The sequence below is a fragment of the Sciurus carolinensis genome, unplaced genomic scaffold (genome assembly GCF_902686445.1).
Source record: "Sciurus carolinensis unplaced genomic scaffold, mSciCar1.2, whole genome shotgun sequence".
NCBI classification, from domain to species: Eukaryota; Metazoa; Chordata; class Mammalia; order Rodentia; family Sciuridae; genus Sciurus; species Sciurus carolinensis.
In genome coordinates, this window is record NW_025920123.1 from 3218660 (window position 1) to 3290748 (window position 72089).

A 72089-nucleotide genomic window follows, 5' to 3' on the forward strand; every position below is an offset into this window, starting at 1 on the left:
TCAGAAGTATCTAGGCCTCATGAATTTTGATTTAATACTATGCATTGTGAAATGGCTAACTAAAGCTAGATAACATACACATTACCTCATATACTTTTTATATTTTGTGTAAAAATATTTGAAATGGACTTTTAAAAATACCCAAGAATTCAATAAATTCATTTTTACTGACTACAGTCACCATGTTTTTATAATATATTTTTTGAACTTACTCCTCCTAAACAAAATTTTACATCTTTTGACTAATGTCTCCTTAATTCACACCTCTTCTCCCATTCTTCTCTATTTCTGTGAATTTAACTTTAATGCATGGATAAGTGAGATCATGCAGTGTTTGTCATTCTGTGCCTGACCTTTCACTTAACATGTGTCATGTCCTCCAGATTCAGTCACATTGTTGCAAATGCACGATCTTCTTCTTTTTTAAGGCTGAGTAATATTCCACGGATCCTTTATAGCTTTTTTATTTTAATGACTTTTACCCATTGATCCATTCATGGACACCTGGACTCATCGCATACCTTGACTATTGTGAATAATATTACCATGAACAAGCAAGTGCTGATATTTCTTTCACATCCTGAAATTAGACCTCCAGCTCACTCTATATACAAAAAGCACCTCAAAATTGATCAAGGACCCACCCCACAAAACAACTAGAAGAAAGCATAAAGGAAAAGTCCCTTGGCATTGGTATGGGCAATTATTTATTGAATATAACACTTAACACACAGGTAACAAAAGTAAAAGTTGATAAATGGTATCATATCAAACTTAAAAGTTTCTTCACAGCAAAGGAAACAACCATCAAAGTGAACAAAAACCCATAAAATGGGAGGACATATTTGTAGGCCATGCACATGGTAATGGATTAATATCCAAGATATTTTTAAAATTATTTTTATTTGTTCTAATATTCAAGATATTTAAGGAATTCAAATAGCAGTAATATAATCAATCCAATATAAAAGTGGACACAGAACTAAAATAGATATTTCTCAAACAAAAGACATAAATAACCATCAGGTGTATGAAAAAATGTTCAATCATCAGGGAACTGCAAATTAAAATGTCATTGAGATATCACTTCATGCTTGTTCAAATGGCTACTATCAAAAAAATGAACCATAATGTATATTGGAGAGGATATGGGGGAAAATGATCTCTGCACACTGTTGGTGGGAATTTAAACAAGTACAATCATTATGAAAATCTGTATAGAAGTTCCTCAAAAACTTAGAAATAGAACTATAATTTGACCCATTCAATGCAACAATCCTACTAGTGAGTACATCTACAAAGAAAATAAAATCAGTATCTCAAACAGATATTCACAGAATTTTCTATACCAGCTTCCTCCACAGTTCCAATGTATTTTTCTGTGTAATTATCACAGATATTATCCTGTTTATTCTGCAAAATATAAAATTATGTAAATTTTTGCAAATTATATGAAGTTTTAAAAATGGTGCTGGTATTTCTTAAAAATAATTAATTAATAAATTGTCATTGGTGCAAGACTGAGACTCATGGAAATGTTGGGCTACATGTTAAAATTGAATAGTTCAAATTGACACACATCATTTTCTCCTGACAGTTTAGAAAGCATTTTTCTGATCTGAAATAAAATTAACACATTAATTGTCATTGATTTGTGCATAACTGAAATATCACACAAGAAATTCACTAGAGTGTTGTGATGTATCCATTTACAAAAACGTAATCTTGTGTGTTGGAAGATGCTGCACCACTGTCATTTGGTTTTGTTTTCTCAGCTGCTGCGGTCCCCAGAGACACTCATATGGAAGGTACTTACCACGAGCACTGAGGCACTCTCAGGAACCACAACCACGTGTCAGCTTTGGAAAGACGCAGACAGAGCGCATGCGCTGAGAACTCCAGGCTGGGCTGGCAGTGCGTGTGGAGACACACCACATCCACATGCCGCTGGTGCTTATGTTGCAGTTCTCTTTACCTTCTACGCAGTGTGATGAACAGAATTATACCATACAGCGAAAGGTTACAAACCAATTTGGGGATGGGAAAAACAGAATGCGACAGTTAAGCATTGGCAAAAGGTTATGCAGTGATATGGGATACGGGCATCATCCAGCTCTGAGATTTCCTGAGACCTCTGACTGGTTCACCTCTGCCATGGAAATCTAGTGCAGGCCCTTTGTCTAAGGCCTGATTCTCATAAGTTCAGATTCCATAGCATTCCTCAGAGTTCTATTTCCATGATTGAATGTGTGTGTGTATGTGTGTGTGTCCATGGCTTAATTCTGACTCAGAGACCCCCTCCTGTGGGCACAGCAGCAAAAGCACGGATAGGTGGATGGATGGACAGATGGATGTAAAGATGGATGGAAAGGTGTCTGCATAGATGGATGAATAGATGAATGGGATGGATGGGTGGGTGGGTGGATGGATGGTGAATGAATGGATGGATGAATGTGTGGATGGGTGGGTGGGTGGATGAATGGGTGGGTGGATGGGTGGATAGGTGGATGGGTGGGTGGATGGGTGGATGGAATGATGGATGAATGGGTGGGTGGGTGGATGCGTAGATGGGTGGATGGTTGGGTGGATGGATGGATGTGCAGATGGAAGGAAGGAAGGGAGGGAGGGAGAGAGACTGTTTTGCCAGGAAGAAAGAGCAGCCTGCATTCTATGGGCCTAATGTGTGCTGTGGCTCAATGTGAATCATTCTTTGATTCTCATGTTGACACTAGGAGGCAGGTGCTCTTTTTATTTCCATTCTATAGGTGAGGAAGCTGAAGGTCAGAGAAGATAGGTAATTCACCCAAAGTCACATAGTCAGTGTGGTGGAAACAAGTGGATCCCAGGCAGTCTGGTTCAACTTCAAGAGTTCAGCATTCAGCTGGCTTTGTGCTGATATGACAGGCTCCTAAGGGTTGTTTGTGGACATGTCTCCCCTCATCCATGGCCTGTGGGCATCTGGATAGAAGTGCCGAGCTGGCTCATTTCTTTGAGGAGTGGCCTAGGAAGCAGATCAGAGAGACAGAGCCTGGTCACCCTGAGAAGTGGCTCCAGACCCTGTGTGGAACAGTTTGAAACCCTTTTGGAGCTGTGAGAGATAGAATCAGACCTGACTTAATCCCCTTCCCTGTCTGCTCATATAGAGACTGTGTCCCTGTTATGCAACCTTGGGCAGAGTGCTTAACACCTCTCAGCCTTGTTTTGCCCAACTGGGGAACAAAAATGAAAAACACTGCTCTGTCAATCTATGGCCCCATGTCACAAACTCACACCCATCAAGTCCAGACTAGGCATTCCCCAGAGCTCAACCCGGGACCATTTCAAGAACAGCCAGGGCTGTACTTGGGGAAGGACCTGCATCTCCCAGGCCCTGCTGGCTTCTGGCCTGGTCCAGCCTGGCCACAGCCACTGGTCCTCTGGGCTTAATATCCTTGGCACAAGGCTGGAATGAGCTGCCTTTCAAGAGGGGAACTTTATTATATGCAATGCAAGTCACACTCCTGCTATTAGAAATTTCATCAGCTCCTTTGATTTAGGGCTGCCACAAGCTGCCAATCGCCACAGTTGCCCACCTGCCAGGCTTATTCCAGCTCACAGCTCCATAAAGGAGCATTATTTAATTTCCCTCCAGTGGGCAGTGAAAGTGGGCTCCCCCTCCAGCTGGACATATTTATTTAATCCCTTTTGGAAACAGTGGTGGGGGTAGATCCAAAGGCCAGTCCTGGGGACCCTGCTCATCCCCCTAGCTTGAGGACATAGTGTCCAGGGGTCACTGGGGGTTCGGGAAGGGTTCTAGAGGAATCTCAGGGAACCCTAGTTGGGGGTCCAGGAATATCCACCACTCACTTACCCTCTGGGCCAGCAGCTGAGCCCCAGATAAGCACCCCTGGACCTGCTGATCTGGGATGGGGTCCAGGAAGCAGGAGCAGAGACCAAGGAAGGGCTCTTAGAAGGGTCACAGTGAAGTTTGGCTGCACTAAATGGCAGGTTTGGTCTCAGGCAAGCAGGGGACCCTGCAGAACACACCTTTCAAAGTCATCACCTGGGGGTCAGTGAGGGAGCCGGGCATTGATACCCAGCACTGGTCTGTCATTGGCTGAGGACTTCTTTCCCTCAAAGCAGGAACGTCCATTCCAAGCCCTCCTCCTGCCCCACTTCGGAACACGCCCCTGCAGCCCCCCCAGTGGTCTCATGAGATGGTGATGGACAGGCAGCAAGGGACGGGGCACCGACCCCAGGAGGGTCAGCCTCATCCTTGCTGATGTCCACTCTGCCCTGTGTTCATGTCCCTGCTCCTAAGGCACCTCCTCAGGAAGTCCCTCTTCACCACCCTAGGAAAGCACCCACCCATCACCACCCTGTCGACCAGAAACTTCTTTCCTAATAGGTAGCAAAAGCCAGGATCTTCCATCTTCCTGTGGATTTATCACCATCAGCCTCATTAGAGTAGAAGCCTGTGGAAGCAGGGTCAGCACACATCTTACAGTATACAGGAGGTGCTCAACAACTATTTCTGCAGTGGTAGGAAGTGCCTAATTTATGGACTATTCTGGGTGCTGTGTCATTTACCACAGGACCCTGTACGAGACAGGTGCCTTGACACATGAGGAAGGACAAGCCATCACTAAAGAAATCACGTGGCCATTTCACAGATGGAAAGATGGATATGCAGTGGAGACTCAGCTGCAGGTTTGCACAACACCCAAATCTTATTTCATCCTTGGCAACTCCAAAGAGCAGAGCAGGCTTAAAAAAAAATCTCTGGATCTTTTCTCTCATCTATAAGGCCTGGGATTTCCCAGAGGGGTACCAACTAGCCTCTCCTGGAGCCAATCCACAGAGAAAAGCATTAGAACAGGCTGGAGCAATCTGGTGGTGCTTCCTGGAAGAGGTGACTTTTCTTTCATTTATGAGCATTAAAACAAGAAATCTGAGAAGAAGCAAGAAATTTAAAATGTTTCATGACCCAGCAGCCCCAGCTGCACAGAGCTTAGAAATTTCTTTTGTGCACATACTACCAAAACAGAAATGTTTTTTATATCATCTGATGTATAATACAGTGTTTTATGTATAATAATTTTCCCAAGCAAGGATGACAAATTTCCAGATTAAATATAGAAGAGGTACTGGAATTAAATATAGCAAAGGTTAAAAAGGAGAAATAAGTCCCATGCAAGGAGGTGGGTGGTGGTCAGGCTGTGGGTGGGGGTGTTTTCCCGGGGCAGTCAGCTCCATGCAGAAAGGATTCCAAGCCTGTGCTTATGGGACATGGCAGTGGCCCCAGAGTGTTAATTGTCCGTGAGTTCTAATAGGTGTAATATTCTCGAGTGTTACATGTGCATTAATCAAATAACACTGCATTTAGCTCCAAATCGTGCAGAAGTCGTGTGTGGTGTTTATACAGGCATAAAAATCCATGCAGTTACCAAGTAGCAGGCTCAATTTTCTCCCTGCCCCCTGCTGTCCAAGAAGGCATCTTGGGAGAAATGGGTAGGGGGTGGAGAATGCCAGTAGGGCAGGGAGTAAGGAAGTCTCCCCTTTCCCTGAGGCCAGAGGGGAAGAGGGATTAAAAAGCTTCATGTATAGTATAGCCAGTGAACTTTGAAGCCAGACAGATGCAGGTCTACATCTCAGCACAGTAACTGACTTGCTGTGTGACCTTGGCCAAGTGGATTAGCCTCTCTGAGTCTCTGTATCCTCATCTCAAAGGGCAGAGATTATAATAGGATCCAACTCATAGAGTGGTAGTAAAAGGTCAGTAGGTTGGAAATTTCATGGAAAGTTCTCAGTACTAAGAGTTCCATAACAGGTGGGGGTGATGGTGGCCGCAGTAGCGGAGGTCATTTAAGCTTTCTTTTGTGATAGATCTGGGATTCACTAAGTTGGAGTGAGGCCCCACCAGTGAATTCCCTGCATTCAGGATGCTCCAGGACAAGAACCACACCCTGTTCCACAGGGTTCTGAGCTGCCCACCAGGTGAGGCGTGGTACTAAGCCTCACCTGATCAGGAAAGTTATCTGCAGGGGGAGGCGTTGTCCCCGCACAAGAGTAGTACCAAGCTCAGCCTGTCTCCCAGAGCTCGGGATTGTCCCTTGGTCCTCAGAGTTCTGAGCTGCAGCCTGTAGAATAGATAATTGTCTCCCTGAGCCTCCCCGACCAGCCTCCCTGGGCCTCCCTCACCCCACCCCTGATAACTATAGAGGGACACCCAGCAGAAGACCACAGGAGGAAGGTCTGCAGGACGAGAGGAAGCCCCAGGGCCCTCACATCCCAGGGGGGACCCTGCTGTGCTGCTCTGGTCAGTCTTGAGCTCAGAGCACCCCACACCACCATGCCCCACAGGTATTTCAAAGGACGTCACGCTTGTCCCTGCCCTTCCCTCTGCAGACCCGGGAAATGACTTGCCCAAGGACACCTGGGCAAGGGTGGCAGCCTGGAGCTGGGAAGTCCTGCCTCCCACTTTGGATCCCGCACTCCACCCCAGGTTTCCTCTGTTCTGTCATCAGTCGCCGGGGTACCGAGGTGACCAGAACTCAAGTGACTCTTTCCTGCCCTGGTTTTTCACTGTCTTTTAAGGGCTAGGATTCAGGAAAACCAAGTTGACATGCATAATTTGGTAATTATCTCCCGTGCTCCCTCCAGTGGCACACCTGCATGCAGATATTGGAATTTGCATAAACAATCTTGCAGCTTCCCAGGAAGAAGACGCCCAGGTGGGGACGGGGAGGTCTCGGGTTGGGTCCACCTGTTCCCCTTTGTCCTGGGCACCAAATGGCAAACCAAGGTAGCAGACAAATGGTTGGCAGGGGGGCGACTCGACCCTGGGCACCCCCAGCCAGGGGGAGATAGACAGCAGGGACTTGGTGGGGCCCTGGTGACAGAAAAATCACCTGCAGCAGCCCGGAACCCTCCCCATTAGTATTCTGTAAGCATGTCACTCAGAAAGGGTTAATGGACTCTGATGCTTAATATCCTGGAGAACAATTAATTTGTCCACAGTTTTGTCAAGGTTGAAAGTCAAATGCTGGAACAGATGGATGCTCGTACAGCAAGCTTGGGCCCAGAAACCTGCAGGAACAGAATCTTAATGTTCCCACCCTGGGTCCCCCTGCCCCTGTTCCCAGCACACCTACTTGCTAAGGGTTCTAACAGCCCCATTGTTCCCCATGCATGTCTGGAAGCCACCATTCCCCCCACCCCCCGAGGATTCCATTATGGAATTAAAGTCAGCCAGTCCCACTGGCGGTCAGACCCTGTTTCATTCCAATCATCCTCCCGAGTGCCCCAGCAGGACCCTCCTCCCCTGCAGGACCCCCTGATGTCTGGACACAGGGAAACCCAAGCAGACAGGGGCCGCTGATGGGGAGCCCTGGCTGACTGCATACCTACCGCTTGCTGGGGTCTGGTCTCTGCTTCTTTCCTGGCACTGGCCGGGAAATGGCAGCGTGGTGGTGGACTTGGGAACTCAGGCAATCAATCAGCTCTCAAGGAATGTGGGCTTTGTTTAAAAATCATTTCCAGCTGGACTGGATGTGGGAAGTCGCCTCGGCGATCTGATCCTGGCTGGAGGTTTGGAGGAGGCAGGTCACAGGGGTCTACATGGGGAGTAGGGTGCCAGAGAGAAAGTGGCTTAAAGGACATCACAGTTGACCCTCCTGCCTTCCCGCTGGGGAGACTGAGTCCTGAGGAGGCCAAGGTTGCTGTCCAAGCTCACGCAGCCTGATGGGGTCTGGGTCCCCCGGCTGCCGCCTCCTCAAAGCATGGCCAGGGACCAGCAGCATCATGGAGAACCTCGGGTCAACCTCTGGGGCCTGTGACCTGTGCAGATGCGCTGGGCCTGAGCTCAGCAGGACCTCATGGGAGAGTCCTTGACCTTAGGCTTGAGACCCACCTAAAGATGTTAGAACGGGGGCTTGGGTGGCCTTTTTGCATGGGGCCCTGTGATGTAGGCAGCCAGCATGCCAATTCCTATGCTGTGCGTGAACACAGGCTCCAGGTATCTCCTGGACATGCCTCTATTCAGGAAATGACAAACTTAAAACCCCACAGAAATATCTCCCACAAGAAGACCTGGCCAGGGCCACCCTGGCTTGGAATTCACGGGGAACCCAGGAGCTGACTAGAGAGCCCCACAGGGGACTGGGTTGGGATGGAACTGAACTGGACTCTGGGCCCCAGGGAACTCATGAGTTCAAGTTCACCTTCAAGTTCACCTGCATGTCAGAGCGGTCAAGGCAAGGCTTAGAGGGGAGAGGTATCACCCATGGCCCTGTCTGAGTCACCACCTGCCACCTCAGCCTCCCACCACCTTGGATGCCCCCCTCCCATGCCAACAGACCCCCATGAGCCCCTTATTGAGGTCCAGGATCCCTGGGAACCCCAGAGAAGACGATCACCAGGTACATCCTGTCTCCCCGTTCCATGGGCCTTGGAACAGATGCCCAGGGAGAGGACTGGCCCATACCAAGGTCGGACTTGGGGCTCGGGTTTCCCAAGGTGAAGCCTGATGTGGCAGGTGGTACATAACCATAGCGAGGGGTCTTGACCTGGTGACCCTCTGTCCCAACCCAGAAGCTTGCAGGGAGGTCACTCAGCCTGTCTTCAGAAGGCCCCTGGGGGCAGCCCAGCCCTGAAAGGGGATGCAACTGGTATCTGTGTCCCTCTTCCCAGGTGTCTGGGCACTGCTGCGGGGGAAGGGGTAGAGGAGCGGGAGGTAGGGGAGTGGCAAGGCTGCAGGACACCATGGATTGCTATCCTGGTCCTCCCCCTTCTCCCAGAATCCCACAGGATTCCCTGCAGAGGAGGAAGCTGAGGTTACAGCAGCTGGGACTTGCTGTCTCACCTGTTGGCTCCCATCTGCTGAGTCTGTGGCATGCCCTGGGCAGGCAGGGCCCTGTGATGCTGGGAATGCACACTGACAATAGCAGCTACCTGTCCAGTGAGGACCCTGGGCAAGCTGCCTGCCATAGGCAACGTGACTGCTGAGGGGCCTGTAGTGAGATCATTTTACAGACAGGGACCCACAATGTGTCGGCGGGGGAGAGAGCTGCCTCGTGAAAGGTGGTGGCCAGGAGGGAAAGTGGTCTTCCTCGGCTGGCATCCTGGCTGCTCAGAGCCTCTCCAACAGTGGGAGATGACCCAGCTGACATAAGCTCTTTACAGGTAAGGCAGTGAGGTCCAGAGAGGGTGAGCAACCTACCCCAGTCGCACAGCCAGCGAGCTGAATCCTCCTCTTAGTCTAGGAAAGCCAGTCCAAAGTGACCCCAACATGGGTAAGTATGGGGGGCTTCAGAGCAAGGTTGGTGGCATGCCCCCCTGCCCAAGAGGATGGACACAGAATGCTCCTGCAAGCTCTCTGTCCTGCACAGGTGACTTCCCAACATATGCTTGACCACAGGCTGAACCCGCTGCCCCCCAGACATGGGGAGTCAGACAAGGAGGCCTTCAGCCTCCAGGGTCACAGCTGAGGCCTACTGTTGGACACAACATCTGGCTGCTGGCTTGTGGAGCTGCAGAGCTGCTGCGGCCATGGAGAGCACAGCCAGGGAGAACCAGGGTCTGGTCCCCAGGAGGCTCCATGCTGGGGTGGCCCAGCACCTGGCAGAGCACATGGGATGCAGGCTGAGGCCTGGGGCACCCGTCCTCTCCAGTGGGGGGCCTAGGCTGGGGGCATGGCAGGGATCTCCTCATCCAGGAAGCTTTCATTTCCTCATCTGCAACCTGGGGACCCTCAGCCCCACCCACAGATTCAGACCATGCTGATGGTGCCAGGCACAGAGTCGGACTTGTTCTAAGTGACAACTCTCACCCTGTGCCCTCTGCCCGCCCTGCTGAGCAGAATTTCATGCAGAGTCCAAGGTCAAGGAAGGGCTCTCGCTGGGAGACCAGGCCACCGCCGGATGGGAAACCCAGGACTGGAAAAGGAAGCACCACTGCTCCTGGCCCAGTTCCCATCCCAGCCCCGCCTGGGACCTGACTCCTGGGAATGACCCAGGCCTTGTCCCCACTGAGGCCTTGTCCTTACCTAGGCCTTGTCCCCACTGAAGTGAACCAGGAAGAACACCAGTGTGGGAGGGAGGCTGTGTCCCGGGTTGGCCCTCTCCTTGCCCTGTGGACCCTGCTTTCTGAACCTCAGTTTCCCCATCTGTAAAATGAGTGTCTCCATGAGAATCAGCTCAGTAACATGGCTGTGCACAGGACACAGTAGAGATGGGGGATGTCAGGTAGGCTCATGAATTGCTACGTCTGTCCCCAGCCCCTGATGCACTCCTTCTTTTGTGTCCTATGTATTTATAAGGCATCTTATCTGGAGACTCAGCAGGCTTTGGGAAAAGGCTAAATGGGAGCAGCTCCCGCTGAGCAGCTCTGGGAAGCTGCAGGTGATGGGACACAATCCCATCCCCAGCCAGGCCCAGGTTCACGCCCTGCTGCCGTGGCCTGCCCCGGGAACTCTGGTGCCCTCTGTGTTTGCCCATCTGTGCAATGGGCAGAGGTCCCACTTTGTAGGAGTTGGGGAATATAAGAAGCAGTTTGTGCCAGGTGTGATGGCCTGTCATCCCAGTTTTTTGGGAGGCTGAGGTAGGAGGATTGCGGGTTCAAAGCCAGCCTTGGCAAAAGTGAGGCACTAAGCAACTCAGTGAGACCCTGTCTCTAAATAAAGTACAAAATAGGGCTGCAGAGGTGGCTCAGTGGTCAAGTGCCCCTGCATTCCATCCCAGTACCCAAATGAAGCATTTGTATTAAGTCAGTGTAGAACCACCCTGGCATACAGTAGGAGATGGATAAATGTTCATTTTTATCCCTTCATGCTAGGATCGGGCTTTTGAGTCTTTATTCCAGCCCCTTAGCACCTTAGCACAGAAAGCTATCTTGACTCAGAAAACCAGCCTTCTTTGTACCCATTTCCCAGATGGTTCAGATAGGATTAAAGAGAAGAAGGAGGCAGGAGCCTGGAGTTTGGGACTCAAGTTGGTCCAGTGACCTCCAGTAAGGAGCAGCCCTCTGAGCCTCAGTTTGTCCATCTGTGGATTGAGGAGGTGGAGACTGTCCACCAAGGTCACGTCCACACAATGGAAGTCTGTTGCCCCCCCTTCATTGTGACCTGTGGACATCCCTGGGAATCCTCAGATGAGAGGGATAGGGGTGGGGGAAGCCCCACAGCCCCCAACTCCCTGTAACCACAATGATCGCAACAGGGTCAGAACGTGAGCCCAAACCCAGGACACCTGCCACCCTGAGTGGGACCCCTTCTGGAAATCACTACACGCCAACTCATGCCCCATGGCATGGTGAGGAGCGCCTGCCTGTCCTTCAAGGGACCAGCAAGGACTGCCAAAGTCAGGGTTCAGGGACAGAGGTGTGAATAGTCCCCTCCTGAAGACAACCTGTGAGATGCAAGGCCCACAGACCTCCTCAGGAAATGTCCATCACGGAGAATCAGGAATGCACAACCAAGGGCAAGTCACTCCTTGCAGGGCAGGATGGCCCCCGCACTCCTCAGGGCAATCCCAGGAGAACTCCATCCTGGAAAGAAGAGGTGGCCTGAGCCATGTGTCCTTAGAGGGCATGTCGTCCCTCACAGCCACACTCAGCCAAACCTGGGAAGCAAAACTTATGGCTCTCATGTGCCCATCTGTGGGTGATTGGTAATGGCTACCTGTAACACGGGGTGGAGTAGATGTTGATGTGGAAAGTCCAGGCGGTTGGTCCTCTTCAGTAACCTCTGTTTATAACTGTGATTCAGACATACTTATTAGCCACGTCTGTTGGCATTCTTGAAAGTGTCCCACTGTTCATTGTCAAATATACGATCACCCTATGTTGAGATAAGGTCCAGCCCACTGGACGTTGTCCTGTGATCAATTAGCAATGTCTGCAAAGAGTAATAGTGTAGAGTAAGGGCATGATTGCCAGTCGGCTGCCTGCCTTGTTCTCAGATTCAGAGATCATTCCAGAACATATGTGTGCAGATATTTGTCCTTGCAGTGGACATCCTATTAGTCTGACTTCGTGTCTTTGAAGGATATCCATATCCCAGGGATAATGTAACAAGAATGAAAGAGAGAGAGAGAGAGAGAGTCCTATATCATCCAGCCCAGGTTTAAATGGAAAATTCTAATTGAGACCATTTTACAAGACTGTAGGGGTAAGAAATTTTCTCCACAAATGGCCGCTAAGTAAGGGGCAGAAGACGAGGACTCCAACATATATTTCTTTACATTGAGAATGAGCTGGGGAGCTTCCCTCACAGACCCAGAAGAAATCCTGAGGTGGCCTTGGCACTCCCTTGGGTGGGGGGGGTCCCCTACTCCCAGGGGCTTGAGGCTGGGCTTCCCCATGGGACCACAACCTCTCCCCCTGCGTAGCTTCCCCAGGACCCAGGGCCACCATCTTCCTACAGCATCTCAGGTCACAACCTATGCTAGAAACCTCTCCCATGAGCACCCCGCCCCTGGGCTCCTGCCACAGGAGTGTGATTGTCTGCTGGTCCCAGCTACTCTGCTCTGCACCTCTGCTGTGTCAGCACCAAATTCCAGTCCCTCAAGAGAGAGCCACTTCCAGCCTGAACTAGACCATCCTCGGAGGTGAAGAGAGACTCAGCAGGAAGCCACTACTCTGCTGGCCACTGGCTCAGGGTTCCCCACTGGATAAGCATGAGTTCAGGACTGGAGAGGACCATTGAGCTGAGGCCTTGGTGGGAAGGAGAGTGTGGAGACCAGATGAAGGTGCTAGTGTATGAATGGACAGCACTGGGGGAGGAAAGAGGCACAGTGGTTAAGGCATGGATTTTATAGTCAGAATAGCCCAGGTTTGAATTTGGACTAAGCTACACACTAGGTCAGCAACCACGGGTGAAAATACTTAATGTGCTAAGGTTCAGTCATCTTCTCTGTAAAATGGAATGAGAGTTTCTTCCTCATAAGATTTCTGTGATGATTAAATGAGATGATGCGTGAGCTAAATCAAAACTGGCATTGGGTGAGTGAAAAATCAGGGAGCTGAGAAGAACCTTGTTTGGTCAATGAAAAGTAAAAAGAGATGTCTGGAGCCATGGCAATGGAGTAGGGATTACTTTGATCTGGAAAATAGGAAAATAGGTTTCTTCTTCTTCCTTTTCTTTATTTTTTATTTTTTTTGTCCTCCAGTGCTTGTTCTCAAGCAACCAAAAAATACTATTGAGCTTGATGAGGGAGGCCCTTTCAGAATGAAGGGGCAACTTGGAGGAAAATTGAATGACTGCTTTCATGGACAGTTACTTTAATAGTCTCGTGTTTGAAAAATACGCAATTAAAGGAAATACTATCACAAATAGCCTCTATTTGTTGTTGTAAAAAATAGTATTTGTTAATTGAGAAATGAGAGAGATGTGTATGAATATTATGTTAAGTTCTAAAATACAGATTGGAAGAGGGACACACACATACACACACACACACACACACAGTTCCACAGGATCTGTGTGTAACACCCAAGGAGCTGGAGAAGAAGGACATACATTTTGAATCATAAACTTTGGTTCTCTTTACTTGCAAAAAATGAGTTTTAGGGAAGTCTTGTTCACCAGATTTTTAAAATTATTTTCTTAGTGTCAAGTGTTGTTAATAAAAATGAAAGCATTATTGGTTTAGGATTCATTTTCTTGTGAACTTAATCTGTAGCATTTGGGTGTCTTCCTGTGTGAGGATGAGGCTTTCATGCACATAACATAATTTGATAAATCTCATTCCCCAGAACCTCCCCTTTCCCTCCTCTTTTCCCCTTCTTATCATCGTGCTCTACTCTATTGGCCTCCCTTGTGTTATTATTGTTTTAATTAGTGCATTATAATTATGTGTAAATGCAGGATTCATTGTGGTGTACTTGCGCATGGACATAGCATCATTTGGGAGACTTTGTTCCCCAGTACTTCCCCTTGCCTCTCCACCTCCATCTCCTTCCTCTACTAGATTGGTCTCCCTTCTACCAAACTTAGACTTTTGATTTTCCTGAATCTGAACATTAATCAGATACATTTCACTTTCAGGCTCACTGGGAGAGTTTATCTATTCCCCTTTATTTAAAGTATCCTAATTTTATAATTGATTGTTCACACTTTTAATTACATGAAATGCACATAAAATTTGCAAAAATATTATTCCATTTCAGTAATTCAACAATTTGGTGAGACAGGCTGGGGAGGAATGTTTATGCTCATTTTGGAGCTGAGGCAACTGAGGCATGGAAAGGTTAGAGAATTTTCCCAGGGTTATGCAGTTGGTGAAAGAGGCAGCATGAATACACTCGGGTTTTGTGACACCAGTGTAATCCCTTTCCCCTGCCTCACTAACAAACAGGTATATTTGTTTCTCATAACACCAAAGTCCTCTTCTCTGATCTCTGCCAAATCCTTTTAGAATTTGTGTCATATTGTAATTCTAAAATTCAATAAAGTAAGAATGTAAAAAGGCATTTCAAGGGCAATGTTGCATTCATTATCTCTAAAGGACAATTGGAAGAAGAATATAAAGAAATAAATCAATTGACTAGATATCTGCCTGAAAAGCACAAAAAATCTACTGTCCAGGGTGTAGAGCTGAAGGGACATGTGCTTGCTGCCTCTAGACAGACCTTGGGCATCATCCCTGCTAGGTATGTTATGGTTCCCTGCAGAGATTTGGGGAGTTTTTAGTTCAAAATGTTGATGTCATTACATATTGGATTTCTGGTTTGGGCGATTTGAGTCCAGTGATGGATGCTGGCAGAGGCTTTGTCACCTCTCCTACTTTAGCAGAGCATCTTCCAACAACCTGAAGTTGACCTTTTCAGGAGCAAGTTGGGAAGCTCCTGTGGTATAAACCCCTTCTCAGGTGCCATAAGAGCAGTACAGCTTCCAAACCAGAAACTGAGTAGTTCCTGACTTTGAAGTTACTTTGGAGTCCACTGGAGAGTTTTGAGCCTAGTCTAGTGAGGACATTGTATTCCTATGAGCCATCTGTCTCAAAGTACAAATCTAGAAAATCCCATGCCATTTTGTTGTGACATGGTACAAGATAATCAAACAATAGAATTTTAGAAATAGAAAGGACCACACTTAATAGCACTGAGACTATGATCACTTCCTATTAAAGAATACATACATTCAACATCATTATCCAAAAAATGTAGAACACTTGTTGCCATTTTAAAAATTTATTTTATATTTTTTGGTTCTTTTTAGTTATACCTAACATTAGGATTCATTTTGAAGTAATTATACAAGCATGGAATCTAATTTGTCCCAATTCAGTCCCAGCACTTCCCCTTTCCCTTCCCTCCTCCCTCTCCTTGTTCCTTTCCTTCTATTCTACTGATCTTTCTGTTATTGTCAAAGGATTTAAGAAATTCCACATGTGTGACTACAATGTCTATACAATTTGTACTGACTTACAGTCTTCTTTGGGGATACCACTTGATGATAATTTTTTATTATATCTATGTGATCAACTTCACACTTGAGGGCTGTGATTAGTGGACACATACATGTCTAGGAGTACTTATTAAATCACTCCCAGGTTTTTTTGGGAGCTTCTGTATCTAATATATTAATACACACTTTTGGTATACTGCAAAGTTTGCTACTATTAGACTTTCCTGACTCATCTTTTCAAGTTGATAAAATTGTATAATGCATTGTTAAAGAATTAAGATTGGTTTATAATTCAAAATTAAAAACAGGGTTTGGGGCACAGGATAGGCCAGACAACCATTTTGTGCAGAACTGAAGTTACTCACAGGTGGTAAAAATGCTTTTTCTGCATGTAAAGAATGGAGAAAAACTTGCATTGTTTCATCAGAAGGCAATGGCTGTGTTGACTGAGCTGTATGCATAGTTGAATAAATTCAAGTAAGAACATTAATAGATGCTACACCTGCCAACATATTTTGATATTGAAAATATTGAACAAAACATATTCCAGTCTATTTAGCTTATTTTATTTACTAAAGGTTCTTTTCCATGGGAGTGGGTGGAGAAATTATCAATTTGTAGAACTTAAGAAATATATTTGTAGTAGATAGTTAAGATTTTTTTTTTTGGAACCAAGTTTGGTAGACCCAAAACAGTATGCTTTTGATTCTTTCACAAAATCCTGCTGGAAAAAAAATACAGCATTGAGCTGGTATATTGGCTTTCTGTTGTTGCAGTTATCATTCAAATGGGGAAAATTAGGGCTGGGGATATAGCTCAGTTGGTCAAGTACTTGCCTCACAAACACAAGGCCCTGGGTTTGATCCCCAGCACCACAAAATAAAAAGTGGGGAAAATTATATTTAGAGGTAAAATAATTTTTAGAGTTTTTACTACTATAATTTATAGTTTTTGCTACTATATCACAGCAATAACTTATTGCTGAAATTTACTTCACTGAAATTGTGCTAGGCAATTGAATATTTATATTGAAAAGAACCCCCGCCCTTGAAAAATTCCAGCATCTACATATGTATAACCATGTCATGCTAATGAGTCCTAATTTAACAAGAAATTCTCAGTTATGACTTACTGAACTCCACTTTGTGTATTATAGTCTAAATAGTTGTGCTCCTGGTAGAACAGGTATTAGTGGCCTATTTAAGAATGTTAATGGACTCTACCTTCAAAACATACCCTTATCCTTCTATTTCTCTTTCTCCACTACTGCCTGTCTAGTTCAAGTCACCAATATCTCTCATGGTCTACTACTTGAGCACTAGGTGTTGACCATTTGGCCTGCTAACTTGTGATTCTGCATCTCCTCATCACTTCAAGATACATTCTTCACTCTGGCCAGAGTAGCATTTTTCAAAGGCATGGTAAATCATATCACTCCTCTGCTCAAAACTCTCTACTTATATTTAAACTAAAATATAAATTTCCTTCCTTAGACTATAAGGCTTTAAAGGCTTTCATTGTTTGATAATAGCATAACATCTTGGATCTTTGATGACTGACTGATAATTGGGAAACTCTAGAATCCCAGTGATCAGCTGGCCACCCCAGGTTAGACATGACCTAAGAGAATGGACACATTCTCTGTGGGAATACAGTCAAATCAGAACATCGAGGGGGTCTGGAAGATTGAGTTCAAGACAGGACCCCTTAGTGGGTCTCACTGGGAGGAGGGTATTGTAGTAAGTCTGTAAGGCAGTGGGAATGCTCCCCAGCTGGCGATTCCATGTGTTACAGTCAGATCTCTGCCTGGAAGCCCCACACTAGTCTTCAGTGAAATCACCTGGGAAGAATAGGAACCCAGCTCAGGGGAGAAATGGGGAACAAGAGTTATTCTCCAGTTTGGAGGATGGAAGTATACCCAGGGCAGAAGGACTCCTGGGGGCCTATCTGTTGGTGGTTGTAGGGCAGTGGAATTCCTTAGGCTCTCATTCACTAAGGATAGGTAGAGAAAACCCCATGTTTGTTGGTTTTCAGCATCTGCAGCTGGGTAGGGCTGGGCAGCTGGGAGCCTTCAGGACCCAGAGCTTGTTTTGAGGCTTGGGTCATTCATCTTTACCTTTAAGTGTACCCATTCACCTATCATTCCCCTTTCATTGCTGACTGTACTGGTGGTGTTCAATCAACACTGACTAGCTCAGGGAAAATGGTCCTCACCTGGAAATATTTTTAAAAATGAAATGCTGTATTGGGGGTATGACAGGGGCACGAATGAAGGAAGGAAAGACTGCATAGAGGGAAAAGAGGGGTGGGAGGGGTGGGGGGAAGGGAAAAATAACAGAATGAATCAAAGAACATTACCCAATGTAAATGTATGATTACACAAATGGTATGCCTTTACTCCATGTACAAACAGAGAAACAACATGTATCCCATTTGTTTACAATAAAAAAAGTGAAATGCTGTATTGGATTACAACTATCACTTCATCCACTTACTGTGTTGGCCTTTTTGTTCTGTTTTATTTAATTTTATTTTTGGCTAAGGTTGTAGTACTTTCCCATTGTTCAGCATCTGGTGAAGTGTTTGATAGGCCATTGATATGGTGACAACAGAGCATATTTTCCTTTGGGCTTACCAAGGTCTTTTCCTGGCTTCTTTAAACTTATTCTGATTGGCCTGCAGAATCACCTCTTCATCATTTTACTTCTTTGTTATTTCTGTCATGAGCAACATTAATTCTTTTAAGAACTTCCAGTTGTCTTTATGGTTTGCCCCATACCATTAGATTAGATCATACCCACTCAAGTTGCTCTGTCAGTTTTTTTATTGCTGGGGTACAGAAATGCTTCCTCTACATTTTGATTCCCTACTTTCTGCTTTGAAAAAAACTTAAACATTCAAAAACTCTGATGTATTCAGATGTGGTGGCACACTCATGATCTCAGTGACTTGGGAGGCAGAGTCAGGAGGATGCCAAGTCTGAGGACGGCCTGGGCATCTTAGCAAGATCCTGTCTCCAAATAAAAAAATAAAATGGGCTGGGGATGTAGCCCCAGAGGTTTTAGTTCTACAAAACCTCCGAAGGACCAAAGATGATTCTTTCTCAGCACCTAATTTCCTAGTGGACAGGAAGATATGAGCATTCCTCTGGAAACACGTTGGATGTCTTTCAAGAGACAGCTTTTGTTGTGGAGTCTGGCATCAGAGGTGAGCATAATAGGAGATGAGGACAAGGCAGCTCATTGTTGAGAAATGAAACTTTTATTGCCTTGTGGTCTTTGGAAGAATTCTCCAAGCTTGGCTCTCTCGTCTGAAATACAGAGTAAAAACAGAAGTAGAGGTAAAGAAGGGGAAAAATTCAGAATGTCTTTATAGGAACCTTTTCTGTTTTCAAGTAAATACAGAAATTTTAAATCAGTAGTGGGATATTAGAGGGGGTTACCAACTGTAGATGTGCAATTCTTAGAAATCATAGAAAACAAAGAAAGAGAGTCACCTGCCTAACTGGTTCCAGGAGTGTAGATGAGTGGGATTCACTAAAGGCAGAACAGAAAAACAATGCCAGACAGGAGAAGGAAAATTATAGGATATCTTTCAACAGGTAGGTGTGGAGCAGTGGCTATGCATCTTCTGCACCAGAACAAGCAGATGCTCTCATCCGCCCTCATCTTTCTTGCCCCATATCCAGCATGTAAAGAGTTGGTAGTATAAGTAAGGATGCAGAAGGAGGATAGTGACTTTTCTGAGCTGAGAGGTAGTGAGTACTAAGGGGATAAGACTCAGATCTGCATCCTTTGGCAATGATTCTATAATCAAGCAATGAGATAATTCTACTATCAGGTAGAATTTTCAGTAAAGATGGAAATATATATCTGAACATTTGGAAATGTAAATGTTCTGTATCTTCTTCAATAAGCTAGCCTTTAGCAACAAGTGAGTACTTAAAATGTGACTAGTGTAACCAAACAACTGAATTTAAATTTTATTTAGTTTGATTTCAGTAGCCACATATGACTAAGGACTCCCATATTGGACCGTGCATGATAATGGTGTAGCACAGTTTCCAAAACAAGGAGATAATCAATAGATGCTCATTGACTGATGGTATAAAAGGTATGACAAATGAAAAATAATGAAATTAGTCAAGCATCGTGGCACACACCTGTGATCCCAGCTACTCTGGAGACTGAGGCAGGACGATCACTAGTTCCAGGCCAGCATGGGCAACTTAATGAGATCCCATCTCAAAACAGTATTTAAAAAAAGGCTAGAGATGAAGCTCAGTGGTAGAGGGTTGATGAGTTCAATCCCTGGTACTGTGGAAGGAACGAAGGAAGGAAAAGATGCCTACTTGCTTCACACTGTTACTATGAAGATCAAAGGGTTTAACATCTGTCAAAAATTTTAACCAACTATACAAGCTGCCACCTTAGAGTGAAGTGCTATTTTGAAATGAGATTCTATTTGAACATTCACACATAAGAGAAATTTAGATAAAACTTTGTGGATAGAAGCCTATCCAAAATACAGCATAGACTATTTATTTTATTATAAGTTAACTTCTCTTGGATTTCAGGTATTTCATCAATCAAGTAAAGGGGTAGAAGCAGGATAAACCTTGAGCATGTTAAGAACATTAACTACTGAGGAATCCTGGGTGCCTGATGTCAGTTCCTCATTTTTTTTTTCTTTTGGAAACAGGGGTTGAACTCAGGGGTGCTTAACCACTGAGTTACATCCCCAGTCCTTTTTAATTTTTCCTTTTGAGACAGGGTCTCACTGAGTTGCTTACAGCTGCGCTAAATTACTGAGGCTCCCTCAAACTTGTGATCCTCCTGCCTCAGCCTCTCTAGCTGTTGGCATTACAGGTGTGTGCCATCGTGCCTAGCTCCATTCTTCTTCTTGCCACATTAACTTGCATGCCTCATGCTTAAGTTAAAAGCTTCTTATTCTCCTTTTCTTCTAGTTAGTTGATTGTGATGTGATAAATTCTAAACCACCAGTTTAAGCAAGCTCTTAAATTTTTCATGCCAGTGAGTTTTAGGAAGGCTTCCAGTGGCCACCCAGGGCAGAAGAGGTCAGCCTTATGTGCAGTGGGAATAGGTGTGGATGGAGATAAGGAAGATACTGTCATGACAGCTAATTCAGAATTAGGATGATGCTTTTCTTATTGTCAGACTTAAGACATTACACAGAATGCAAACTATTGCTTTTTATATGACTGTGCTTTATTGATTGGTTTGCAAGTTTTACTTCTGTGCCCAATCAGATTTACACTCTTTCTAGTCATGGGAATCAAGTGTTTTATAGACTTCCTCTTGCAAAGGCATGTAGTGATAATTAGTGAGAAAATCAGAGAGAGATTAAATCATGTTGGCTGTATTCTTGGTTTAGACAGAAACTTCTATTTGACTTTGAATTCAGGGTATACAATCTTCATTTGTTCTACATATTAATTTTCAGCTATGAAAACTAAATAAATATTATTGAAAATCTTGTTTTATTAGCAAGAATTGCATTCTGTAAGTTTTTCAGGAAAAGTTCTAACTGATGCATGAGAATGTATAGGCATGGTCACTACAGGTTTTGTGCTGGCCAGGATGGTGTGTGCCTATCACCTACCTCAGAGATAGGCACAGAGTAGAGCTTGTGTTAGTCATCACTATGACTAACACTTTGCATCACTATGACCAAAATACCTGTCAAGAACAACTTTGAGGAGGGAAAATTGATTTGGAGGCTTGTAGTTCCAGAGTTCTTAGTCCATAGATGGCTGACTCCTTTGCTCTGGGCACAAGGTGAGGCAGAACACCATGGGGAAAGGGTGTGGAGGAGGAAATCTGCTCAGCTCATGGCAACCAGGAAGCAGAGAGTGAGGAAGGGGCTTCATGGAAGAGACACCTTTCCAGAGCAGAGCCCCGTGTGACCTACATCCTCTGGTCACACCCCACATACCCACAGTTACCACCCATTATTTCATTCAAACTAGGATGGATTAATTAGGTTGTAGCTTTCATTATCCAATCATCTCAATTCCAGACATCTCTGCATTAGCCCAAGAGCTTTTGGAGAACACCACATATCCAAACAATAATGGATCTTGATTAAATAGTTGTTGGATATCTAGTGAATAAGGGATGGGTGAATGAACAAACATGTCTATGAAAGAACCAACTCTGTGCATAGCTTGCCACTAGATTTTCAAAGAATTAGGTGCTCACCAGTTTTTAGCTAGTCTGGCAAATTTTTGCTGACCTTCTTTGATTGCCTGAGAAGGGTTTCCCTAGCACATCCAGATACAGCTGTCTGTTCAAATATGATCCAATAGCAGTCTGGTTTGTCAAACACCAGAAGCCAGTACACCTGTTTGTTTTTTTTTCACATCTTTAAGCAACATGACATGAATATTATGAAAAATCACTCTGAGCCACATGCTGGCAGTCACTATTTCCCTATGGCTAGCTGGGAGAGACACTATATCCAATTTAGTTTCTGTGATTTATTTGGAAACTTCACTGGAGAGCTGTAGAGGACTCACTCTCATTTCTGTAGCAGAATCTGGCTAAGTCCCCCTTAACAAAGGATCTGAAAGGAAACTGATCTGTAGCACCTGGGCTGAGCTGAGAAGGCTGCTGGAGGCTTGCTTCCTTGGGATCTCATAGGAGGAGGAGCAGTGGTTGTCCAGACTGGAGCTCTAGTTCTGATGGCTGGCCCTAGAGCGAGGACCACTAGGAGAGGGGTAGTCCCTCTTCCTGCCCAGAATCCCTGGGGCAAGCGGAGCAGAGGACTCTGGGCTTGGATGTGATCACGTTTACACTGTTGTCTGATCCAGAGTTAAAGAGAACCAGTGGCAAGTGTTTTCTTATTTAAATTGTGCTTTGAGGGACATGACTTCATGATAGTAATTGAAAAATAAAATCAAATGATATAATGTTCACATCAAGGGCACAATAAAAGACCTTGAAAAAAAGCCATTTTATTTGTACTTCATGGAGCCATTTTACTGTCAGAGAGAAGAACTCTTCTTCTATGTATTTTCTTTCATTTATGCTCAGAACTTATAGCATGGAAACTTTGAAGTAGGCCAGATCCTATGAAGACCAATGTAACTGTGGCTTCAGGAGTCTCCTAGAAGAGGATAGGGTCATGATAATGGTGGCCAACAAAGGGAGATTAATGAATTCCAGGGCAGCCCAAATGTAGGCCATGAAGCCAAGGGGAGACATAATTGACACCATAAAAAGGGAACCTCTGCCCTTCAAAGAGACCATGTGAATTTCCCCGAGGCCCAGAGGTTGTTCTGGGAAAGCTAAGTTTCCACCAAATTTGCCAGTGGCACTCAGTGAACTCTGGATTTTTGAGCACTGAGAGACTGAGCTTTAGCTATTTACTCAACCACAGGCTGAACTGTCACCTTCATAAAAGTATCTGTCTTGGGTTTTTCCTGATGTGCTTAGGAAAATTAATGGGTGAGATGACAGGGAAAGAAAGAAAATATGCCATCACTCACTACCCTTGAGGAGTTTTAGTCCTCTCACAGGAGCTGTGAGGACAATATTGACAGAAATGCCAGAAATGTCAGTTCTGAAAAAGAAGGGTGAATGGGAAACTTCACTGAAGGCTTAGATGAAACTTTGACTCACATCAGTTATTATCAGAGGAGTGCTCCTTCACAAAGCAGGTCCTGGTGCTCCCCAGCAACACATTCCTGAATATTCATTAGAAGGTAATTTTGTGGGTGTTACTCATGGAAGAAAATAAAAATTCATAAGTTTTTCCTAAGAACCTTTCTATAACATGTAGCTGAAGCAGGTAGATGTCTCCTACAAATGTTCTGAGAAGAAGATAAGGGCATAAGATGACAAGTTGACTGAGGAGCATGTGTAACCCATACCATTAAGAAGTCACACTCAACTAGTTGCAAATGAGGGAGTGAATTGAATAAAGAAAAAACAAAAGAGAACCAAAACATTGAAACACACATGCATGTGAGAACACATCCTTTGGGCACGTGCAAGTGCACATGCACACACTCCACTTGATTCAAAGGTTAATTCGTCTCCTTGCTGGAAAATCTTAATAAATCAATCATGTTGATCAGATGGCAAAGCAGATGTATGATGAACTGACTTTGTGTATCTGACATAGAGATGGATTGAGCACCAAGTGTTCACCCCAGGTGATGGCATAACTGATAAGTTTTTGGAATATCAGAAATATAGGTGCTCAGAGCAAGTATGAATGTTAAGTCTTTGGCATGAATTCCTCACTTCTTAGAATCATCATTTGCTTCATGTTGACTGAGGAGAACCACGGAAGTCAAGAATGTTGCTTTTGAGACAAAAGCAAAACAACAAAAACAAAGTGAAATGGAGGTTCTCTTATCTAAAGTGCCCATTTGTTTAAATTTCAAGTTCCTGGGCCTGGTCAAGAGACTGGGATTCAAGCCTCAAGTCCTTATATTCCAACAAGTCCTTAGATGATTCTGGACCATATTTTGAATAGCCCTGACTGTCCTACTGCCACCATCACACTAATGGAAAATATTACTTGATCAATTTTCTTATTTATGAGCTTATATAGTTAGTTTAATCTGAATCTCACATGTACTCTAAGTTGTGCCAGGGATTCAGAGTTCAGTATTGCCCAGTTACCTCAAGAAGTTCAGAGCTGAGTGGGGATTAAAAATCTCAGAGGGTGTTGGGCATGGTGGTGCATGCCTGTGATCCCAACAGCTCAGAAGGTTGAGGCAGGAGGATCGTGAGTTCAAAGTCAGCCTCTGCAATTTAGCGAGGTTCTAAGCAACTCAGTGAGACCCTGTCACTAAATAAAATATAAAAAGGTCTGGGGATGTGTGGTTCAGTGGTTAAGTGTTCCTGGGTTCAATCCCTGGTCCCAAAAATAAACAAATAAATTAAAGAAAGAAAGGAAAATCTCAGAGAGAGGACAATTATCTGTTGCTATTTCTTATGCTCTATCAGAAGATATTAACACCTTATCCAACTAGACAGAAGATAGACACAGGTCTCATCTGAACCTGTGGATGTCAATTGATGGAGGTGACTAGGTGGTGACATAGAAACTAATGCCATGGAAAGACAATTTGTTTCACTTACACTTCCCAGGGGGCATGCCAGTGTTGGTCAGAGGGCAGAATGTGGTAAGGGAAGGCATGGACCAAAGACTTTAAGGTGTTTTCAGGGAGAAGGCAAGTCAGGGCAGAAGTTTATGATTGGCTAGTTAGAATAATTTGGGGGCCTTTTTACTACAGGGATGGTCTCTAAATGCTGGCACCTGGTCTTGGGATGATTTCAGGTAAGGAAATTCTGACTTAATATGTAAGGGTTAGATAAGGATATGGTTGGCTTGAGTCTGAGAGACATGCTCCCAAGTAAGTTATTTACTATCTTTCAGAACTAGTCTTGGGAGGAACAGTATGACTCTGGGTATTGAAGGCCCTCAAATACCAAAGCATCAAGATCACATCAGAAAATAAGAAAATATAATGAACAAAATTGTCCCTGTGATAGCTGGGTGTGAAACAGACAAAATACAGAGTGTGAAAAAAGGAAACACATCATTCTCTGATCAAATTTATTGCATGAAAAAACCTGAGAAAGGAGCAAAAGCAATGTTATTTGGCTTAAAAAAATTAAATGTGAACATTATATGAAATAACCTATATTCTGTATCCATGATGTAGTATGGTGTTTTTCCAAAATAAATATTGTAGCTCAGAGGTTAACATATTTGATTACTAAGGCCAGAAACCAATTTCCACACACCTGGGTTCTACCATATCTACCTAAATTCTTTCCTCACACATTCCTTATTTAAACAAGTTAGAGTTTACACACACACACACACAAACAAATGAACATACACACACACAAACACACACACACACACACACACACACACACACTCAAACCAGGTCCTTTCTTCCACTTGCTTTTTATTTTGGTAAATTTCTGGTAAAATTTTTGCCAGAAATGGGAAATGTAGACCACTTGCCCACTACCTGCTGAAGGAAATTAAAGCCTAAATCCTACAAAGAGGTTTTTGACTAATCTATTTGGGATCTGACAATCTAGGAAGCTTACAAAATGCCCTAAGCTATTTGTAGGGGTAAGTTTCTTGTGTCATGAAGTATTTCTCTCCATTTGGTAACTTTGGAATCCATGACATATGTTGTTTTAAGTGATCTTTTAAGGTCACTCTGAAAATCAGTTACTAAGCCAGGAGGTGAATTTTTATCCCTGTGCATTCTCCATCCAGAATTTGCAATATAATGCCCTTTATGTTTTCTCTTGATCATGTTTCCTGGGGGAGGTGGGAATGACTAAGATGGTTGTGTATGAAAGAATGAATATTGATGATACATTATGTAAGGCTCAATGAAAGTTGTGAATTCACCAGATGCTTGGAAAGTCATCAGCTTCTCTTTTATGCATTTCCTTGGCCTAAGCTTGGATGTTTTCCAAGAAGCAATTGCAAAAGCAAGTCAAAGAAAAGACCTGGTTTGAGTGTGTGTGTGTGTGTGTGTGTGTGTGTGTGTTTGTGTGTGTGTATGTTCATTTGTGTGTGTGTGTGTAAACTCTAACTTGTTTAAATAAGGAATGTGTGGTCAACTTTCCAATCTTCCTTTAACTGAATGATGAGCTTGGATTTTTACAGGAAATGAAATTAGAAGCTAAAGAAAAAGCCCAGCCTGGATCTTCTAAGCAAGCGCCCTCTAGGCAATCATTTTTTAAGGGAACCAAGTCCTTATTGCTAAGTTTGATTAGCAACACGTTTTCTTGATGAAGGTTCTCAAAGCAGAGGGAAGTGAATAGAGGTTTGATTAACCACAGACCATAATTGCTATATTGGTTTCATTTGTAAGTATAAGATTGTCTTTCCATATTCATAAGGTGGTGTCTAAGCAGCTGTGCTGGAGCTGTCAAGTCTCTAAACTGTGTTGAATTAGGAAGTGTAAGGAGGCCTCTCAATGGGTGGCCCTGGGGACATTTTTTTCACAATCAAGGAATTCAGATTGTACAGAATTTACTCACTGTAAAAAGTTGTTAGGCATAGAAGGAGGTTATAGAATTTATTTTTCCCATAGATCTTTAAGGACAGGACAGAAACTCTGTGAATAGGTTGAATTCATACAATCCTAAAGTCTTTGAAATGAACAATCACTGGGATGGAAAAGGTAAAGGAAAATTAGAAACTGAGAAGCATGAAAGTTAATCCACTTATCCCAACAGCAGAGTGTGGGGGCAAATATATAAATTGAGCATCATGAGATTAAGGTTACATTTTATACTTTAGGATAATACAGAGTTTCCTAATAATATACAATGGTAATGAGCCTGCCCATTACAGTCCTGCCTTGTTAAAATGTATTGATTCTACTGTGATATGAATTAGGAAAGTAAATCTGAGACCTGTCTATTTATACAAGAGTAAACTGATTTTCAGAGTTTTATTTCATTTATATCATTTCTTTTTCCTTTTCAAGTTGCTTTTAGATGTATTATCTCATTTCATCTTCCAAACAAGTTTAACTAAATATGAGAATCTGGGGTAAATTATTTACATAGAGTGCTAGAATTACTGGCAAGGTTAGGATTGGAATTCAGAGCTCTTTCCACTCATCCACATTTGCTTCCTTCCAAAGACTTCTAATCTTGGCCCTGTCTAGTTTTGTGGTTTCATGAAAGCATTACTATGTCAAAGGCTGCTGCTGCATTCTAGAGACTTGAATCCACTGATCAAGTGGATCACAGCTACCTGTCCAAGAATAAGTCAGAAAAGGATTTCAAGACCATGGGTTCTACTCCAGCTGACACATCACAAAATCTAGGAGTGAGGAACATGCTCGAAAGCATTTTGCAAGAGATAAATGTGGAGGTAAGAATCAAACTCCTGCAGTAGCTTTAAAACTGAATCCCTACTCCAGAGGCAGATTTAGGCAGATTTAATGCTCACACACACTGAGTATTAAAGGCTCTGCAGTGCATTGGTTTTGCCTCTGAGCTCCTTGAGACCATTTTTTGATACAGTTTATAGGAACTTTTAAACAAATGTATGCTGCATTATTCTCATTATTCAATTATGAGTCTTTCCCCCAGCATTTTAATTAGCACTCATTTACTGAGAATTAAACTGTCATTTTAGTTGAACTCAAAGGAGTACCCAAGGGGTATGCATTCCATAAGATAATAAAAGCACCATACAATTCTGATGCTTCAACAATTTAGACTGAAGTCATGACAGGGCTTTCTGTCAGCCATTTTGGATGGCACTTAATCATTAGTGTTGAAGAGGAGACACCATCATTCTACATCTGAAAATCTGATGCTTAATCATGATAGATCAAGAAAATCTGCTCTTTGATTCATACTTGATTCCATGAAACAGAAAGTCAGAAGCAAAGATCTGCTTTCCAGCCTTAGACCCTTGACTTCTGTCCCTGGTTTTACAACATGACAGCTGTGTTTTCTAGGCAGTGTGGGCCCTGTGTGCCCACAGGTACTGTGACTCTGTAATGACTGTCAGTCACTATAGTGGGCTGTGATTGTGGCTTCTACTGGTTTCTGGGTCTGCCCTTACCTTCTCAGACCCATTTATTTTCTCTTAGTATTTATTATATAGAATATTTAATGTCTGGATAGGGAAGACTCTATCAAGACAATGAGATGGAGAAGGCATATAGAATTCTTCATTATTACTTCTGAAAAATACTGTTTTCTTTCATAGAGTTCAAGGTAGAAATAGTGGTTTATTTTGTTTTATTTGTTTTTAGCCCACTTATGATGTTTGAAACCTTGGTTTATATAACCGACTTTCACAGTTTCTGTCCAATCATACATAGGATTCACCAGTTTTGAAAAGCTGGATGCCTTCAGCTGAGTCAAACAAGTATAACATCACAAGACCAGAGAATTAAGGGAGAAACAAGAACTGAGACATCCAATAATGTCCAATGTCTCCATTTGAAATTGAGAAAACTGAGGGTCAAGGAAATCAGATGATTTTCCCATGACCATATAACTGAATTTGTGAGAAACAAAAACTGAAACCCAAGTATTCTGTTTTCCTTATATTTTTTTTCTCTATACCTATGAGGCAGTGCCACATAGCAAGGAAGAGCAAGAATTCTGGGACCCAAATGCCTGAGTCTGAATTCCAGTTCCATCACTTTCTACTGAGAAAATTTAAGAAAATGTTCTAATTTTAATGACAGTAATTCTTGACATATGACTTGAGCTTAGAAATATTACCTGTTGCTATTACTGTAGTTCTGTTTTCTGAGTTCTTATAGGCACAGCAGAGAGGAATTAGGCATTGGTGTTTTATCTCTTTGCCATGCCAAGTGCCAGCTCTTTTGCACTTTGTGTCCAAACTTCACAACCACCATGCAAGGTATCACTCCATCTCTAAGAGGAAATAAATGGACATAGAGAACAATTTGCCCAAAGTTCTATTTTTTTAAATTTTTACAGTCTGCATTTTGATTCATTGTACACCAATGGGGTACATCTTTTTGTTTCTATGATTGTGCATGATGTGGATTCATTCCATTTGTGTAATCATACATGTACATAGGGTAATGATGTCTGTCTCATTCCAATATTTTCATACCCACTTTCATTTCCCTCTATGTAAATCTAAAGTTCCTCCATTTTTCTCTCACCTCACCCCCCAACCCCATTATATATCATCATCCACTCCTATTTATAGTCAGTAAGTCAGAATTAGAACCCAATTCTCTTTGATTATAATATCTGAAGAGATTTCATATATGACCTGCTAACATCACTTACAGTTCTAACTCAAGCCCTTTCCTATACTGGCTACTGTCCTGGGTTTTATTTTTGATGGAGAGTGGGTAGGGTTTTGTGCATCGTGCCAAAGTATGTTTTGTGGGTACAGTCTACTAAAAAATGTTGTGTTTTTACCATTTACAATATAGATTAATATTTTCTTGTCTCAGATTTCCTGAAAATTAGTTAAGTAGAGAATGAAGTCTAGTCTGTAAGAAGAAAGGGCGGACTTCTAAATTCAGTGAGAGTATCTTTCATGGTTTTATTCTTGAGGTCATATTTGGTCTTAACAATAGAGAAGCAAAGAAAAATCTTTGAAAAAAAAAGGTAAGACCAACCTGATAGAGGGAAAAGTCAAATTCATTTTTCTTCCCATGAAAAATTTTAGTAACATTTACTTTGTTCTGATTGAACAAAAAATTCCTTAGGTTAAGATGCTTGCAAGAGGAGATGGTAACAGTTGGAGGTACACTGTGGATATAGAATCAACCTGATTTTTCTCATAGACTGGAGTTTGGGAATGATAGGAAGGTCAGATTTTGTTCTTTGTTCTGATTGTGTCTTATGGATGTTCCCCTCACAGAATATTGGGAAGTGCAGATCTCTGAAAGAGTTTCAGTAAACTCTTTCTTTTCTTTTAACCAAGTGAGTACTCGAACTCTTGGGTATAGTTTTGAATTTTCTTGCCACAGCTAAGGTAGAAAAATCCATCCTTAAGAGAGTAGCACCTCTTCTGTCCATATTGATCTGAGAAAAGGATATTCTGCTGTGGACTTTCATCAGGATTACAGTTCAGATATTTGCCCTGCAAATGTGAAACTGCCAGCAGCATCAAGGATGGAACAATGGTCTATCTGAAATCAATGGGAAGGAGGCACTGGGAGTTATCCTCCTGAATGTGGCAAAATAACAGCTGCTCTGTCAGACATTCAAAACACTGGTTCTAGGAGCCAGAGAAGTATCAATGAGCCAAATGTTAGCTTTGAACTTAGGAACATGCCTTATAGGGAGAGGAAAAGCACAAAATTCACAAATCAGTAAAAGATAAGGGAATAAGGCAGAAATTCTATCACATACTCAATGATAAGTGGTATTTCCTAAAATGTTTTGCTATGTGTTATTTTGCTCAGTCCTCTCAAGGACCTGGTGGCCTCCCAGGTATACACTAGATGCTGGAGTTTGAGGCACATTCTCCTTGGCCATGACCTTTTCAGTTCTGTTCACACTGGATTGGGGCCCTGCCTTGACTCACCTTTCCTTCTGATTATGAAGGTGAGACTCCTCCTCCATCCACCTTTTGCACCTATCCCACTCCCTCCCTTATTGAGCTCAACCAGCTTAGTGACTTTACATACCCTTGCTATTGGGAAGCTCCTGCATTTATAACTTCATCCACTGACCTCTTATCTCTGTGCAGATTCACACAGCTCACTATGTAATGGACTATACATGATAATTTTAACAAGATGCCTCTTTGGAATCTGTGTTTGGATGCCTATGAACTCTTGATTTTCTCCTGCTCCTAAGCTCTTTCTTCCCCATGCAATGTCATTCCTCCTGTCTTAACCTCATAGCTAAAAAGCATCACTACCCACTCATGGGTCAGGGTAGAAACTTGGTTTCTTATTTAGTCTTAATTTCTGGCCTTTCTATCATTCCCAAAATCCAGACTATGAGAAAAATCAGGTTGATTCTATATCCACAGTGTACCTCCAACTGTTACCATCTCCTCTTGCAAGCATCCTAACCTAAGTCATCATTATCTGCTGCCAGGTTCCTGCAGTGGCTATCTAACCAATGTCCCTGCAGCCACTCTGTCCTCCCATGCCACTCCCTCAAACCATTGACTGGATAGTACCGAGACTGATCTTCGTGAAGCAAAATAAGACACAATTGATTCATGTCTTTCCACTGCTAAAATCTCTGAATGACTTCCAACTCTGCTTAGGAAACACTTCTTACCCTGCCTTAAACATCACGTGGGTTCTGGCTCCTGACCATCTTCTAACTTTCCATCCTTATTCCATGTTCCTGTTCCCCTTGTCACTATTCCTCAGTCCCCCCTGGCCTTCTGACAGTTTCTAGAACACTCCTTGATCTTTTCCAACCCAGGAGATTTGCACCTGCTGTTTTCTTTCCTTCTCTGGCTCTAAGCCTGTATGCTCCTCATTTTTCATGCTTCATTTTAAATTTAACCTTTTCACAGAGGCCTTTCTTGGTCATTCTCTCCCCTTATTTCTTCTCTATCACTATGTTTGGTTGATTTTTTTTCTTAGGACTTACTTCTACCTAAAACTACTCAAGCATGGAAGCAGACTGGGTGCCTCCATATGGTTTGGAAAATCAATTCGTCTTATTAAAAATCAGGGGAAGGCTGGGGCCTAGAAAATGTTATTATAGGAGTCATGGGTACAAAAAGTAATTTTTTTTGTTTACCAACCAAAACTCCTTGTACTTTACTTCTGCCTCTGGCAGGGGTGGTTAGTGTAGGTGGCAGAGTGTCACCAATGTATGTCTGGTCACTTTTTGCTAAAGTGAATTCAAAAGATATCTATCATTGATTTTGGGTTAACTACTATTTGCATCTCTCTTGTCTTTCCTTAGTACAATGCAATGAAAGTTCTGTTTTCCTTCTTGTGGGGTGAGCCATAAAGGCACATTCACTACCACTCTGGGAAATTCATTCTGTTTTTATTCCACCATGATGTTAAGCCCACCAGGGGCACCTTCTCAGGACAAACATTTTGCATTTATACTTGCTATTTTTTCTTGCTCATAACATTGTCATCCTTGTTAGGTACCTGCTTCAAAGGAACCATTACTAGAGAGAAAATGAATAAGACAAAGAAAGAATGACATGACACCAAAAGAGTCTGGCTGGGCCAGAGTACAGGAGAGGCCAGCACAAACAATCTGTACTCCGGCCTGTTCTAATTATCTCCCTGCTTAGTTCAAGGATAGCTTCCCTGTGACTGTCATGAGCTGTGACTTCAGCTCATGGTATTTGAGTACACTGAAATTAAACACCACCAACATGGTAATGATGCTCAGTACCACACACTAATTAAAATCAGCCAGTGGTAGCCACAAGAACCCTACATGAGAGTCATGATGCCTGAGAGGGACAGAAGTAGCAGAGAGAATAAGGGAGAGCCAAACATCTGGGCTCTGCATAAACACCAGAGTCCAAATATTGGCCATTGTCTGTTCTGCCTTTCTTGTAGCTCTTGGAAGATGCCCCTGTTGTGGGTTTTCCTTTACAGACGGAGGGCAGATGTGTGGGTTCAGTTAGGAAATGACTTAAAAATAAACACATAAGAAAGCTTCATTCCATAGGAAAGAAGGTCTTGAACTACAGAAAGAACCCAAGCTTCACCCAGATAAATTTTCACATGACTATTTAAATCTCAACCATTTTAAGTGCAATGCTCAGCAATGATTAATGAGTTGATAGTGATTGCAGGTATGCCACATGATCCAGCTGGATCTTTTTGGAAAGTGAATAATTTTTTTAACAACTGAGACAGAATAGATGAATTTAATGGTGGATTTAGGCTGCACTATATTTATGACTGCTTAGAATAGAAGGATGAATCAATCATTAATGTTGATGGAGGGATATAAGGGCCCAAATAAATTCCAATGGTATATATTTGGGTTTAAAAAATTACTTTGTGGCCCTTTGTCAGTACTTGAAAAATTTTAAGTTTGATTTTTCTTAGCACTTAAATAAAGAAAAAAATAAATATTATAATAAAGATCAGGGCACATCTTTTTTTGTCTATGCACAGTATTTAGCAGAATTTCAAGCAGAGCAATGCTGAAGAAATGTTCTATTTTTGGAGAGATTTTGGAAAATCTAATTAAACAACAGTAAAAACATTGCATATTTATTAGTAAAGCAGCATGAGCATTGGAGGGGAAATGGGTAGAAACCCAAATGAATTCTGGTCCAAATTCTAAGTCTATCTCTGAGTCTTAAAAACAAGCATCCCTCCTACCTCTATTCCTCCAAATCAAAAAATAAAGCTTTGGTCATTTCCAGTGCTCTTTCTCTGGGTCATTTGGTCAGTTTCCTTCGCTGTCTCTCCCGCTCTCCTACCCCTGCCAACCGCCGCTGGGACCTCTGCTGTGTCACTTCCTCCTTTGCTCTCTCGCTCACACATCCTCCCTAACGCAGCGCCTGGAAGATCCTGCTGTGCGCATGACCCGGTCCTCTGGCTGCAGCTGCTCAATGGACCCTCAGGTGCCCAACCCTTGGCGCGTCAAGCTCTGTCTTGGTAGCCACCGCTGCCTCACCTGTCACGGGGATTCTGAGGAGGCGCCCAGGCCTCACCAGTCATGCAGCCGCCACCACTGTTGCCACCCTCGGCCATGGCCAAGGTCAAGATGGAGCTGGAAAACAAGTACTTGCCCGAACCATGACTGAGAAGGACTCGCTGGACCCGTCCTTCACTCATGCCATGCAGCTTCTGATGGCAGAAATTGAGAAGATTCAGAAAGGGATTCCAAAAAGGATGATGATGAGAATTACTTGGATTTATTTTCTAATAAGAACATGAAGCTGAAAGAGTTGGTGCTGATACCTGTCAAGCAGTACCCAAAGTTCAATTTTGTGGGGAAGATTCTTGGACCACAAGGAAATATGATCGAAAGACTGCAGGAAGAAACTGTGCAAAGATCTCTGTGTTGGGAAAGGGCTCAATTAGGGACAAAGTCAAGGAAGAAGAGTTTCCCAAAGGTGGAGACCCAAGGCATGCCCACGTGAATATGGATCTGCATGTCTTCATTCAAATCTTTGGACCCCCATGTGAGGCTTATGCTCTTATGGTCCATGTCATGGAAGAAGTGAAGAAATTTTTACTACCAGATATGATGGATGATATCTGCCAGGAGCAATTTCTAGAGCTGTCCCACTTGAATGGAGTACCTGAGCCCTTGTGGACATGGGGTGCCAGTGAGAGGCTGGGGTGCTGCACCTCCACCTCCACCTGCTCCTAGGGCCTTTGGTGTTGGACCACCTTGGGGAGCTTTGGTGCTGGTATCCTAGTGAGAGGTTCCATCACCAGAGGTGCCACTGTGCCTGAGGAGTGCCACCCCCACTTACTGTGAGGAGTGCTCCAGCACCAAGATCATGGGACAGCAGGCATCCAGAGAACAGCTTTGCCTCCACCCCCTGCACCAGAAACAGATGAAGAATATGGATATGATGATACATATGCAGAACAGAGTTATGAAGGCTACGAAGGCTATTACAGCCAGAGCCAAGGGGCCTCAGAATATTATGACTATGGACATGGGGAGGTTCAAGATTCTTATGAAGCTTATGGCCAAGATGACTGGAATGGGACCAGGCCATCACTGAAGGCCCCTCCAGCTAGGCCAGTGAAGGGAGCATACAGAGAGCACCCATATGGACGTTGTTAAAAACAAACAGGAGGGGAAAATATCAGTTATGAGCAAAGTTGTTACTGATTTCTTGTGTCTCCCAGGATTCCTGTTGCTTTACCCACAACAGACAAGTAATTGTCTAAGTGTTTTTCCTCTTGGTCCCCTTCTTCTCCACACCTTCCTCCATTCTTAACACCTGCATTCTGGCTTCTGTATGTAGTATTTTTAAATGAGTTAAAATAGATTTAGGAATATCAAATTAATTTTTAAGTATGTAGATGCTTTTTTCTTCGTTGTTTAAATATAAATATAAGTGTAACTTTTATAATAAAAAAGAAGCTGAGTAAAAAAAAAAAAAAACCTGTTGGTTTAAAAAGTGGCAAAGCTTGCTTAAAGGTTCTGAAGTAAAGACTTGTTAACTTTCTCTTAGTTTTGATTTGAGGCATCCCATAAAGTTGTAGTTGCAGAATCCCAAACTAGGCTACATTTCAAAATTCAGGGCTGTTTAAGATTTAAAATCACAAACATTAACAGCAGTAGGTGCCACCATGCAAAAGTGAGCTCAGATGTCTCTAGAAATGTTTTCTTTAAAAGCACATGGTGGTTGATTCTTAAGTTAAATTTTAATATGAAAGATCCTCATGAATTAAATAGTTGATGCAATTTTAATGTTAATAGATTTAAAACAGAAAACAACAAAATTAAGTTTGTAAAACTGATTTTTTCCATTATGTGGATTTGAAATCTAGCTCCAGACATACAGTGTTGAGAGATATTTAGTGGGGAGTAAGTTTTGAAGAGGTCGATTGGGGCAGAGGGACTGACCATCTAAATTTAATTTGATGTAGAGCTTTTTAGCTACATTCTTTCAGTAGTAGTACTAATAATTAAAGTTGCAGTATTCAGGAAGAATAAAAATATTTTGTCCATTTGAGATTCTGCACTCGACAAAAAAGCTCATTTGGACACTGGAGCCAAAAGCTGAATTTTTTCATTTAGTTGACAGTTGTCAATATTGAACTGTTCCCAAGGTAGTCAAGTATGTCTCAACACTAGCATGATAGAAAAAGGGACACTGCAACTGAATGAAAAAGGAATCAAAATTCACTCTGTACATACGTTAAAGTCCTCATTGGATTTGTACCATGCTCCTATTTTGTTCTTGGAAGATTAAATGCTACATTTATAAGTCTGCCTAAATAGGTAGCTTAAATTTATGTCAACATGTCTGCAGCAGTTTGTCAAAAAAGTTTAGTTCTTTTTAAAAATCAAAAATAAAGCTTTGAATCTCAGGTTGCTCATATATAAAATAAGCCAGTAAGGCTGGTTCCAGGTTGTCTCCATTTTTCAGTGATGTGTGATAATTACCATTTGGAGATTAAATACAGTTTAGCAAGTTAAAAACAAGTGTTCTGTATTTTATGATAACCCTAATATTAGAGATTGGGCTGAGAAGCTCCTGGGGAATACCAAGTCATTACAAGTAATTTGTAGTAGGCATAATCTGCTTGTATTTAATAGGGACCTGAATGCATATGATAATTTTCAGAATTTGCAGTATTTCTGATTGGTTTGGATTGATGGGAAATGCTTGCCTCCTACAATGGTTTAGCCCAGGACCCTGAACTTAGAGGAAGTGAGGGGACTGAGCAGAAGAGAAATAGCTTAGGCAGCTATCTTCCCCACTGGCGATGGTTCCTCACCAGGGCGTGAGCCTGATGGTGAGAACTTCTGCTGGGATTGACTAGGCAGCTCAATTTTTGCTATGACCTTTTCCTTTCATATTCAGCCTTACATTATTGTTTTATTCATCACTGTGGCCAAAATACCTGATAAGAAAACTTAGAGGAGAGAAAGCTTATCTTGGGCTCATGGTATCAGAGGTTTGGTCCATCGCTAGCCAACTCCATTGCTGTGGGCCTCAAGTGAGGCAGAACATCATGGTGGGAAGGTGTGGAAGCCAGGAAAGAGAGAGGAGAGATGTTGAGGGGGTGGAGAGAGAGAGAGACAGAGAGACAGAGAGACACAGGAAGAAAGAGAACCTGAGGAGCCAAGGATAAAATAAAATCCCCAAGAGCACACCCACAGTGACCTACTTTCTTCAACCATGCCTGCCTGCCTACAGATACCACCCAGTAGACAACTGAAATTATTAATCCATCAAATGGATTAATTCACTGATGAAGTTAAAGATTTTGTAATTCAATCATTTTACCTCTGAACCTACCCAGATCATAAAATTTATCATTCCAGAAGAATTAATGATATATTCTCAAACCCATATTCATAAGGTTCTCCCAGATCTTGAACTAAACTGAACCCTAGCCAGACCATATTCTTATAGCCGGGATAGAGAAGCCAGTGACCAGGTATTTCTGGGTCAAGGAAAACTATCTCCTTAAAAAACTAGATATGTTCTATGCAGCAAGAAATCTTTATAGAAACCAGCAATATTTGTTTGTTTCCTATATCAAGGCAGTGATACCCTTCCAGAATTTCAGAACTGAGTTCTCATGGTTTCGATCAGACATCCCAAATAAACCAGTCTGCCAAATTGTCCAACACCATAGCAAAGAAAAAGGATAGAGCATAGCAAAACGAGGCATATGGGTTCTGGGTTTTGAAGTCATAAACACAGGTTAGGAGCATCATGCCAATTGCTTCTATCCCCAGACACATTTCCATTTTAAGGTTAAGCAGGTTTAATTACACTGCTCATTTTCCTACCTTTGCTCTTTTCTGACATTACATAAGATATTTTAGGAACAGAGAAAGGTTAATGGGCCTGATATGGCCTGAAATTAACTTCCTTAATTAAGCCTGCAGAACACATCTTTTCATTTTTTTTAATGACCTGTCTTGGTTGAAAAGGACCCAAAGCTCCTGCAGTTCAGTATGGGTCCTGTTTGTATAATACCATAGTTTTGTCTTTGATAATCTCCCTGATCCAGGCAAGCACTGTCATCAGCAGGAGAGCAGAAGTTGGCAGACAATGGGAAGAAAAATCTGGAAATTTACCTTTGTGGGTTTGGACACTTACAGATCCAGAGCTCGACCTACTTTTGTGGAGCAGATAGTTGGATATGTCCCTCCTCAAATTGAATCAATCAAACATTTGCAAATTCCATTGCAGTTTAAATGTGTCAGATAATCAGTAAACTACAAAAAAGAAAGAAACCCCCCCTTGAAACTTTTCTAAAACTCATATTCTTACTGATATTTTATCTCTTATTCTTTAAAAAAATTAATATATGCTTGCCTTAGGTGAGGGCCAGCTGAACATTCATTTCTCCCTTATTTTCTCAAGTTGGATCTCTGTGGAACAGTCATCATTTAGGAGACTTTGCAGAGTCCATTTTCATATGATCAGAACTCTTTTCTACTGAAGGGCTCTCTCTGGTTTCCTAATCCTTTTGGTTTATCAGTAGCTCATTTATATTTTTTAATCTTATTGGAACAGAACATATATGCTAATAGCATTCTTTCTCTTCTGAGGTAATAATTCTAGCAGCATTTTTGAATCAGTGGTAAGTATTAGAATCGTCTTTGTAAATACACAGTTTTATACATGTGGATAAAACTTGGTCACACGTAGGAGATTCTGAATTAGAAGTATGAACTAGGGTAATGGAATCTATCAATGTGAGAAATGCAGATGCAGTCTGCAATACAACTCCAAGCCCTGCACTATACGTCGATGCCTCCAGTTCCCCCTTCCCCAAGTCGCCTATCCCACCTGACTCCACCTGACTCAAAAGGGAAATAATTTCTGAAACAGCTTATGCTGACACTGACCTCAAAACTGTGAATGAAATGGAGAGCTGCTATTATCTGAAGTATTAAAATGTGAGAGTGAGTGTGTCCTTCATGGGCAAGGCTGTTCAGGAGTCAGTGAAACCCTGAGTCTGGTGTTTCTATAGATTCTCTCTCTATATAATGGAGCAGTGATGGTTTGGTTCTTGCTCTGTACTGATACTTTGTTAATGAATGTCTTGTGTTTTATTACAAAGAGAGTTTACAGATCCTGGATGCCTAAAAGACTTCTACAAGATAACCTATTTTTAACATAGCACCTTGACTTCTTTTTTGACCAATTCAGATATTATATAGCATAAATACCTGTCACCCCTAGTCATTTTACTCATATTTTATACATCCTGATTTAATTCTATCAGCATTGTGTGTTCATATTAAATACAGTAAAGAATAAATGAGCTTAAATCTATCCTTTCCTCTCCATTTCAGAACTGCAGTGAGCAGGTGATTGACCAGGATGAAAGGTGGCAGGGAGCATGGGTAATGGGGGCTAATGGTGTGCAGATTCAGCTTCAGAAGTTCAGGGCACAATATCTGAAGGGTCAGGCAACCACTAAGCAGTCAGCATTATGGATTCTGCAGTAATTAGATGCAACATAATGATGAGAAAACAGAGGCAAACAAAACAGGGAAATTTTGGGTGTCTTCATTTTCCTCCTCTGTAATATGTGCACAGTTTAGTACCTAGTAAAGCAGTCCATTGTAAAGATTAAACTAATACAAACATGTAAAGAACCCAGAATCATACCTGGCATATTTTGAGGCTGCATTCATGTGAAATAACATTATTATTGTTTTCATCAACATAAACTGGGTTATTAGGGGGTTTCTGGGCCTCTGGAACAGGGACTGGGAATGTGAGGTGGGAGATAGAAAGTGACTTCTGAGAAGGAATGCTGGACTGGGGCTTCTGAACTTCTTCCTGCTGAAGGCCCAAATAGCTTTAGGAGATGTTGTGAGCTGAGCTTGATGCAGAGTATTCACTGGACCTCAGTGTGGGATCTGAGGGAGGAGGGAGTATAGGCTGATACCTAATGTCTAAAACTGTTTTCTCCAAATGAGATATCCTCTTGTCTTTATTCCCTCTGACAATACCATCAGACCCACAAGGCAAGAGTTCTAGGCCACCTGGGAGAGGGGCTGGGATTCATGTTTACTGTCTTAGACCTTTATTCTCATGACTTGTCTGTGTCATAGGCTGTAATTCTGCTGTTTGTTAAATGTCACAGAAGTTTAGTAAATGATCAGAGGTAGCTTGTGTCCCTTTAGGACACTGGCAGAGCTCATATAGAAACTTTTTACTATTAATATCCTTTCAATTCCTCAATATCCATCATTGAAAAAACTCAAAGATTAATCCCTTGACCATATCATTAGGTATGTGGTTATTGTATATTTTTCAAAGTTTTCAGGGTTAATGTGACAACTATTTTGCACAGTGACTAAATTCATTTACTTATTTAATTCAATCAATATTTATTGAGTGCCTATTTATGTTGACAATAGTACTTGATACTCAAGCTACAGAAGGATGTGTCAGGGTTCCTGGCCTCAAGGTCTCATAGAGTATAGTAAAGAAAGAGATGTGTTTACAAATACTACAGTTCATGGAAACACTGCTGATGGAGCAGGGATGAGGTGCAGTCAGATACCAAGGATACTCACCTCTACATCCATGATAGAGAACATGGTAAAGAAGAGGTTCACAGAAGCAATAAAAAGAATTACAAAGCTTTTTTAAACTGAGGGTTTATTTAACAAAATTAAATTCATATTTCTGAGGCCATCATAGTGCACCCAATGTCCATCAATCAGGAAAGCTGCAGAATAATGATGTTCTTCTTTATTAAGTAACGTGGCACCTTCCAACAAACACTTGTGGTCAGATAAATCCAAATAATATGGTACATATGCCAGATCTTCAGATTTCCAATGCTACATGTTCAGGACAACAAAAGGGGTAGCTCCATGGCAGAAAACTTGCTGGGAAAATTCTCTCAAGCCATCACAATCATGCTCTTCACACAGTCCAATCTTAGAACAGAATTACTCATCCACAGCCAGTGTATGAAGTTTCCATGTGGAATTTCTTGAGGAGGATTTATATTAATTGTTTGCTGTTGATCTTCCTGTACTTGAGCTGGACATCACCAGTTGGAACAGTAACTCTCTTGAATGGTAGACATGAGATTTTCAAGACTTTTTGTAAAGTTATCATGCTCATTCCCAAAAACAATCAATTATTAATGAAGCTTTATGAACTTCAGATTTGTATTGCTGTTTTTCCATCTTGTCCCAAATCCAAAGTAGCTTCACAGTTGTAAAACTATAGGTGTCCCTTAAACAAAGAAAACAGTCTACAAACTCTCTACCAAAATGAAGAGAGAGTTCCCTAGGAAAATTTCATTTTCATTAAGAATGACATATAAAAACATCAAGAATCCATCTATGGTGCAGGTGTTTTTCAGTTTTATTTCAACATAGAGTGGTATAGAGTACAGTATACTGCTTTGCAGCCAGCTTTCATAGTAAAAACACCTCCCCAAGGAAGAACAGGCCTCCAAAATGATCCATCTTGGTTATAGTTATTTTTAATTGATTCTTTGATTTCTTCAAACCATTCTTCATACTCCCTGGGGACTGAAAAGGGCCAGTGCCGCCGCACCTGTCACCGCCGCCACCGTCACCGCCGCCACTTGCTCATGGAGAACCTGGGCTGCCACCGCGCCGCCGTCTCATCTACTAGCACTGCGGGTTGACTCGGCCTCCCCCATGCCCACATGAGTGCTGGGCTCTGGCACGGCCTCCATCACACCCGCTGCAGTGGGAGTCACAGCAGCTCCAGCCTCCAGGCCAGATCCGACCGGACCCAAGGAGCCAGGACCACGGGAAGCAAGAGAAGTCACTTCTTATTACAGAGAAAGATTCTGCCTGAACTCTGCCCCCCTTCCACCAACTCCAGTGTCCCAAATTACAAGTCTTATAAGAAGAACGTTATCTGAAAAAGAAAGAAAAAAGAGTATTACCATCAGAGAGGCAGCCTGGGCAAAGGAGGAGACATGGAGCATGTGTGTTGGGAGGTTTGAGTAAAAATAGGGAAGTAAAAGAAATGGAATTTGGCAGGCAGAAAAATGTAACTGACAGTATTAACTTTACCAGATATCATTGGAAGATGAAGCAAAAGGCAACATGATCACATTTGCCTTTGAGAAGGTTCTTTGTTATGTCAGTTTGGAGGACAATGCATTATATGAGAGCAAAACAACATAGGGAAGTTAAAGTGTGCAATTGAAAAACTATTTTAATGTCCATGCCACAGATGACAGGGACTCAAACAGTAGTGCTAGAAGGGAACACTCTGATTAGAAAAGCATGTAAGAAGTGAAACCCAAAAGATGTGGTGGCCAACTGCATGTCTAGAAGTGAAGGAGACATTCCTTAATAACAAATATATTTCCTAGCAGTTACCACAGTCCACGGTGTATACCACTCCCTCCAAGTCCCCACTGGTAATCAAAATATAATTTTATATTAGCAGATACAAGATGGGGATCCTTTCCTTTTCTATTTAAATACCCCAAACTAAAGTTGTCATTAGCTGAAAAAAATATGCACAGGAACTAATGGTGAAGCCAGAGGATCATGGTCTAAATCTCTAGATCAGTGCTTCTCAAGTTTAATGTGCATACAAAATCATCGGGAGAGCTTGTTAAAATCAGATTCTGATGAGGTAGGTCTGAGTCTCTGAAGTGTGGAATTCTGCCAGTTAGACCAACTCCCAGGTGATGCAACTACACTTAATCACGATTTGAATAGCAAGGCTATAGATTGTTTCACAAAGAGGAAATAAAACTTATTAGTACAATAAAATGACCATAACCAGGTTGGAGCAATGGAAGAAACCAATACAAGTCTCAAATTAGGCTGCTACTGCTGTAAATCTTTCAGATCTTGCTTTCAGATTGTGTCCGGGTGTGACCTCGTGGGATTGGTGTCTGTCCCAAGAAGAAAGCTGGTGAAGTCATATATGCTCTCAGCCAATAAGTTTGGTAAGGCATCCCATGAAGAGGCACACTGCCCTGGTGTGTCTCACTGAGTAATCAAACCTTGTCTCAAATTTGAAAACAACTCCTTTCCACTGGTTTGCAAGTCAATGCACCTAGTCAAAATGATACAGAGTAGGTTTTGTTCAAATTGCTTAGGGATGAGAACTATCTGGAGCTAAGTTTTACAAAAAGCCATCTGTAGCAATTGCAATACTTATGTACCTATCACCAGAGACAAACAAGTCTGAAAATTTATAAACTGGCTCCTTCTTACCTTATGAGTCAGCACCCATCCACATTTGGTCTCTCTACTGCCTGATCATGTGGCACTTAAGTTATGGTTTGTTTAGATACATCAGCTCTTTCATTACAAGAGCATAATGCTAAGGACCAGGAAGAGAGGCTGGATTTGGCAGTGCATTGCAGGAGAATGGCATTGACAAATGTCCTTGGGTGACACAGACTCAACCTGGCCTCCTCTGGTGGCCTGAAATAGAAAAGTTTTATGTAAGGAGACTATAGTAGGATCTGAAATTGAGAGGAATCTGGTATGAGTAAAAGTGATATCTTGGAAATCAGGAAGATAGTTCCAGCTTGGCAATACCTGGTTATATGATTTCGGACAAGCCATCTTGTTGTTCTTGGTCTCAGTTTCTTCTTTTGAGAAATGAGGATAACATCTCTGTCAGTAGTCTTCAAACTATTCTCTGCAGAGCACTACAGTTTTCATGGAGATACCAAAAGGAGCAGGAAGGACTTAACCCACTGTCTTTCTAACCCTGAATCACATAGTTGGTATGTCTCAAATGTACATGTTATTTGTGTCAGGGTAACCTTTTCCAGTCTGCAGAAGTGTTCCCATTTGTGAAATAATTGATTTAGGTTTTAGAATTTCCCTAAGACTCCTTTCTATATTCAGCACTAATAAAATGTTTCAGGACAAGAATCTTCCCCAGCAGAAAGGTAATTCCAGTGCTGCCCTCAGGAACCTTAGGATCATACGTCATAAACATGGAAATATTTGGAAGAAAGCTTATTAACTGAATAAAATGTGATAGCATCTACCATATCATCTTAAGAAAACAAATTTCTGAAAAAGCAGCTGCAAGACTAATTTTAGTAATCCAAATCAGACTCATGATCCTTTTTTGAAAAATGTACTTATTTGGGTTCTTGGACAATTGAGTTGGGATCACCTACCGTGTGAAACCAGTGGGCTTGCTTTTGTCTCAAAATATTTCCTCTAACTAACCTGTGAGATTAGTCATTCATTTACAAGAAGTTTATCTGTTTTCATTAGTCAGCATTGTGTGTTTACATGTATTAATATTCTTTCAGTAGACCATACTAACAGGACAGTCACCATACTATTTCTCTAACCCTGATTGTCCTACAATGAATTTCAGTAGGATGTGCAAGCATACAAGTGTTGAAGTACCTAGGAGCAAAGTTCAACCTGAGTGGCTATTTATATAAAACTTGTGCTTGCTAGGAGAGCTTCATTGAGAAGTTCCCTTTGTAATACTGACAATGGGGACTTAAAAGCTGCTGGTTTACTTGTTAAATGACTGAATGGCCATTCATTCACTTACTTGGTCCATGAAATTGACCCCATTGCAGAGCTCTGTGAATTACTGTCCCCTACTCACCTTTGGGGAACTGAAATGAAGCTATGCATCTCCTAATAGCTGTATTTTCATCTTGATTCACGTGGGCAATTATGGCTTCATATTTACCTGGCATAGGTGATCTGTCCTCTTTTGTCAGAGGTGACCCACTATCATTCTGTTGGTTTGTTTCCTCCTTAGCATTTTTCTTAGCTCTTCCCTTGACCACAGAAGAATCATTTAACACAGCCTCCTAACAAAAAGGGGCATTTTGGGTACAAATAAGGACAAGTCATGATTAGTTAATAGAAATTTGATTCTCAAAAATACCATGAAATCTAGGGGATTTTCACATACAGTGAACATTATTCTTTACTGGATTATATCAGAACAAATAAGTGCATGTGCACAGATTTTTAATTTGTTTAGTTTTTTCACATTCAACCAACAAAACTTGACATCAAAAAGTCAGTAAGTTAGATTTAGCCTCCCATGGGCTTAAGAGCATCTCCAGAAAGTGGCAATATGTTTCTACCTTCCAAGAGATGGGGAATTGGCATTTTAAAGCACAGTATACTAGAAAAGGTGATTAGTAAACTATAAAAAACTTGGGGATTAAAGATTCTAGGCAATCTGTTCACTACATACATTGACAACTAGATATAATTAAATAGGTTCAATTCACTTACTTAGCTTAGAAAAATTTAGGCAAGATACACTGGTGAAGAAATACTGGGAGGGGGAGCAGAAGACTTGATTTTTCTCTGCTTGCTTGACCATGAGCCTTTTCAGAGCCTGCCCATCCAGAGACTAAGGAGAGGAGTATCAGCCTATTACTTTCCAGTGGTCTTTGGGGTTTGTTGCAATAATGATGAGAGCATTATGTAGTGAAGAGTTCACAGATATGCAGTGGCTAACCATGATATGACTGTGGTCAAAGCACAAGCATTAATACCATGCAGGCCACTGTTGAAATTTCTAACTCTGTTACTTCCTATGATACCATGATAAAGGCATTCAACATTTCTGAGTCACAAAAATGTGGTTTTAACTTTAAAATGGAGATAATATATCCAAAGGAAATGAATTCAGCATACCAAAGTGATACCTGCACACCCATGTTTATTGTAGCATTACTCACAATATCCAAGATATGGAATCAACCTGGGTGCCAATCAACAAATGAATGAATAAAGAAAATGTGAGTATTAGTCAGTCATAAGGAAGAATCAAATCCTGTCATTTGGAGCAAAATGGTTGGAAGTGGAAGACATTATGTTAGGTGAAATGAGCCAATCACAGAAAGACAAGTATCAAATATTCTCTTTCATATGTGAGAACTTTAAAAAAAAGGAAAGTCAACCTGAAAATAGAATAGTGATTTGGAAGGTTATGTGGAGGTGAGGATGGGAAAAGGGAGATTGCATTTGATCAAATCTGATCAGTGCATGCTACATGAATGTACAATTAGCCTCTTTAGTAATCATGATTAATATGCTATTTAAAAATAAATAAAATGGAGATAATAAAAGTGTTAAGGAAAATACATAATTTAAGTATGAGAAATGCCATACTTTACATGCTAAATGTTCAATTTATGGTTAAATCATGATCATCTATTAGAAATAAGAAAAGTATTTCCTAAGCATTCACTTATTCAACAGATATTGTGAATGTGCACTACATACATTGAACATTACATATAATTTAATGTAGGTTCATGATGTCAGTGGAGACCAAAATCATTTTAACATACACTAAGGGAGTACAGTGCCCTTAAATAAAATACTGAAGTTTGTAAATGACTATTAATATTTAAAATGATCATGCATTTTGCACTTGTTTTATGCTTAGATTAGCATAATAAAGCATACACATTTCCACCCAATGTTCCTTGTGATTAAGAAGACTCAGTTATCTCTCAGTGTTCACTGAGGATTGGTTTCAGAACTCTGCAAGATACCAAATTCCATGAATGACTTATTTGCATATAACCTATGCATAGTCTCCTATATACTTTAAATCATTGTTAGATCATTTATAATACCTAATGCAAAGTAAATGTTCTGTAAATAGTTATATTGCTTAGTGAATGAAAACAAGAAAAAAATCTGTACATGTTCAATACAGACATTTTTTTGAATTTTTTTGATCCATGGTTGATTGAATTCTCAACTTCTGCATCTGGAGTACCAAATGTACTTACAAGTTGGTTACATTGTAGAGTGAAGCTGGAACCTAACCAATTAACTATGTCTATCTTTCAGTGCCTGGGTTGTACATAGGCTCTGGGTTTTATTCTGGCTGAAATGAAAGCTATGTGAAAGCTTTGAGCAGAGGATTATTGTGAACTGACTAAATATGAAAAGACTTCTGTAGCCTTTCTGTAGAGAAGGGATGGTTAAGGAAGCAGGAATGAAGACAGGGAGACTTTTGAATCATAGTTGAAATAATAAAAGGAAACCTTCATAGCTGTTTGGAGTTGAATGACTATGTTGGGAGGTGATGAAAAATGATCAGATTCTGGATCTGATGTGAAGGCGGAGACATGGGTTTGCTAGTAGATTACGGTGTGATGTGAGGAAAAGAGAGGTTTCAAGGCTGGTACCAAGGATTTGGGCCTAGACAGTGGTGGGGTGGGGGGTGGTTAGGAAAGCCAGTAAAAGGAAGAAGAGTTGAAAGCAGAAGAGCCAGGACACAGTTTTATAATACATAAATTTGAGGTGAACTTTAAATACTTAAGTGCAGATGTGAGTGACAATCGGACAGATGAGTTTAGATTTCAATGGAAATGCTGGTGTAGGAAATAGAAATGTGCAGTCATTTGGGGTACAGATGGAAGTCAATGTCAAGGGCTGAGAGAGATCCCCAGAGAGTGAGTGCAGAGAGAAAGAGAAGATGAGGTCCCAACACTGAGCCCTGGGGCTTCAATGGCTAAAAGTCAAGGAGATGAGAAGGAATCCACAAAGAACAAAAGGCTGACAACTGCAAGGAGAATGGAGAATGGTGTCACAGAAATAAGGAAGGAAGCAAAGGAAGAAAGAGGTTTAAAGGAAGTGACCCACTGGGTCAACCGCTGCTAACAAGCCAAATAAGATGAGAACTGGGAATGGTGTTTGAATTTAGCAAATTAGAAGTTCATTGAAGGAAACTGGGTTGCTGGGGAGATTGGAAAGGTGACCTGTTTGGGATGGGTTTAAAAGAAAAGCAGAAGAGAAGTGGAGATGGTAAGAATAGACAATGCTTTCAAGTATTTTATCCCAAAGGGGAAGAAAGAATAGGAGAAGAGAATAGCTCAAAGTAAACATTGGGTCTGAGCAGGGATGATATTAGAAGAACTATGGTGTATGGAACTGATGCTGACTTCCAGCCTGGAACAGGGTCCTGGAGGTCCCTGCTGATCCACACATTGACCCTTTGGTTGCTGGATTACAGGATGTCCAGGAGGTCCCAGGGGAGAGTCTAGGCTGGGAAATGTGGGAGCAGGTAGTTGGAGGGCTCAGGGTAGAAATGCTTCCCAACACATCCACAGGTGTTTCAATGTTGTAACAACCACCAGGTTCTGGGCCATGTGTGCCAGCTGAAAATAAAACCTTTGAGCTATGAAGAGTGCTTTTTATTCTTTTCTATATATAGTTTGAAAGACAAGGGGAATTACAGCATATTTTAATGAAAATGGCCAAAAGACAGGGGAGTTTTGAAAATTTGATGCTATAAGAGACCAAGGGAAGAATTGTAGGACAGCCTGGAATAGGCAGATGGGGATGGGGCTAGTGCATAGGGCTGATTTGGATGGAAACAGCCTCTTGGTTCATCATACTAGGAAGGAGCACAGAGGTACAGCTGTATTAGCTGCTGTGCTGGTAGGTAGAGGGCATGTGGAATTTCTTTTTTAGGTACCTTTGTCTTTGTGAAAGAAAGGATATTTATTCATCCTCATTTTTTTTTTCTTCCTCAGGATTCCTATTCATCCACATTTTAACCAAGGTTTATGTAAAATTCTGGGAAACGGTCACTAGACCAAATTTTGTCTCATAACTCTGTCTCCCATCAGGAGACCCCCTCCTTCACCATTGTTCCCTCTTATCTGAGGAAGCATCTTTCCTCTCATTCCATGGAAAATCAGAGCCCCACTTCCTTCAGAGTCAGGTAGTTTCCAAAGTGTCAAACCCTATTTCTGCTTTGCTGTAGAATAATGGATTAAGGAAACAGTTCTTGCTGGCACAAAATGTGCCCAGGGCTACCATCTAACCTGACACATTCATGGAATAAAGGAAAGGAAGGAAGGAAGAAAAGGAAAGTCCAGGTTTCATTGAGAAGGATCACTGCTAATCTAGCTTCTTTAAATATGTTTATGCTCAGGAGATTTGTGTCTTATTTACAACTAATGCCACCGTTTCATGATTAGCCTTCCAAGATTTTTGCCTAGGTTCAGGAATATATCCAAAATAGTTGAAGGGTGACAGTGTTTGATCGCTTGCCTCTCTCTGTATCCTCAAAGTTAATACGATGTTTATCAGAGTGCAAAGGCACAGACAGGGAGAAATTTAATTCAAATTTTGCCAGGAGTCTAGTGCCACTTCACAAAATATTGATTAGGTGTCTGATTTGCTCTCCCCTGACAATGGGCCACAGGAATAAACCAATGAGGTGGACTCAACTATGACTCATCATGGTCATTCCATAAAGCTAGGCAGCCAATGAGGAACAGCTACCTTTTGATTGGGCGAGAGGTCAGTGAAGGGGGAAACCATCTTAGCAAGAGCAGAAAATATTGCACATGCCCTTGCACACATGCACGAACACAGACACCATGCTACGCCCCCTGCTGCAGTGAACAGTTGCTGATTGTTTCTCTTAAGGCTTTTGTTTTTCCACAGCCCCCACCCTACCTCCAAAGGACAAGTTTCTGTTCTCAGATCACACTGCTTACCTGGTCAGACAGCCCATAATCCCTTTTTAAAGGCATTCAGGGAAACACTTTCTCCAGCACACCCCTTAGTAAGAGTGAACTTTGATCTGCAGGTAAATACACAGGCTCTGTTCTTGAAATGAACTGTCTGATCTGTTCTAGGGAGCTGGCCACACCACTGCCCTTCCTGACCCAAGCAGCCAACTGAGAAGGGGATGCAGTCTGGGACCAAGCCCACTGGCTGGAGGCTGTTTCTTACACTTCCTGTAAGAATGGAGGGAGGATTTTGGCATGCTAAAGCAGGCTCCAGTGTCGTCGCCATTTTCCCCACATGCTTCCCCTGTCATTGTTCTGTGGCCTCCAAATCCAGAGCCCAGGAAAGCTCTCCTGTTTGCAATGTAGCATTTGGCAGCATCTTTCCTAGCTACTGGGCTCTAGGCATTTAAAATTGTCATTTGAAAGACTCCCCTCCTCTTGTTTCCACTGAGTTTTTATGTTTCCTGAACTTCCCTTGTTCCCCAGATGTTGGGATTGGGGCTGCCTGCCAATCCCTGGTTTCCTCAGATGAGTAGCTGTCATGGCCTTCTTGCTTCATTTCTGCACCCACACCCATGCCCTGGCTCTAGGTCTAATTTGAGAGCAGTGATGATGGCAGGAAACTGGGGTGATGTTGGCTCCCAGCATCATTTCTGCCTGTATGAACTATGTTCCTTTGCCCCAATGGCTGCTTTCAGTGTGATCCTTTGATCGGAGAGCATCTGCCCATGGATTAGCCAGTCCTGCTGGTTGCTTGCTCTGATGTCCATAGATGACAGTTGTAATTCTCTCTGGGTGGAAAAACCTGCCAGTGAGGATAGCATTCACTCTAAGAAGTGAGTGACTATATTTTGTACTAGAGAAAAGGAAGTTGGGATGATGTCATAGGAATTATCCAGTCCAAGAAAGATTATTGGCTATGAGATGGAAGCTGGTTGTTTTCCATATTCTTGACTTCAAAACAAAAGAAAATGGCATGGAATGGAAGCAGGAGAGAGTTAGGGAGACATGAAGAACAGCATTCTGCATATTAGGGTTAGTAGAGAGTAGGGCATATTACTAAGTGGTCATTTGGCACTTCTTTCTGCAGTGACTTCAATGCCCTTTCCTAGGGTTTTGTTCAGGTGCTTTCTCATGATTACAATAGAAACTGCATGACAGGGTGCATCTCAGTGGTAAAGCATTCATCTAGCAGGGGAGAGGACCTAGGTCTGACTCTCAGTACTGAGAAACGACAATGAAGCAAAACCCAAAATAAAATGAACAAGCAAAACCAAGAGTGAACACGATGTCTTACGTGGCATTGTGGTTTGGATCAGACGGATCTAGATTTTGAGCCATAGCACAGCTAATAATGTGATGTTAGCTAATTTCTTAACTTCTCTGGGCCTTTTATTAAATCTGTGAAATGGGAGTCATGCCATCAACCATTAGGTTTTTTTTTTTTTTTGTAAACAAATGGGATACATGCTGTAATCATAAATTTACATAGGGTAATGTTGTTTGATTCATTCTGTTATTTTTCCCTTCCCCCCACCTCTCCCCCCCATCCCTCTATACAGTCCCTCCTTCCTCCATTCTTGCCCCCCTCCTTAACCCTAACTCTAACACTAACACAAACCCCTCTCACCCCCCATTATGTGTCATCATCCACATATTAGCGATATCATTCGTCCTTCGGTTTTTTGAGATTGGCTTATCTCACTTAGCATGATATTCTCCAATTTCATCCAATTGCCTGCAAATGCCATGATTTTATCATTCTTTATGGCTGAGTAATATTCCATTGTGTATATATATATATATATACCACAGTTTGTTTGTTTGTATATATATATATACAAATATTCCATTGTGTATATATATATATATATACCACAGTTTGTATATATATATATATATATACCACAGTTTCTTTACCATTCATCAATTGAAGGGCATCTAGGTTGGTTCCACAATATGGCCATTGTGAACTGAGCAGCTATGAACATTGATGTGGCTGTATCTCTGTAGTATACTTATTTTAAGTCCTTCAGGTATAGGCCAAGGAGTGGGATAGCTGGGTCAAATGGTGGTTCCATTCCAAGTTTTCTAAGGAGTCTCCACACTGCTTTCCAGAGTGACTGCACTAATTTGCAGCCCCACCAGCAATGTATGAGTGTACATTTTTCCCCACATCCTCGCCAACACCTGTTGTTGCTTGTATTCTTGATAATCGCCATTCTAATTGGGGTGAGATGGAATCTGAGGATAGTTTTGATTTGCATTTCTCTTATTACTAGAGATGATGAAAATATTTCCATATGTTTGTTGATTGCTTGTAGATCTTCTGTGAAGTGTCTATTCATTTCCTTAGTCCATTTGTTGATTGGATTATTTGTATTCTTGGTGTAGAGTTTTTGGAGTTCTTTATAGATTCTGGAGATTAGTGCTCTATCTGAAGTATGATTGGCAAAGATTTTATCCCACTCTGTAGGCTCTTTCTTCACATTGCTGATAGTTTCCTTTGCTGAGAGAAATCTTTTTAGTTTGAATCTATCCCAGTTATTGATTCTTGCTTTTATTTCTTGTGCTATGGGAGTTCTGTTGAGGAAGTCTGGTCCTAAGACGACATGTTGAAGCTCTGGACCTACTTTTTCTTCTATAAGGTGAGAGGTCTCTGGTCTGATTCCGAGGTCCTTAATCCATTTTGAGTTTAGTATCATACATGGTGAGAGATATGGGTTTAGTTTCATTCTGTTTCATATAGATTTCCAATTCTCCCAGCACCATTTGTTGAAGAGTCTATCTTTCCTCCATTGCATATTTTTGGCCCCTTTGTCTAGTATGAGAAAATTGTATTTATTTGGGTTTGTGTCCGTGTCCTCTATTCTGTACCATTGATCTACCTTTCTATATTGGTACCAATACCATGCCGTTTTTGTTACTATTGCTGTGTAGTAGAGTTGAAGATCTGGTATTGCTATACCTCCTGCTTCACTCTTTCTGCCAAGGATTGCTTTAGCTATTCTGGGTTTTTTATTCTTCCAGATGAATTTCATAATTGCTTGCTCTATTTCTGTAAGGTACATCATTGGGATTTTAATTGGAATTGCATTGAATCTGTATAGCACTTTTGGTAGTATAGCCATTTTGACAATATTAATTCTTCTATCCAAGAACATGGGAGATCTTTCCATCTTCTAAGGTTTTCTTGAATTTCTTTCTTTAGTGTTCTGTAGTTCTCATTGTAGAGGTCTTTCACCTCTTCTGTGAGATTGATTCCCAAGTATTTTATTTTTTTTGATGCTATCGTGAATGGGGTAGATTTTCTAATTTCTCCTTCTGAAGATTCATCACTTATGTATAAAAATGCCTTATATTTATGTGCATTGATCTTATATCCCGCTACTTTACTGAATTCACTTATGAGTTCTAAAAGTTTTCTGTTGGAATTTCCTGGTTCCTCTAAGTATATAATCATATCATGAGCAAATAGGGATAGTTTGAGTTCTTCATTTCCTATTCGTATCCCTTTAATTTCTTTGGTCTATCTAATTGCTCTAGCTAGAGTTTCAAGGATGATATTGAATAGAAGTGGTGAAAGAGGGCATCCCTGCCTTCTTCCAGTTTTTAGGGGGAATGCTTTCAGTTTTTCACGATTTAGAATGATATTAGCCATGGGCTTAGCATAGATGGCCATTACAATGTTAAGGAATGTTCCCAGTATCCCTATTTTTTCTAGTGTTTTGAGCATGAAGGGGTGCTGTATTTTATCAAATGCTTTTTCTGCATCTATTGAAATAATCATGTGATTCTTGACTTTAAGTCTATTGATATGGTGAATGACATTTATTGATTTCCTGATGTTGAACCAACCTTGCATCCCTGGGATGAAACCCACTTGATCATGGTGCACTATCTTTTTAATATGTTTTTGTATGCGATTTGCTAAAATTTTGTTTAGAATTTTTGCGATGATGTTCATTAAGGATATTCGTCTGAAATTTACTTTCCTGTATGTGTCTCTGTCTGGTTTAGGTATCAGGGTAATATTGGCTTCAAAGAATGAGTTTGGGAGGGTTCCCTCCTCTTATATTTTATGGAATACATTGAGAAGTATTGGAATGAGCTCTTCTTTAAAGGTTTTGTAGAACTCGGCTGAGAACCCATCTGGTCCTGGACTTTTCTTTGTTGGTAGACTTTTGATGACTTCTTCTATTTCATTACTTGAAATTCATCTATTTAAATTGTGTATGTCCTCCTCGTTCAGTTTAGGCAATTCATATGTCTCTAGAAACCTGTTGATGTCTTCGAAATTTTCTATTTTGTTGGAGTATAGATTTTCAAAATAGCTTCTAATTATGTTTTGTATTTCAGTCGTGTCTGTTGTGATATTTCCTTGTTCATTCCGAATTTTAGTGATTTGGGTTTTCTCTCGTCTTCTCTTTGTTAGTGTGGCTAAAGGTTTCTCAATTTTGTTTATTTTTTCAAAGAATCAACTTTTTGTTTTGTCAATTTTTTGTATTGTTTCTTTTGTTTCAATTTCCTTGATTTCAGCTCTGAGTTTAACTATTTTCTGTCTTCTACTACTTTTGGTTTCGGTCTGTTCTTCTTTTTCTAGGGCTTTGAGCCGTAGTGTTAGGTCGTTTATTTGTTGCGTTTTACTTCTTTTATTAAATGCGCTCCATGAAATAAATTTTCCTCTAATTTTCACAGTGTCCCAGAGATTTTGATATGATGTTTCTTTGTTCTCATTTACGTCTAAGAATTTTTTAATTTCCTTCCTAATATCTTCTGTTATCCATTCATCATATAATAGCATATTTTTCAATCTCCAGGTGTTGGAGTAGTTTCTGTTCTTTACTCTTTCATTTATTTCTAACTTCAATCCATTATGATCTGCTAAAATACAAGGTAATGTCTCTATCTTCTTGTATTTGCTAACATTAGCTTTGTGGCATAATATATGGTCTATTTTAGAGAAGGATTCATGTGCTGCTGAGAAGAAAGTGTATTCGCTCTTGGTTGGATGGTATATTCTATAAATGTCTGTTAAGTCTAAATTATTGATTGTGTTATTGAGGTCTATGGTATCTTTGTTCACTTTTTGTTTGGAATATCTGTCCAGTGGTGAGAGAGGCGTGTTAAAATCACCTAGTATTATTGTGTTATGGTCTATTTGGTTTCTAAAATTGAGAAGGATTTGTTTGAAATACATGGATGAGCCACTGTTTGGGGCATAGATGTTTATGATTGTTATGTCTTGCTGATTTGTACTTCCCTTAAGCAGTATGAAATGTCCTTCTTTATCCCTTCTCACTAACTTTGGCTTGAAGTCCACATTATCTGAAATGAGGATGGATACTCCAGCTTTTTTGCTGAGTCCCTGTGCATGGTATGTTTTTCCCCATCCTTTCACCTTTAGTCTATGGGTATCTCTTTCTATGAGGTGAGTCTCTTGCAAGCAACATATTTTTGGATCTTTCTTTTTAATCCAATCTGCCAGTCCATGTCTTTTGATTGATGAATTCAGGCCATTAACAATCAGGGTTATTATTGAGATATGATTTGTATTCCTAGTCATTTAGTTCATTTTTAAAATTTTATTTATTTATTTATTTTTTTGACACAACTTGGTTCCTCCTTTATTTGACAGTTCCTTTAGGATAATTCCTCCCTTTGCTGATTTGCTTCTTTGTGTTTTATCTCTTCCTCATGGGATATTTTGCTGAGAATGTTCTGTAATGCTGGCTTTCTTTTTGTAAATACTTTTAGCTTTTGTTTATCATGGAATGATTTTATTTCATCGTCAAATTTGAAGGTAAGTTTTGTTGGGTATAAGATTCTTGGTTGACATCCATTTTCTTTCAGGGCTTGAAAAATGTTGTTCCAGGTCCTTCTAGCTTTTAAGGTCTGGATTGAAAAATCTGCTGATATCCTTATAGGTTTCCCCCTGAATGTAATTAGGTTCTTTTCTCTCACAGCCTTTAAAATTCTGTCTCTATATTGTAAGTTAGGTATTTTCATTATAATGTGCCTTGGTGTGGGTCTGTTGTAATTTTGTGTATTTGGAGTCCTATAAGCCTCTTGAACTTGATTTTCCATTTCATTCTTCAAATTTGGGAAATTTTCTGATATTATTTTATTGAATAGTTTGTTCATTCCTTTGGTTTGTTTCTCTAAGCCTTCCTCAATCCCAATAATTCTTAAATTTGGCCTTTTCATGATATCCCAAAATTCTTGGAGGTTCTGTTCATGATTTCTTACCATCTTCTCTGTTCAACTTTGTTTTCAAGGTTAAATATTTTGTCTTCGATATCTGATGTTCTGTCTTCCAGGTGTTCTATCCTATTGGTTATGCTTTCTATGCAGTTCTTAATTTGGTTTATCGTTTCCTTCATTTCAATGATTTCCGTTTGGTTTTTTTTCAATATCTCTAACTCTTTATTGAAATGATCTTTTGCTTCCTGTATTTGCTCTGTTAACTGTCGATTGGTGCGATCATTCAATGCCTGCATTTGCTCTTTCATCTCATCATTCAATGCCTGCCTTTGCTCTTTCATTTCATCGTTTGCTTCCCTGATCATTTTAATTATGTACATTCTGAACTCCCTTTCTGTCATTTCTTCTGCCATGCTGTCCCTGGATTTTATTGATGTACCATCTGGATTTGTTTGGGGCATTTTCTTCCCTTGTTTTCTCATATTGTTCAGGAATCAGTGGGTCATTAAGATATTGCAGATATCCTCTATTGACTTATAATGTCCCTGAAGATTGCTAGTATATCCCCTCTTATCCTTCAGTAGCCTGAAATCTTGGAGGAAGTTGATAATGTGATGATCCACAAGGAAGCTGCCTCTCTAGGGGTGGTGACCCTTAGGTGGGGTATATTCCCTGATAGTGGGCAGAGGTGCCTCCACTTACTGACCAATGGTCATCCAAAGTGGAACTAGGCTGCGGACTGAGGCAAGTCCTGTTTGTGCCTGTGTCTCTAGTTTTACCATCCTTGTGGGAAAACCTCACCCGGCGGGGAAGACTCACCTGGTGGGGAGGTGTCGCTGGTCAGTTCCCCTCCTCAATCTACAAGTACTGCCTGGGCTGGGATGCCTTCTTCTGCAACATTCCCAGGGCCCAGACCTACCACTTGTGTCTGGGAGCCTCACCCTTCGTAGACGATTCTCTTTAGGTTGCCTCTCCTCAGAGAATCTGCCCGCAGTCCTGGAAACTTCATTCTGCCCCTAAGCGTGTCTCTGTGGGGCTCTTCCACCATGAAGTTGCCTAAGTCCTGGGATCCTGCTCTGCACCTAATCACCTGGCTATGCGGCCCCTCCTCTGAGTCGCCACGTGGAACCCCATACAGTTGCTCCGAGTCCCAGAGACCCGCCACACACCTCTTCCTCTGGACAACCGCCTGGTGTTCTGATGCAGTCACTAGGAGTCCAAGCAACTCACTTTGTGTCTCCTCCTCCCGCCAACCCATAGCCCTAAGCAGTCACTCCAAGTCCAAGTGACCCGCCCTGTTCCTCCTCCTCCTCGGGGTAGCCCCCTGGGTGTTCAGGAGCGGTCTCTCCGAGACCAAGTGACCCATCGCGCTCCTCCAGGCAGCCACCAGTGTTTAGGAGCAGTCACTTTGAGTCCAAACAACTCACCACTCACCTCCTCCTCTGAGCAGCCACCCGGAGCTCTGATGCAGTCACTCCTAGACCATGCGACCCGCCACATTCCTCCTCTTCTTCCGGGCAGCCCCCCAGTGTTCAGAAGCGGTTGCTCTGAGTCCAAACAGCTTGCCGCGCAGCTCCTCCTCAGGCAGCCGCCCAGAGCCCCAGTGGTTACTCCGAGTCCAAGCGCTGTGCTGAGCAGACACCTCTACTATGTTCCCTGTTGTCCATGTTTACCGCTCCAGCGGGGGGAGGAGTGTCTCACCGGGCAACTCTACTTCACAAAGTTCCCTGCGTTCTGGGGGTACCACCCCATCTGGGATGCCTCCCCAATGGGAGAGACTCACCCGGCGCCTTTGAGTTGGTCCCAAGTCTCTCATTATCTCCTCTTTTGAATCTTGAGTCCTGGAGCAACATGAAATGCAGTCACCCTCTAGTCCGCCATCTTGAAATCTCTCAACCATTAGGTTTTTATCAAATCCTATGAATAGTATACACAACTTAGGGTTTAGCATATAGTAAGTACTCAGCAATGTTTGGATCTTCCAATTTTAAAATTGTCCGAGATTTATTCCCTCAATAGACCCATGGACACCATACTGTTAGTTAATTCAAAATGTTTTAAATATCTACCTAAAGCCAGGCATGGTGGCACATGCCTATAATCCCAGTGGCTGCAGAGTCTGCGGTGGGAGAACCACAAGTTCAAAGTCAGCCTCAGCAACTAGTGAGGTCCTAAGCAACTTAGCAAGACTCTGTCTCAAAATACAAAAATGAGATAACTGTAAGGCTGGGGATGTGACTCAGTGGCTAAGAACCCCTGGACTCGATCCCTGATATAAAAAATAAAATAAAATAATCTACCTAAAGCTTGGCATTAGGAAATCTAAATATGTCTTCTGCCCGTGATAATTTACACTTTAGGGCAGACAAAAGACAAATGATTTCTAAAACAAATGATTTATAAAGTGGGAGCAACTGAGGCAAGGCAAAAATTAATGCCAATTGTGCAGAGTTTATGAGTAGGAAATCTATGTACATAAAACCATCTGTGAAAATGTTACAGGAAGGTTGGGACTCAATAAGAGTCTTAAAGAATGGCTAGGATTCAGATAGATTTAGAGGATAGAGTTAAGAAGACAGCGTCTCCTTCCAGGTGGAAGTAGCAGGATTGGAACACTGTTAGGAGAAAACTGTGGAGAGTAGAGAAGGGAGGAGAGGAGAGGAAGGGAGGAGGGGAGGGGAGGGGAGGAGAAGAGAGGGTAAGGAGTCTGTTAAAGGAAGGGAAAAGCTTCAGGTACATTGTAAAAGGCCCTAGTGCTAGGCATATCCTGGTTTCAATTCAGAAATCATCATTTAAATCCTTGCATCTCAGTTTCCTTAGCTATAAAATGGGCATAATAGTGAGGATTAAATGATATCAAAAGCAGATAAAATGCTTAAGGTAAGTGTGACTACAGAAAGCACATTTTAATTATCACATACATTGCCTTCATAACAGGACAGCCAGGCAAATTTTTTTTTTGAATTTTGGCCAGTGGAATTAATCTTGCCTTTTAGGACTTCTCTGACAATGACCTTTGGTGTTTTCCCTTCCACACAGCTGCTTATACTCACTTCTCCTTTTGTGGACTGTGACTTAGCACATAAAATTTTCCCTTTTATCTCCCCATTTGCATACTGCTATTAGACATGGATTTGGTTAGACCTGCATCTGTTGAGACAGCTAGCCAGTAATAGAAGCTCCACAGGGACTGATGTGGTTTAGTTTCAGGAGTGAGTCTAACAAGTGTGGTCTAGGTCAGGAAGTTATTAGCTCCAGAGTCAGGGAATATATTCAGCTGTCATCACTTTTTAATTAAAAATAGCTTGGTGGCATGTACATCCCAACACTCCATTATAATAGTGCTTCCTATGAACTTTTTCCTCCTCCAAGATCTTTGGGGCCAGTCCAGAAACCAGAGCAACTTGATCTTTAGCAGGGAACAGGCACAGTTGTATCCGGGAACCAGCTTTGAACAGCTCATGAGCTAACTAACTCTCTACATGATCTCTTCCCACATCTACCTTCAGTAGTGGAGATTGGTGCGAATCTAGATGCCATGGAAATCTGCAATGCTACAGATCATGGTTTTATTTCCCTGGATATCACCATGTTTAGTATTGAACATCACATTCCTGGAAAAAAGGCAGGGTTAATTCCCACTTGGTAATTGGTGCAGGTAATTATCATGAGATAGGATTTTCCATACTCCAGATTTTGTTTCATTTCCATTAAATTAAATTGATTCATTTCATTGCTTGTTTAGAATGGAAACTTGAGAGGCAACATGGGATAATTTTAAAAGCCTATTCAGATTGACCTAAGTTAAAATTCCTCTATTTTAAATTACTTGTTCATGGCTTTGACCATGTTCACCTAATTGTTCTAAACCTCAGTTTTCTCATCTGTAAAATGGGAATAATAATAACACTGAAGACTTAAGGTCACTGTGAATATTCAATGATATCGTTCATGTAAAGCACCTAGCACTTAGTACCTAGCATGGAAACGATTAGGCAGTAAACATGGGGAACTTTATTAGTTGGTGTTTGTAATTCTGGTTGGAGAACATAATACAAATTTGATTGGGTGCCAACTAAATATATTCCAGAGTGCCACCATATTGGAAGGCCATCACTGCATCCACCTCTGCCTCCACCAGGAAGCTCGGGTTGGGTTGGGACCCCTGCCTCGGGCAGGAAGGTGCTCCACCCTGGTCCTGCAGACACTGGCCCACCTGCTTCACCCCGACCCTTCTCCTCACGACTGCTCCAGGTCCTGCTGCCAACCGACGTCATCCCAGAGCCGAGATTTAACACGGAAACCAGGTCGGGGGCCGCGGGGGCGGGGAGGAGGAGGAGGAGGAGGAGGAGAAAGACCTGATAGGCTCCGCGTCCCTCTTGGGTCCACGCGGCTCCTCAGCTGCAGCCATGACCTCGCTGACCCAGCTCAGCTTGGGCTTGGTGCAGCGGCGCACTGAGGACAAAGAGTGACGCCGCCGACAAGGAGCGGGCGGCGGGCGGCGGCTGCAGCATCAGCGAGGACGACGCTCGGAGCCGCCAAGATGAGCAGGACGACGACGACGAGGGCGACTCCAAGGAAACGCGGCTGACCCTAATGGAGGAGGTGTGCTTGCTGAGCCTCAAGGACCCAGAGGTGCGGGCGCGGCGGACAGGGCGGGCGCGAATGCGCGGGGGCCCGAACCCCAGGTGGGCTCCAGGTTGGCGCCGGCCTCGGTCGTGCACCTGCCGTCCTCACTCTGGAGCCCCGCGGCCAGGAGCGCCCAGCTTGCCCAGAGGAGTGTTGAGTTGGCGCTCCCCTGCGCCGCCCGGTTCTTTCCAGATCCTCCTCGCACACATTGCTTGGATTTTTCAGTCTTTTCATTTCGATGCCTGCATTTTGCATTTCTTCCTCGCTTTTTTTCTGTGTTTTCAGCCTATGTAGATACTAGGTTGCAATTCCACCCTGGAGATTGCCCAATAGACTGAACACCCAGGACCTCCAGCGACCCAAACTCTTGCGTTTTGCCAGTTTTAGAATCTGGAGGGGTCCACAGATCCGCTTGTCAGGGGATTTGTATTGTTTAGACAAATTAAGGTACACCATTTGGTGTTAGGAAAAAATTCGGAGGAAAAATTTATTTTTCCCATTAAATTTCAAAGTCAAAATTGTCATGAAATTTGGAAAACGACTTTCTAGGTGATCTTGATTCAGGGTTACACATCATTTTGGAATGACTGTATATCATCTGGATTATGTGGCTGTATGTTAATTGAATTAGCATTGAGAGGAAGGTTACAACTAGAGGCTTGTGAAATGAGATGTAAAAGTATTTTAACAAGAAAGGTGATCTGTAAGTCTGATGCACCAACAGGGGATGTTCTTCTTGATGAAGTTCTAAAGCATTTTAAGGAGACTCAGCTTCCAGAAACAGTTCAGAACTGGATTGAATTACTTACTACCAAGACATGGAATCCATTAAAATTGCATTATCAATTAATAATGTGTGGGAAAGATTAGCTAAAAACCTGGTGGAAAAGTGTGTACTGACAACAGAGAAACAGAACTTCCTATGTTTTGACATGACAACACATCCTCTCACCAAAAACAACATTAAGCAGTACCTCATCAAGAAGGTACAAGAAGTTGTTTTTGACAAATGGCTGAATGACCCTCACTGCAGGACAAGCTCTTGCTGGCTCTCATTTACTCAGCCCACACTTCGGATGTTCTGGAAAGCTCGTTTGCACCTCTTCTGGATGAGCAGTATGATTTAGCTACCAAGAGAGTGCAGTAGCTTCTTGACTTAGACCCAGAAGTGGAATGTCTGAATGCCAACACCAACAAAGTTCTGTAGGCAGTGGTGGCGGCATTCACGAAATAACTCTGTCAGAATGAAATGTTTCCTTTCTCTCATGTGAACCAGTAGTTTTTCTTCTATTGACTTCTGGTTTTCTGCAGTTTGTACTTTACCACACTATAATTGGCTTTTGTTTTATGAAATGTTGGGTGGCTTTTTCTGTTTTGTATGTATGAAGGATTCTGCTGGTACGAGAGGCCTTCCTCTTTGTTTTTAACAGATTTCACTGCCATATTGGCACTCCATCCCTGTTGCCATTCTCACTGTTATCTGTTTTGGGTTTCGGGTGTACTTGGTCTTTTAAAGTACTTCCAGTCACCTTCCATGCACAGTTTTTGAATTACCTCAACCTGAGTTTTCCCACATGTGCAGGTACATCTAGCATTCTGCCTATAGTTCAGACAGAAGTCACAACAAGGGCTTCAACTCACCAAAGGTAAATATCTGTATATATTAGGACATTTTATACATAGACCTCAGTTGAGATGTATACTTAGCAAAATTATTTTTAAATTGAAACAGCACAGTAAATACTTAATATAAAATGCCCCTTGGATTTTTGCTTCCCATGTAAATCTATTGTTTTATTACATGGTTATAATTTTAACTATTGAATCATAAAGGTCCAGTTATTTCACAAAGCCAGTTTGGGATGAGCTGCATTCCAGTTATGCTGTATATAGTTTGAATTATATATAAATTACTTCTGGCCACCCTGCCCCCATCTTAGTATTTTGCAAGATTTGATTAGTTGTACACCTGGTGCCCCTTACTTGGCTTTAGTCATTGTTATTTGATGGCAAAATAGACCTCTCATCATTGAAAGAGAGAAAAAAAAGTGTATCTGATTCGTGCTGGGTTTTTTTTTTTTTTTTTGAGCTCTGCCATTCATGGTACTCTTTGCCTATGCATCTCTTTTTGGATTTTTTCTTGGGGGGGTGGTCTTAACTGTTCTTATGATTTCTGTAGGGAAAAGGCTTGTGACCAGTACTAATCTTGAGTACAGTTTTTTCTGTCAACAAGTAAATTAATGTCTGCTCTGAAATTTCATTTATCTACATATACTTCCTTGGGGGGAAAAAAACACAAATGTCAGTCCTAACAGATGTTGCATGTAAATTGGTAGCAAGTAATGACTACAACTCAAATGATTAAGAATTTTGTAACACAAAGCTCTGCTGTTTTAATTTTTTATATACACTTATGATAATTAGCACATTGTAAGACTAGAAACCTTTGCTTGTAAAGTTTATTTTTACTGTTTCTTATCACTGTTTATCGTATCACCATTGGTTTCATAATATAAATACTATACATTGAAAAAATTAAATGTCAATTTTTTATTATTACAGTTGATGTTAATAGTGGGGCTTTCAGGTGTTTAGGAATTTCTTTGGTTAACCTTCATTGCAAAAGTACTAGATGGTGTATAACTGTAGAGTTGAATTTTAAGGGATTCCCTAATATTTATACTATCTTTTTATCTGAAATAATAAATAAACTATGATCTTGAAAGTGACTGAAAAAATATAAATAATATATTCCATCAGGCTTATAGTGAATGTAGATGTTTAATAAGGACATTATTGGACACACAGTTATCTGAGTCAAGAGAGAGCTAAACAGTGAAATGTGTTAATAGTGTGCCACAGCACTTAATTAAAATGGTTATTTTATTACTCTAGTAATTTTTTATTTAAAAATGTTCAAAACAAAGTAGCACAGTACCCACTCTCTTAAATTGACACAACACACAAATTATACATTCTGCATTTATGACAATATGCAAATAAGGCATCAGCATATCTGCAGATTCATTATCAAAAGTATTTATTCATTGCTTATTTTTCACAGGCCCACCAAAAGAAAATGATTTTTGATAATTACAGTTCCTTCACTTTTGGAGCTTATGGTATAAAAGGGATAATACTGAAATCTCTCTTCCAGGTAGGCAGAGAGGAAAGAGAAGGAGAAGGGGAGAGAGGATATTTTAAAGGTAGACTAGCATTTTTTAACCAAAAGTTAATTCATAGAAATTTTAACTTACTCACCTGTGTGACCAGATATAAAATCACTTAGATAACACAGCCTCTTCAGAATCTTAAACATGGGCGAAGAGACTCCAATTAAATTTTAGTTTTCTGTGATGAGTAATTTTAATTTTTAAAGTGCAATTTTTTTTTTCTAGAGTTAATAGGACTGACATGAGGGACCAGGGGCAAAGTTCACCCAACATTTGGCACTTTATTTATCCCTAGAGCTTTCTGGTAAGCTCTGAAATCCATGGTTCTCTGCTGGGCTCCTCTGAATTGTGACTCTTTACACTCTGCAGGTGAGTATCTGTAATCAAGCTGCATTAGAATCACCTGGAACTCTTGTTAAAATGCCAATTCCCAGGCCAAAGGCCAGCCTGCATGTCATGCTGAAGGACCTGGAAGTCTGCATTTTATCATGGGCCTTAGGTCATCATTCTCTGTCCCCAGTTACTTTGACTGCTGATCGCACCTGCTGAGCAAGCTTCCTGTCTTCTACCCCCTCATTACTTTTGCTGCTGCTTCTTTAGTACTGTCTCTATCCTGGCTACTCACATGGCCTCCTAGTTGTTCTCCTAGTTATCCTCTTTACTGTATTCAAAACCAACTGGAGCAAATTCAAATCTTACAATGTTGAATCTAGCACAAAGTCCAGCAGTAGCTCCTGGGATAACTTGATCTCTTTGCTAAGACAGATAAGGCCCTTGCCAGCCTTCGTCTCCTGCTCCATCCACTCACCTGTCCTTGGGCTGACACAGCCATGCTGAAGGCTTTTGCTGTTCTCTGAACTCTTTGCTGGGCCAAAGCTCCAGGCCTTTCCTCCTGTGGAAGCCTCTGGCTAGAAGGACTATCTCTCATCCCCTTTTGGTTGTCTGACAAACACACACTCCTCTTTAACACAGCAGCTCAAGAATGATGTGTTCTATTCTGACTTTCCTAGTCTAGTTCCTTCCTTTGTTCTCACTTCTCTTCCAATCTGTATTTTCTTCCATGTGCCACAATATTTATGAACAGGTTCATTTCTCCCTTCAAGTCCCAATTCATGTCCTATTTCTCTTGGCATCTCAAATAACATATTCATGTTTTCCCAAATAAGTGGATGAACTCATGAACTGAGTAACAGAGATCCAAGTAAATTTGCAGATCAGGAGTTGGGTGCATCGCCCTTCTTTTGGTGTTGTAGATCTCATCAGAAGGTCACAGACAAAATAAAACAGATTGGAGCTTTCCATATGCAAACTGACTCAACCCAGCTTTACCGATATATGCTAGAACTAGATGAAGTCCATAAAATATTCTTTCATGATATGGATATGACAGAAGGAGAATGAAATAAATGAAGCCAGTGTCTTTGTTATATAAACCTCTGAGTGAATTAGGGTAAATGAGCAATCTATATGGCAAATCCCACTGATCTTTCTTGAGAGTTATTTTACTTAATTAGTTGATTTAATTTCCAGAAAACTGAGTACTACTTATTTGCTAAAAATCCCTTCTCTTATCTAAACTTAATTTATTTCAATTAATTTCCCATCATTCCTTCTCTTTAACAGTGTACAGTGTTATTTGGGTATTTCACAGTTTTCTTATAAGGTTACAGTTCAGAGACCAAACATAAGAAGCCAAAGACTTCCAATTGCACCATCTGAAGCAATTTTAAGAATCAATGCTTGCCCTTACATGTTACTAAAGGGAATGTAAAATGGAACAGTTAATTTGGAAAAACAGTTTGACTGCTTCTTAAAAAGTTAAATGGAAACATAAAGTAAGAGTTTTTAATGCCACTCCTAGGAATCTACTCAAGAGAATTGAACATTTGCCCACTAAAAGACTTGTACATGAATGTTCATAGCAGCATTATTCATAATTGCCAAAGGGGGAAAACAACCTAAATGCCCATCAACTGATGAATGAACAAGCAAAATGGAGTATATAAATGCAATGAAATACTATTCAACAATAAAAGGAAGCAAAATAGTGATACATGCTGGAACGTAGATGAACCTCAAAATCATGTTAAAGGAAAAAAAGTCACTTAAAAAGAATGGCTTCTTTTCAAAATGAGTGCATATTGTTGTGTTCAATTTATATGGATTATCCAGAAAATACAAATTTATAGACATAGAAAGCAAATCAGTTGTTGTCCTGGAGTGGAAAGGGGCATACAGTGGGACAGAAGGAATTGATTGCAAACAAACTTGAGGAAATTTTGAGGGTGCTAGAAATGTTCTGAAACTAGGTCATGGTGATATTTACCAAGTTCTACAAATTTGCAAATAATCATTGAATTGATAGGCCACAGCATTTATTCACTTATGATACCTAAACACTGTGGTATGGAAATTATGCCTCAATGAAATTGTAAGAAATGGTTGAGGTTGACACTTGGTTACCATCATATTTTTATTTCAGTGATACTGTAGTTTCATAAACCTTTCCCAGGAAATGTTAAAAAAAAAAAGTCTTTAGGGATGCAGGCAGCAGCGGTGGGTGTGGTTGGCAAGGGCAGCGGGCCAGGACAGGAGCACAGCAGCGAACCCGACCAACCTCGCCAGCTCTGCCCATGGACCACAAGCGCGATGACCAGGTGGCGGCGTGGATGCATCAGGCCCAGCGAGGGCGAGATTGCGGATTCTTTTAAGTGGCATTTGAGCACTAAGACCTGAAGATGAGTGAACTTGAACAGTTGCTGCAGGAGGTGGAACAACTTAAAAACCAAATTAGAGATGCTTGAAAAGCATGTGCAGATGCAACTCACTCCCAGATCACAAATATTGACCCAGTGGGAAGAATCCAGATGCAAACCAGGAGAACACTGAGTGGGTGCCTGGCCAAGATCTATGTGATGCATTGCAGCACAGATTCCAGGTTTCTTGTCAGCACCTCACAGGATGGAAAGCTCATCATCTGGAATAGCTACACCACAAACAAGGTTCATGCCATCCCTCAGCGCTCTTCCTGGGTAATGACCTGTGCTTACACGACTTCTGGAAACGTGGTCTGTGGTGGCCTGTGGTGGCCTGTACAACATTTGCTTCATTTACAACCTGAAAACTCATGAAGGAAATATGCGCATGAGTTGTGAGCTGGTGGGACATACAGGTTACTTGTCCTGCTGCCTATTCTTGAATGACAATCAGATCATCACCAGTTCTGGAGACACCACGTGTGCTCTTTGGGACATCGAGACCTGTCAGCAGATGACCACATTTACTGGACACACTGGAGATGTCATGAGCCTGTCTCTTGCTCCTGACACCAGACTGTTCATCTCTGGTGCTTGTGATGCCTTGGCCAAGCTCTAGGATGTCCAGGAGGAGATGTGCAGACAGACCTTCACAGGCCATGAGTCAACATCAATGCCATTTGCTTCTTTCCAAATGACAATGCATTTGTCACCAACTGGAAAGATGCCACCTGCAGGCTGTTTGACCTCCATGCAGACCAGGAGCTCATGACCTACTTCCATGACATCATTTGCGGGATCACCTCTGTGTCCTTCTCCAAGAGTGGGTGCCTGCTGCTCACTGGGTATGATGACTTCAACTGCAATGTCTGGGATGCCCTCAAAGCAGACAGGGAAGGTGTCTTGGCTGGACATGACAACTGCATCAGCTGCCTGGGGGTGACTGATGATGGCATGGCTGTGGCAACAGGGTCCTGGGACAGCTTCCTAAAGATCTGGAACTAACACTAGAAGTGGACACCATGGAGACTGGAAGACCAACCGACCTTGAAGCGCTGCAGTGATAGCATATCCTATCCAACCACACTAATGTGGGCACCCACACTCCCCTCAGAACTTCAAAGGGCAACATCTTTTTCCTTCACCTATTGCTGAAACCAAGAGCACAATTCCCATTAAGATAAGGTCTCTGTGCTGTAAACTAAAACAAATTGTGCATTCCTTCCGGGGCCATTGTCTTTGTTTTCTTTTTTGTCTTGGATGAGTTTTAAAAGGAAATACTACCATAAACATGTTAACCAGAAGGTAAAAAAAAATAGTCTTTAATCACAGAATCTAGATTTTTAAGTTGATTTCTTTCCTTCTCCTCAAACCCCTAAGGCCCTCCACCTTTATACCAGTGGAGGCATATTCGGAATGTAAAAAACTTCCTTCCCCTTCAAACTAATTAAGTAAGCTCTGATGACATCAGCTATATTTGCAGCACTTGATTAAGGCCATGATACTAATTAAATTCTTGAATGATTAGAAATGCAAATTGACAGGCCTCCTTTAGCAACAGGCATTGCTGCCTGGCTCCAGAATAACAAGCCAAGGAAATGACCAGGCTCATCTTGAGTTTATCCTGAGTTTAGTGAGAAAATAATAACTACAAATGGCTAAAACTTACCTATTTACATGGGCCAAAATTTTCCTAGTAGAAGTAGCACCTTTCTAAGAGTGAGTTCATTGAGAATTGCTGTGAAAGGGTAGGATGACCCCTGAGCTTTAGGGCTGCACACAGCAGACTTCAGCTTATGCTTCTGTCACTTACCAGCCATATGATTGTTGGCTAATTTAATTTTATTTCTCCCAGCCTGCATATCTATAATATGGGATTTGATTCTCTATCTCAAAGGATTTAAGGGCTGATTAAATGAGATCCCTTATGTGTCATTGGGTCTTGCATTCAGGAGGTGTTTAATAAATGGAGTCCACTCAACACATATTAATAGTCTACTGTGAGAAATAGAAAGTCCAATGATCCTTTTGCAGAATACAGTGTTTAGCCTTATAGGTTAAGACTGAGATGTAAGAAAAGCAGTTGGAGAGGAGAACAGAATGGAAAACTAAAAGCAGATAACACCAGAGTGTGACAAATTCATGACCCCTTGATAAACAGGAGGTGAGGGGGAAGTACTGACCTGACCAGCAGAGAAAAACTACAAGACTCACTCAACCCATGAAGGACTTCTGGCCACAAGAGAGCAAAGAGAGATGGGCACACATAAAGTGTCACCGCCCGTGGCAACAATTGCACAGGTATTTATCGGAGGGGCCTGGAAATAAACTATTTTTCCTATATTCACTAATTTATAGAGGAAGAGAGACTTTGAGAGAAAGATAGGCTTTGCTTATAGGAAGAGAAACTTTGCTTAGAGGAAGAGAAACTTTGCTTAGAGAGAAAGTTTTAGAGAAAGAGAGGTTTCTACACTTATCAGAGATCTATTTCTTCTTAATTCTGCTTCTTCTTAAAGGTGCATCTTGCATCCTGTGAACTAAAGGTGCATGCTAGGAGTATGTGCTAAAGGTACACTGCTTCTCTCTACTTGCTGCTGTCCCTACTCATTGCTTCTTTTCTTCTTGCCACTTTTCTCTGCCTGCTGCTGCTCCTTACTCTTGCGCCTCTGTCCACTGCCCGCTTATATTCCCTCCAGGAGGTGAAGGGCAGGACCATGGTAGTTGCTATCAGGTGAGGAGCCAGCTGACCTATCAAGGCAAGGGTTAAAATGAGCAGGCCCAAGCAGGCATGCTCATAAACACCTGTGCATGTGTTGTGCATGTCAACTTAACTGAATATGGCCAGTGATAAATCACCTGAGTGCGCTTATGCCAATTAACCTCCTCACTGCCGATGTGATCAGGCACCATTCTGGTTGGCACAGCCCCCAACAATAAAGGTGTATTACTTTAAATAACCCAAAAGGAGACAGTAAAACCTAGGTTTAGGTTATGTTTGGGAAGGCTGCACACCCAGACACTAAGGAAACAGGGTTCGGGGGAGGGACCTTTTACACTAGGGAATAAAAGGCTGATTGTGACTTCCCTGGGTGTGTCTACTTTTTTAGACATGGATCTTGCAAGAAAATCTTAAAAATCTCACTTTCTCTGTAGTTTTGGATGCTCAGTCCATTCTTTGGGGTTGACAGGTGAGCAAGTTTCTCACACCTACCATCCATTTATTTCTCAAATTCAGCAAACATTTTGTGAATACCTGCTATGTTCCTGCTATTCTTAGTGTTCTGGATGCATCTATGAATTTTAAAAGACAAAAATTCATATCATAGCAAAACCTATGTGGACAATAACTATAAGCACAATCAATAACTAAAAGTTTTTGTGTTAGATATAATAATATGTCCTATGGGAAAAGAGAAAAATGAGTAAGAGGTAACTAGAACCATGGAGGTAGAGGAAATAAATGATGAGTTGCAATTTTGGGTAGTCAGGGAAGGGTTCCTTGAGTAGGTAAAATGTAAGGGAAGTCCCAAAGGAGTGAGGGAGTTAGCCATCATCCAGAGACATCTGGGAAGAGTTGAATAAATATGTACCACAAAGATGCTCATGTGGAATGTGCTAGAAATCTTTATGAATTACAGGGGATGGGGAGGGTGACCACCCTGGAGATGGAAGAGTAAGTTGAACTGCATTCAAACTCTGCCTCCATTGCCTGCCTATCATGTCATCTTTGGCTTTTTATTTAATTTCTCCAAGTGTATAGTCCTTCATCTGTAACATGAGATTTCAATATCTATTTCCCACAAGATTACCTGTTCCAAAGACTAAAGCACTCCTTACTCCAGTGACCTCTGAAGCTGGAGTCTGTAGGTTGTGTTTCAGCAGAATAAGCAGAGCAGAGACCACTGTTTTATTTCTGTCTGGCTCTGACCCATTCCACATCAATGGCATTCCCTTCTGCTAGGCTTATTCCAGTACTGGATCAAGGTTGGTGGGCAGTTAGGAGATGGGGCCAGCTGAGGTTGAAGATCAATTGTAAGACACAAAAAAGGATGGAACCATGAGAGATAAGCATTAGTTTATTCAATCAACAAGCAGTTATTATGGAAAGAATAAACTGATCTACCTACCTACTATGGTCTGTATGCACTTATCATATTGAATTAAGAAAATGCAGAGAGTAGATTCCAGTTTTAAATACTGGGATGACAAATTTTATACATATATAAGTGCATATGTGTGTTATACATATATAAGTGCATATGTGTGTGTGTGTGTGTGTGTGTGTGTGTGTGTGGTTTTCTCAGAATCAACTATACATCAAAGGTGACTCATACACTTTTGCCAATACTTCTGGTGAATTGTGTGCTAGAGTTTGACAGAACAGGGTTATGGTATCTTCTTTAATGTTATTCCTCTCAAACTTTCTTTTGGTTCCTTGCTGGATGTAAATGGTATAGTGGAAAGAACTCTGAATTCAGTCAGAAGATCTTAATTCAACAACTATCTCTTCAAGAGTTAACTGTATGACTTGCTATTTATCTCCTCTAAGCTTTATTTTCCTCACTTATATAATAACAATGAAACCTCTACATCATCTGCTTCCCAGGTGTCAAAGTTCAAATGAGGAAATGCATTTAAAATCATTTTGTAAGCTATAATTGTTAACCTGAAAAGTGGTGAGGTGTTATGGTTGAAGAAAGAGGCTGATGGAGACTGAGCGACGGTCAATTACTTGTTGTAAAAAGAATGGTTTTGGCATTTCTCCACTGAGTAGACGTTTGGTGCTAATTTATGCACATTAGTTAATTTTGTTTTGCTGGGGGCTCAGATGGGACTCCCTGATGGATGCAACATCCATAACAGAGTCAAGGAAAGCACACAGCTCAATGCTGTGATCCTTTCAGGGTTGGAACTAAAGGAGAGAGGCTCTTGGGAAACACCAATTTGGCTGGCAATTTCCAAGTCATCTGCTCATGGAAACTCTACTGAGACCTGGGAAGTGGGATGAGTAAAGAAAACTCTTTTTCCTTTAATACCACTGTGTTCATTTTCAGCCCAGGATTCAGCTGTCTGGGTTTACATGCCAGGCATATAGGAAGGTACTGTATTCACAAAATGGTGCCTGGCAGTGCTGTGTCCATCTTTCCAAGCTCTAAACCTGTCTGGGCTAGCTGTGAGTGAGAGGAAGAAAGCGGCATATGCTTCCATGCAGAAAAAACACTTAGGAGTGAAATTTAAGGCATATTCCTGGGAAAAAAGAGAATTATTCAGGAGAATGGCAGCAAGATGCTCTGTGAAATTATGTGTGCATGGTTAGAGCATTAATTGGGTAGGGTAGAGAAGAATCCCTGAGTTAAGGATTATTAAACCTGACAGCAGGTAAACCTTTGCATCTCTGCTTGTGTGTTAATCTCACTCTATGAGCTGCAAGTAGCTATAAATAGGACCAAATATTTTGCATTTTTTCTCTCTCCAGGGCTCACCTCTATAATTGGCATTCTGTAGTTGCTCAGTAAGTGTGACTGAATGGGATGATGGCACTAGTTCTGTCCACATAGTCAGACTGGCTGGGGAAGAAAGGCTGTCCCTGAGTTTTCCATGGGCAATTCACCTCAATTATTTACCATCCTCAATATTTGGGGAAGATTTTTTTTGGTAAAAATATTTCTCTTCCTTGGTACCCATTCATTTTAAATGTGCTTGCAGTATCAGCATAGGCTAGCTATGGGCCAGGGTGGAGGCTTGCTGTGGTCAGTTTCTATAAGACTGACATTCCCAGGCATGCTGGGTGATCAAGAGGTGGCTGTAATGCCTTACATATATTAGTAATTGAGATACTGATAACTGAAAGTGTCTTATAGTGGTTAAAAGATGTAAAATCAATTTGATGACTATTTAGAAATTTTCCATTTTATTTGATTATTTAATGTATGGCTTTATGTATTAACTTCTTAACTTCTATAATGAATGAGTGTATGCAATTCTTTGAATACTCCTGCCACAGGAAGTATTCCAGGACAAATAAACATTTCATTTCCTGGATCTTCCTGTTAAAGAATCTCAGTATTTGTTTGCTTATTTTTTTGGTCATTATTTGTCTATCAACACTGAAGTTCTTTGCTTTGCCTACAGTGTAAAATATTATATTTTTTCTGAATTTTTTCTTGTTTTTGTATTTTTCTAATGATACATGCAATTTTTATCCCTGCCTGTAAAAGACAAGTATTGTGTGTTCCTAAATAGAAAATTATTAACTGGGAGATTTTACACATATTTCACATCTAACATCTTTCAACATATTTTATTTTTAAAAATATTTT

General features: G+C 41.6%; 4 pseudogenes; 3 read left to right on the plus strand and 1 right to left on the minus strand.

Moving 5' to 3' along the window:
- The first annotated feature begins 11182 nt into the window (after nucleotides 1-11182).
- Nucleotides 11183-34664, plus strand: LOC124973847 (KH domain-containing, RNA-binding, signal transduction-associated protein 1-like; annotated as a pseudogene).
- Nucleotides 34665-40143: 5479 nt separating this feature from the next.
- LOC124973848 (uncharacterized protein C14orf28-like) lies at nucleotides 40144-41216 on the minus strand (annotated as a pseudogene).
- Nucleotides 41217-59620: 18404 nt separating this feature from the next.
- Nucleotides 59621-61074, plus strand: LOC124973832 (Golgi phosphoprotein 3-like; annotated as a pseudogene).
- Nucleotides 61075-65751: 4677 nt separating this feature from the next.
- On the plus strand, nucleotides 65752-66774 carry LOC124973853 (guanine nucleotide-binding protein G(I)/G(S)/G(T) subunit beta-1-like; annotated as a pseudogene).
- The last annotated feature ends 5315 nt before the right edge of the window (nucleotides 66775-72089 follow it).